The 72089-nt window shown below is 36.2% G+C and overlaps 2 protein-coding genes and 1 long non-coding RNA gene across 3 annotated transcripts in view; 1 reads left to right on the top strand and 2 right to left on the bottom strand.

The window, feature by feature from the left end:
* LOC130994642 (phospholipase D beta 1-like) overlaps positions 1 to 4561 on the bottom strand; it is a 6678-nt gene extending 2117 nt beyond the window's left edge. Inside the window, exons 1-7 of the mRNA XM_057919703.1 lie at positions 2746 to 4561; positions 2381 to 2494; positions 1921 to 2115; positions 1486 to 1734; positions 1350 to 1418; positions 1113 to 1260; positions 861 to 1009 (exon numbers count right to left, since the gene is read on the bottom strand). Of these exons, the coding sequence (XP_057775686.1) occupies positions 861 to 1009; positions 1113 to 1260; positions 1350 to 1418; positions 1486 to 1734; positions 1921 to 2115; positions 2381 to 2494; positions 2746 to 3708 (1887 nt within the window). The 5' untranslated portion in view covers positions 3709 to 4561. The remainder of the gene's footprint in view (positions 1 to 860; positions 1010 to 1112; positions 1261 to 1349; positions 1419 to 1485; positions 1735 to 1920; positions 2116 to 2380; positions 2495 to 2745) is intronic.
* Positions 4562 to 11050: 6489 nt separating this feature from the next.
* On the bottom strand, positions 11051 to 16462 carry LOC130994641 (homeobox protein HD1-like). The gene is made up of 5 exons (XM_057919702.1): positions 15370 to 16462; positions 15061 to 15181; positions 11790 to 11980; positions 11566 to 11697; positions 11051 to 11486 (listed from the first exon to the last, which is right to left on the bottom strand). The coding sequence occupies exons 1-5, from the start codon at positions 15667 to 15669 to the stop codon at positions 11346 to 11348; spliced, it is 885 nt and encodes a 294-aa protein (XP_057775685.1). The 5' UTR covers positions 15670 to 16462; the 3' UTR covers positions 11051 to 11345.
* A 35972-nt stretch (positions 16463 to 52434) lies between these two features.
* Positions 52435 to 53525, top strand: LOC130994640 (uncharacterized). The gene is made up of 2 exons (XR_009091851.1): positions 52435 to 52566; positions 52688 to 53525. It is a non-coding gene; the product is annotated as an uncharacterized LOC130994640 (long non-coding RNA).
* Positions 53526 to 72089: the final 18564 nt, after the last annotated feature.

Raw genomic sequence — 72089 nt, 5'->3', positions numbered from 1 at the left:
TATTTTATCCTTATAATACGAAAATGACTGTTTTGATACTTATAATAGCATTTGCACCCCCTGCAATGCACGGAAAATATTTTTATATTTATAAATTTATATAAAATTGATATCAACTCAATATCCCACTTATAAATATAATAAAAATGAACTTTAATTAATTAGATATATATTATTTGAATATTGAAAAACGAACAAATGAAAAATAATTCATAATAATAAAAAAATTGATATTATGTAAAGACAAAAAAAAAGTTAAAAATAAAAAATGGATTTATCCAAAAAAAATGAGAGGAGAGAGATTTTTTAAAATTTTAATCTTTAAATAAATACTAACTTTTATATTTCAAATAAAATATTTACATAAATATACATCACATTAAAGCTGTTATCGTGATCTTTAATTTGATATGCATATTAAATATATTATAATTAAGCGAATTCTATAATTTTAGAAAGAAATAAACAAAGAAATAAAAAGTTAAAGAAAAAGAAAATAAACCTTTTTATAGATTATAGAATTGTAAATAAATTAACCTTTCGTGTCGTGAGTTAGTGAGCTTAAATACTTTAATTAGATATGCGAGAATGTGGGTGAGAGACAGTGGGGTTGTGAATGGATCATTTAATTCCGAACCTTCATAGTAAAAATATTTTCAAAATTGCCATTGAAAATCAATTTGAAATTGAGAACTCCCTTTTTAATACAGTATAGATATGTTTTATTAAATCCAATATCCCACATACCATCCTTCTAGTATAGTGCAAATAGATAGCACTACATTATATGCAAATTTAGTTACTAGTTCCTTATTATATCTTTCTTAAAGGCTAAGAAAACATGGGTGCAAAGAGTTCACCTGCCAAAAGAGAATTCTTTGAGTAGGAGTACTTGTAGGAACGCCCTCCGGCCACATTGGAACAATAATGTACACGGCAAACCTCTCCCGTGCTCTGATCTTATTCGCGACCTTGAGAGCGATTTCCATAGGAATTAAGTTGTTTGCACCTGAAATTTAAAGAGTTTCCATCTTCATTAACTTAATTCTACAATACAGATCTAGATGGAAATGTTAACCTAAAACTTGACTACACAACAGCTTAATTCTCACCCAAGTCCTTATAATTAGACCAATTGTATGATGATCCAAGGAAGTACTGATTCTCAATGTAAATGAAATGTTGCGCAGCACGAATTGCCTTCACGTAAGCAGTATGTATACTCATATCTATCAGCAGATTCTTACCACATACCAGATTCTGTCACGACGAAATGAAGTTGTTATGCCATACTACCAACATACAACCTATAATCAAATAGAATAAGGGAAAAGGAAATAATATCTTACCTTGGTTGAAGCCTCCTTAGGATTCTTGGGGAAGCCTTTAACAGAGTTTGAATCGATGGAACGGAAAACCTACAGCATGAAGTAAATTTAGCCCCGAAAAGGAAGCAACAGTTTCTGTAAAGCAATTTTTTCATACCTGAACATGCCAACCCTCCGGATCATGTAAACCTTGCTCAGCAGCCTCAGCTATCCCCAGTACATCAGGGATTCTTTCGAGTTTGAGTAAGGAATCCTCAAATGAAGTTTTCACTTTTTGAAGGCCGTGGCGCTTTGAGGCCATTGACCAACGTTCTTCAAAGTTGGTTAATACATCATATGCTGCTGGACCATCAATTTTACAGTGTAGATCATGCCACGGCTCTCTTGGACAACCAGCATTCGGCCCCTGTTGGGGTAAAAACATACGTTCAAAAGGATAGAGACAAGAAAGGGATATTCATGGTGTTGAGATAATTTCTCTCTGTCTATCCTTTAAGTCAATGATTGCTTCATTGTCATAAGATGTTTTCTCGTTCTGAACCTCTATATGTAAAACTGACAAAGGAAACATGGATACATAGTAACAACTTACTGCAAAATTAGGCTGATGAAAATCATCTTTGTGAACAGTTTGCAGAGTGCTGAAAATCGAGTGCTTCTGGGTATCATATCTTCCCTTGCAAAGATCAAGGCCGCCAACAAAGGATACAATCTTTCTCCTGTTTTGACCTGCATCAGCATCTATTATCACACTCTTTTGATGATGTGTATAGATCGTTCCAGTTTCCTGATGGCGAAAAGGAAAAGTTGGGCCATTATTTGTTCCGAATCCAAGAGAATGCAAACAAGGATGCACTAAAAGAAATTGTGTGTAGTCATATGAACATACAAACTAACAAGGAAAACATTTTGATAGTATTTTATAAGGGAAGAGATCCTTTATACGTCACTTGACGTACGAAAGTCCCAGTGAGTGTATACCACTAAAAGCAATTAAGAGATAAAACAATAAGTTCTTCTATGTCTGAGGAGAAAGTAATATGAGATTAAACCTGCTTTTTGGCCCAGCTACCCTTCCCAGCACTCCGAGGACACAGCAGCACTTGAACAGATGAATGCTTGAAATAACGGCGTGTTTCTTCATCATTTGTGCCCATTACACCTTCCTGAATGTCATAAAAAGAGTGGCATAAAAATCTTGACCATAGCCCTAAGCAACATAATCTTTTGATTTGTTTGAAATTAACAGAAATCACAAACTTGTATTATAGAGCATGCGACTTTGACATAACTGATACTCATGTCTAAATAGAGAATAAATATAGAATGTTAACTAAAAGAGCAGACAATAAATTGTTTCACACTTTTAGCAACTTAAATGGTAAAACAAAAATCATGGGATAGAGAAAATTCTTACAGTTTTATACCCTAATATGCTTGTGGATGTAGGATCATCCCACACCAAGAGCAAGACACGCACGCCTTCTTGAGACTTGGCTTTCAAAACTTCACCCAAAACACTGTGCTTCACATTAGGATCATCCCTCACAAGCTGAACAAGGTGATGAACAGACCATCCCGTGATGTAAATTAGACGACGAGCCTGACATATTGCATCATAAATATCATGCCAGCAATGTCCATGCTGGTAAAACCAGCCATTAGCCAACCACAGCTTAGGAAGTGACGCATCATCTGCATGAGCATCCTGATACAGAGTGACCTTCCCCCCTCTCCGGAGAGGAAAATAGGTACCGGGCACACCTTTATACGAGAGATCCCCACCTACCCCACCATGATAGAGGGGCACCCTCTCCATTGGTATATACTGAATTGAGAGGGTCAGAACAGCCCCCGGATTGCACTGCTTCCCATTTGCAGCAAGTATCGGAAAAGTACCCTCGATTAGCACACCAGAGATCACCTGCTCCACAGGGATCCCGACAGCACCAATGATCTGAGACCCCACAACATCACTATCCTTCACCACAAAGTGCACCTCCGCACCATAATGCGCTACTGGCAGATGGAAATGCTGACTCCAAACTGGGTTCTCGCTGTTACTAATCACGAAGGTCCTACCTATCACAGCATTGGAGACAGCAATGGTAACATAAGGATCACTCGTGATCTTGACAGGCGCTGTGCCTTCCACTTTACTCAAGAACTTCCCAGACAACCTCCCAAACATATCACCTAAGTTCTTGTGGAACAAATCCATATTTGGGAGATTCTTGGCCTCTCTCACCCAAATATCCAAATTCCCGTGCAATAACAACACCCTAAGTGACCCTGTCGAGGTCTTAAACGGCACAAACTGCATGCCTTGTCCATGATGCGAGCTCCCAGACATTGAATCAGAGTAACTTAAGTGAGCCATGTTGGTGGTTTTTCCCTCTATACTTCCCCACTAACTATCTTAACAAAAAGGGGATCTTTTTCAAATTTGAAATGAATTAGCTCTATCACTATAAGCAATCAATACATCAATACAAGACTATAAACATATTAACCAAATCAAGAACACAAATGGGATCAAGATTGAATGTATCACAAGATCAACATACAAGCAGCAATGCAAATATTAATGAAATACAAATTAAAGCATCCAAAGTAAACACAAAATGAGAGATGAATTAATATATCTGACAGCAGAGTAGATTAAGAATCCAAAGGAAATCTCCCAATTAATAAAAAATATGAAGCAAGAAGAAAATTCTAAACTAATTGGCGTTCCAAAATATAAATGGAACAACGAAATGCGGCAGATATCATTAATAGCAAAGATAGTTGACTTAAATATATTAAGACAAGGCTGTAAGAAACCATAACACATTAAATACTCAAGCCAGCCAAAGGACGGAATATTCAACCATTAATAAAGTAATACGTAATCTCATCAAAAGCTAACTACAGTAATCTAGACGAAATGGGCTAATTTTAAAACAAAAAAGTAAAAAAAAACATAATACAATAGCTGCCCAATGGTGACTTTTTGAGAAGTAGAGGCCAATCTTGAAAATTGATAGATAATTTCTCCTCGTTGGTTTCGTAAAAAAATAAGAAAAAGGGTGGACTAGACTTGGGCTAGAAAAGGACAGCATCGCCGGCGGGTTTCGAGAAGGGAGGAAATGGGGGGCCACTTTCATTTGCCCACACCTATTCTTGAATGGCGGCCGTATCGATAGATTTACGCCACTTTTCCCATTTCTGGATATAGTCGTTGGAAGCTTGATTACACTAATCAGTACCCATTTGTGGACTACACGGATTCTTTAAGAAATGTATAAAGTTTAGTGTGAATAGTTTAAGGGTCTCACTTTTTGAATATATTAATTAAAGAGATGTGTGGGGATACACTTGCCAAAAAAGAAAATGGGTACTCATTTCATAGACGGACGAAAAAGAAAATATGGATACTCATTTCGTAGACGGAGGGAGTATTTGATAAGTGAAGTTATCGTCATGTGTCCTAAAAATATAAGGTTACATTTTTTATTGGAAGAGATATAAAATTTACTTTATATTTTTTATAAAATTTTTATTACGGAATTTTAGCAAATAAAATCACGAATTATTTCGAATTTGAATTTTAATATGACATTTAAAATGTCACGAATTATCACTATTTTTTTAGTTTTTGTAATTTCGTCCCACCAATTTTTTTCGATTGTCAGAGTGTTGAATTGGAGCTTACTTCGATTAGTAAAGACAGCGTCTTTTTTGTGAGGCTTAAACGATATCGTTTCGTACAATTTCAATTAAAAGTTTCTCCAAATTATAAAGGGACCGTATCCTGTATTTGCACTATAATTTTCAATATTCAGTAATTTTATCGAAAATGGCATCATAACATGAATATTACATGACAAACTAATCCACATAAACTCCAACTCAACAATCTGACGATCGAAAAAAATTATGGAGATGAAATTGCAAAAACTGAAAAGATGGTGATTTAATTAGCCATACTTCAAAAGTCACGTTAAAATTGCAAATTCAAAATAGTTTGTGATTTTATTTGCCAAAACTCCTTTTATTATAATATTATGAGCTATATAACTTTTATTTTAAAAATTGAAATTAAAAGAATTATATACCCTAACTTTAGATTTAGCAATATTGATAAGGAATTATTAATTATTCCATCTGTCCCAATGAAAGTAGCCATATTTTTCACTTTTCTTTGTCTCACTATAAGTGGTCCAAACCCAAAATAGAAGTGTTTAAGCCCTTTTTATTTGTTTAATTAGGTTCCTAATTAAAATCTACTTCCTTTTCTCACATCTCACATTTCTCTCTATCATTTCTCATAAACTCACGGCTCTACCAGCCTCCATCCTCTCACGGTTGTCCCTAAAATTTCGACGAGGTCGGTGCCCATCAGTTGACGCCGTAGTACCCGCTCCGCCTCGCTCTCTTCACCTCTTCGATTCACAAGAGAAATTCTCACCAAACTTGAGCCCTAGATTCGACGCCCTAGCTCTCCTTCATCACAGACCACCACTACCGACTCGCCTGCCACGTCGTCGTGCCTATTTAATCCTATTTTGTGATGAATTTTCTGGGTGTTTACGTGTTATATTGGTTTATATATTGGTCTCGTTCACTCAAGAGTTAATTAATTTGAGCTTCCGTGCTAATTTTGTTGTCTCAGGATTTTATGCTCGAATTGATTAATTCGTGGACAAAAATGAAGACAGAATTGAGTCAAGTGGTCTTAATAAGAATTGAAGATCGTCTCGATAGGAGTTCGTGGGCGAAAACGGATCTAAATCCGACTTGAAACGAGGGAGAACGGACCAAAACAAAAACATTGCGCAATGCAGTGGGCGGCGGCCTCCGCCAGCGCGAAAAATGCAGTTACGGAAAATGCTATTTAAACCCTTGAAAAAGGGTTTTGAAAGGACCTTCGCCTCCCACAGCCTTTATACCCTTTCTACACCATCTTCCCTTAGTTTTTGGAGCTAGAAACTTGTCCTAACAACATTAGATTGCATTGGATTGTCGTTTACATTGAACTATTGTACGAATTCCACTATCAGTTAGTTTCTACTTATGTTTCTTGATTGTTTACCTTTGTTGCTTATAGATTAATATTGATTGATGCATTTGATTATCTCATGCCTAGTTAACGTTTTTGGCTTGTTGTTCAATTTATTAGTTTAGTTCTCCACTGAATTTTGTGTTGTGATTTCATTTACATGTTCTTTAGGATTAATGATGATTAGTATTTTCCATGGATTTGAATGCTTGTTCTTTTGTCTCGCCCTAATAATTGTTGATTTATGCTTTAGGATTTATATTGGCTTTTCGATCATTAGATTAGAACCTTGGTTTTTATGCTTCCCTGTTACTGCTTCCTTTATTATGTTTCTTCTTTCACCTAGTTAACTTTATAAGTTTTATTTCAATTACGTTTTAGTTTACAAGAGAGAGTGGGTCAGACCCAGCTATTGATTAGAGTGTGTAGGATTTACTGTTTCCTATGCGTAGCATAATTAGCCGCCCTGCTTAGCCTTCCTTGAGAGACGACTTGGATTAGCTTATCACACTAGGACGACCTCGTACGATTGCGAGTCAATCCCTTAGGTGCGTTTGATTTTTGTTTTTAGGCGATTATTTGTGCTACTTTGTTTTCCGTGTTTACTTTGTTTTTGTTTTTACTCGGTTATTTTTTTTTCACCGGTGCGTTTGATTTTTTTGTTGAGTGTTGTTGATACGATCCTTACCAAACCGTTCAAACGAACACGCTAGCGGAAGACTGACGAATGAACGATAGAAGGAACAGATAATGGAGTTGTTGTTCTGAAAACTAAAGACTGAAGAACGAAGGACTGAAGACTGAAGAAGCCGACTGATGTAACGATTAAGGCAAAGTTAAATATTGATATTTGACCTATCAGTCGAAGGATCAGTTTCGACTGATTACTTAATGCGTGCCACGTGGATTCAACGGATTGATACTAAAGTCAAGTATCAGTTAAACATTCTTCCTCGGACTGAACCTCCAACGTTCAAAGGAAGCCACGCACTCCAGAAGTACAGCCGCATTAAATGCAGAGATCTCAGGATCGTCCTTTCTCTGCAGAGGTTATTCCTGTAATAGCCCGGCTCTAGAGTTGACGGCTGTCCCCACAGACCAACACGAGTCTTTTCTAGCGTGTTTTGTCCTCACTCGCACGCTCCCTGAGAAACTTCCCAGGGGGCCACCCATCCCGAAATTGCTCCAAGCCAAGCACGCTTAACCTTGGAGTTTCTTTCGTATAGGCACCAGAAAAGAAGATGCACTATCAAATCACTTAAGCTCTCCTCGAATATGCAGTCCCATACCTGCATATTCTTGGAATTTCTCTCGTTCGGGTGTGTTTCTTTCGTATAGGCACCAGAAAAGAAGATGCATCTTGTTGATGCACCTATCAAATCACTTAAGCTCTCCTCGAATATGCAGTCCCATACCTGCATATTCTTGGAATTTCTCTCGTTCGGGTGTGTTTCGGTTCATCCCTGCACCCCTCCGCTTGGAAGTCTTAACCGGAGCGGTCTTAACCGGAGCCGCTCCTGCTCCAGAGTTGACAGCTGTCCCCACAGACCAACACGAGTCTTTTCTAGCGTGTTTTGTCCTCACTCGTATGCTCCCTGAGAAACTTCCCAGGGGGTCACCCATCCCGAAATTGCTCCAAGCCAAGTACGCTTAACCTTGGAGTTTCTTTCGTATAGGCACAAGAAAAGAAGATGCATCTTGTTGATATGAGTAGCACCTATCAAATCACTTAAACTCTCCTCGAATATGCAGTCCCATACCTGCATATTCTTGGAATCCCTCTCGTTCGGGTGTGTTTCAGTTCATCCCTGCGCCCCTCCGCTTGGAAGTCTTAACCGGAGCCGCTCCTTGTCCGTGCCTCTTTTGCACCTGCGATCACTCCGCACTTCGTCCCCGGGCGTCACAGGCCCACCAGCTTCCGCTTGGTTCGTCCCCGAACCACACCGTACTGGGAGAGGTTCGGCTCTGATACCACTCCAAAGTTGACGGTTGTCCCCGCAGACCAACACGAGTCTTTTCTAGTGTGTTTTGTCCTCACTCGCACGCTCCCTGAGAAACCTCCCAGGGGGTCACCCATTCCGAAATTGCTCCAAGCCAAGCACGCTTAACCTTGGAGTTTCTTTCGTATAGACACCAGAAAAGAAGATGCATCTTGTTGATACGAGTAGCACCTATCAAATCACTTAAGCTCTCCTCGAATATGCAGTCTCATACCTGCATATTCTTGGAATCCCTCTCGTTCGGGTGTGTTTCGGTTCATCCTTGCGCCCCTCCGCTTGGAAGTCTTAACCGGAGTCGCTCCTTGTCCAAGCCTCTTTTGCACCGGCGATCACTCCGCACTTCGTCCCCGGGCGTCACAATTCCTTTTGGTGATTACCTTTTCAGAGATGTCGCATCTCCTGCTCTTCAAAGTAGTTGTTCTCACCAAACAAGGAACCTCGAATATTGAAGCCTCAGCCCAAGTTCAAATTACTCTCCAACGGAAGAAATCTTGAAGACCATCTCCGCCAACGGATCTATTCAAGACGTCTCCAATAAATAGCGCTTGAGGATCACTTCAATCTACACCGATTCAACAACATAAGCTGAAATGCTGCCAAATTTGTTACTCAGCTAAACCAAGCCTCCCCAAAGTTTGAATCGAATAAGAGAATCGCAAAATAAAAAATCAGTCACTGCTGATTGCATACATTCTCTTAGACCTTAGGCAAATATTGTATATCCAAAGCCTAGGCAAAACTAACTGCAAAGAACTTGTTCTTTGTGGTTTAGTTGGCAAGTTTTCAAACCTCTCTTCAACCAACCGAATTGAGTGTTTGTGTCAAAAATGAGTTCAAACCAGTGTTCTGTCTCCGTGAGGTCTTAGTGCCCAGTGTGCGCTAGGAGTGAGAAATCCAACCAGGTGCATTGGTACTAAAGATATGATCTTCAGTCGTCTCGGTTTGTGTGCACCCGCAAGCACACGTTCAGGTTTGCTGTGCACCCATAAGCACTAGCATCGGTTTGCAGTGCACCCGTAAGCACTTGCCCAGTGAAGTTGTTGGTCTGATCAACCGACTGTGGATGTAGGAAGTGTTTTCTGAACCACGTAAAAATCTTTGTGTTATTTACAGCTTTCAGTACTTACATTCTTACTTGTGCTCTTACCTTCATAAACTTAAAACTGATTAATTGCAAAGAGAAACTTAACGACTGACAACGTGTTTAATTACACAGGCTTTCGAAATAAAAGTTTTCCACTGCGTGTGTTATCAGTCTAACTGATCTATCTTCTGATAGTCAGTAAGATTCATAACATATCTCTGTTTATCAAACTCGACTGAAGCCTTACGTGTATCAGTTAAAGTCTGTGACTTAACTGATAACTCCTTACTGAAGAGTATTCAGTATCAGTCGTCAACCTTGTTTTGACAAAACTCTTTTTAGTAAACAGGTTGAGTCAGTTTGTATTTAAAGTTTCGTTTTAACTCAGAAAAATAACACATGGGTTTATTCCCCCCCCCCATACACCTATTCGAGACCCTCCGGACCTAACAATATATATATATATATATATATTACTATTTTTTTATTTTTTTTTTAGATTTTCTGGGAAAACATGCTTTTCATGCATAAAGTTTCACACAAAAATGCATAACAGAATACACACAAATGCATTAAATTGCACAAAAAATGCATTGCACTTTTTACAATTCAGGTATTTTCATCACCCCACCCCACACCACCCCTACCCCCAAGACAAAAAAAATTAATTTTTTTAAATATTTTTTTTAGCGCCCACCCACCGACCCACCCCCAAGACAAAATTTATGCATTTTTGTAAAATAATAAAAAAAATAATAAAAAATAAAAAGAAAATTTTAAATTATTATTATTATTATTATTATTATTATTATTATTATTATTATTATTATTATTATTATTATTATTATTATTATTATTATTATTATTATTATTATTATTATTATTATTATTATCTTGGGGGGTATGGGATGGAGTGGCGTAAATACCAGATTTGTAAAACTGAAATGCATTTTTCTGTTCTAAGTTATGCATTTTTGTGTGAAATTATATGCATGTAAAACATGTTTGTTTTTGGGTTTAGGGGTGGTGGGGGTGGGGTGGGTCAGTGGTGAAAATTTTAGATTTCTGAAAATGTGTAATGCATTTTTTGTACAATTCAATGCATTTGTATGTGTTCTGTTATGCATTTCTGTGTGAAACATTATGCATAAAAAAATATATTTTCCAGAAAATCTAAAAAAATATATATATTTTCAATTTTTTTTATATCCCAAAATAGTCATTCTTTATCATTTTGAGACGTCTATAAAAATAAGTTCATTTCTATTTATGGACAATACCCTACCACATGATAGGTCGCTTTCTCTTTTCACATTAATAATACTTTTTACGTGTGATCCTTTATCTACTTAATACATTCAACAATTTATATTAAAATCCGTGCAGTCTCGTTTTAGGACTATTTTCTATGGACGGAGGAAGTAATAATTTATATGAGATCCTGACAGTTAAACCTTCGTTGACTCCATCTCCATCATATTATTGATGCAATTGATGGATGATCTATATCAAACTACTAACTATGTGGGTACAAATTTACTGCTTTGATCAGTCTACTATCTGTATATTAGAAAATCCATTAGATAGCATCATATGATGAAACACACAATTATTACTCAGGGTAGCGAAAATCATCACAGAGCAGTTATTTTTCACAAAGTGAAGGGTTCACAGAAGTGAATCAGTTAGCAGGTTTCAACCTGAAGATACAAATCTACAAGCATACATACATACATATATATATATATGTATTTGAGACTCATTCCACCACAGCTAATCTATCATTAGTCAGCAGAGCTTGCCTCCCAATAGTCATGGTGACCTCTGCTTCGAAATACGTCTAACATATCATATGGACAGGCTTCAAGACAACGTTGTTTTGACTGTATCTACCTCTTTCGCTTGGACTTGAGAGACGTAGCTGACTGCGAATTGCTGTGCCAGTTTCTCTTCCTTTGGTTGATGAACCAGTTGTTTATCTGCTTCAGCTGCAAACCCGTCTTCTCGACTAGCTTTGCCTTGTCGTCCTCCTACATAGAAACGGACGTATTATTCAGTATTTTGGCAAAGGCCTCGTCGGTATAGCTAAGAAGATTCATAGAGACTCACAGTGGGATAAGGCCACTTAGAGTGTTGCTGCCACCAATTTTTGAGCACAGTAGTGGTATCACCTGGCAACTTTCCTGCCCTTCTCTTCCTTAGTATTTCCTCTCTCACGTCTTCGATTCTTGATTTGAATCCCTGCAGAAGAATCCGTTTAGATCGACAGCTGAAACTTTGACAGCATGAGCCATAAGGTAGCTAGGATTAGGAAGAGGGTGGTTTGGTTTCACCTGTTTTAGTTCAATCTTGAGTTCTTGCCTCACGCGCTCCATTAAAGTTCTCTCCGACTCCGTGGGGAGCAATGGGCCGAATCCCATCAGGTCATGCCCGTCGCCTCCGGATTGATCTAGAGAGAAATCCATTTGCAGCTCATCCTCATCATCTGACATAGTTGCACCACTTCCTTCTCCAAGTGCTGCCCCTGTTCATATGGAAGCAATAAAGCTAGCTCTTAACGTATTAATCTATCTTATATAATTAAATCTCACTTTCTACAAATCAAAATTTAACATCAAACCAAATGCAGACATACAGAGATTAACTACTTTATGCATAAGCACATGTTTTATGTTGGTTTTGTAGTTGAAAATTTAACAGTAAACTGGATACCATTAATGCTTTGGCCTGCATCAATATCCATATTTGGAAAGGAAACAAAAGCATGCATCATATATTGAGTTCCAATGCAATAATGGAACTGTAACTGACCAAAAACGGATCAGCAATACCTCATTAAGAATCATTCTGGGGGATCTTGATTATACACTTCATTGCATTATAGGAATTCAAGAACAAAATCATATATATATATATATATATATATTACTGTTTGGATCTTGATCCAAATTATATGTCCCCAACAGATGAGGCATGTGACAAGATTTACTTCGAGATGCATTTTTTTTTTTTATTTTGCAAATTTATCACAAGTAAATACAAGATAAGAAAAGATGAAGAAATATTTTAGTAGTCTCCACCTTTTTAAATCCTATGTTCTCTAGGATGGAAAAAAAATGTTTATCCCACCTTTTTTTCCGACATTTTAAATGAGACATTACCCTATGATGAAAAAAAAATTCATCATGTCCAGAGAAAATTATCACCCTACAGAACATGTGAAAATAGTGGAAAATATAGGTTGTGTTCTCTCACAAGAGGTTCCTTTATTTGCAATTCACTTCCTAACCAAAACACTTGATTTCCCTTCTTTTTTTTTTCTTCCTAACAAAAACATATAGATCATAACGTGATCATTTTTTTTTTCTTCTTTTAAAAAAGGGGATCAATAATGATTTTCCATTTCCCTATGGCGACTCAAACCTTCAACCCGAGGTTAGAGGGAAAGCGTCTTACCAATATGATCATTGTTGATCATATTAAGTGTGTCTAGTCTAGTCTATAAATGATCAATTGTAACAGAATAATGGGGTGTCTTCATTGAGCATGAAAAACATATGGAGGCAAGGTCTCCAAAAGCAATATATTTGTCTAGTTGTACACAATATAAAATGGAATTCAATTTAAAGGAGCTTTCAGGAAAAAGAAAAACTTTGAAATGGAATTCATGTTAGCAGTTATAAAACTGATGTAGAGGAAGCCGTGTCTCCCTTTAACAACAAAATTTCATAAACTGAAATCCATGCTGGAAAATATTTTACAAAATTTGTTGTTCTATCTTATCACTTCTATGCACTTACAATAGGTGTCTTCCTATGTCTAGAACACCAAAAACTCATAAATATAATCCTCTTTATAAAAACACTTCACATTAAGATTTAATATCTCACCTAAAATTCTTATAAATGAGAAACATTGAGCTCTATTACATAAAACTAATATGTAATAATTAGAAGACACAAAAAGTTAGAAAACTTCATGTTATTGAAGTTAAAAGTTCGATAACATGAAGTTAACTTCATGCTATCGAAGTTAAAAGTTCCTCTCAAAAAAATGAAGTTAAAAGTTTGGCCATAGACGGCATTTAAAATACTAGTATTATCAATTTTTTTCCGATGATTTATTTATGCATCTCCATATAACTAACTATATTTGGATTGATGCACCTAATGATGAATCTAAAAGTCTTCCCATGAATGCATTGAACCAAAAAACCTTTGTTATAAGTCACGTTTCAACCTTTTTAAAAACTTATTTAATCTTAAAATTTCATTATACATTTGAACTAATGGTCACCATTGGGGCATTTATTTCCTCCATTAATCTACCTCCAAAAATTTCATACTTTACTAATACTACCAAGCTCAATATAGTCGGCACATATACATCAAGACTCGGAGAAAAATAGACATTAATTGGTTTAAACTTTAAGGCCGTGTTTACTTTGTATGATTTCTTGATACACAAAAATGAATATTCGATCATGTAATTGTTCGACCATATTTACTGCCAGTCTAATATATTGCTCCAAATAAACGTCCCTTAACAAAATGACCATTCCACCCGAGAATGAGACAGTTGGTTATAAGATGCATTTCTTTCAACTATTAGATCGGGGGTTTAAAACATCACGAGAGAAATAATGAATCACTATTGATAATAGTTTTATAAGAAAAACAAATAAATAATAAATAAATAACTTAGGAGACAAGAAAGTTGTGTTCTACCCTAGGTAGTTAGGATTATAAATCAAAGATACAATCATATAGCAATGCAACAATAGCAAGAAAGATATTCAAATGCATGAATCCTAATTCGGTTGTTAGTGGGATATATAGATGCTAATTATTTGTTACTTCATTATCAATTTGCTGTGCAAATCCCTCCTATCACTCAAACCCCACCTAAAACTCTTCCTAACTAAATAAACTACTCTTTTTTGATGAAGAGCACTCTACCCACCTCTTGTTGTACGGTCACACTATCTTACAAAATACCCCAAATCACTTTCTTATCCTCCTGCCTACCAAAACAATCAACCCATCCACAATATTTATATTAATAAAAGAGTTTAACATTGATATATATTTTCTTACATATGCATAAATACCTTTTTTCAATACTCTAATTTAAATGGATGGGTTAAAAACTTATATTAGACTGCCACAAGTTCTTGAATAATTCTTTGGATGGTAGCACAATGATAAATAACAATAAAATCTGCATGTTTCTTACACTCTACTCATTTCTAAACCTATTATCGAGATAAAATATACGAATATAGATACACATATAAATAATCTCATATATAAAATTGGTTTATAGTAAAAATCTCATTTAACATAAAAACTACATATCTTGCATTTTACTAACATATAAAATAATTGCACTTTCTTTTCCGTGGTCCTGTAAATGCAAGAAAGTGCACATACATTATAAGTGAAGTACAAATACTTTATAATATTAATGCAAGCCGTTCATAACTTTTATTTTAGATAAGATTTTTATTTGAACTTAATTTGTTTATGTTAAATAAGGTTTTATTTGAACTAATTGATTGTCTGTTTGTATAAAGAAAGAGAGAGAGAGAGAGATGTTTGTTACCAGTGAGAGATTGCAGATTCTGTTCAATTTCACGGCAGGCCATGACTGCTTCAACAGCATGGACTCTGACATGCTGCTGCAGCTGCTCTCTAAATGAGCACAAAACTAACAAATACTGTGCCTGTTCAACACACAAAAACAAACAAAAACCAATACGGGAAAAATAAAAAATCGAATCTTTACACAAAACACTAATTAATCTCTCAAAACAAAACAACACCCACGAAGGATGATAGATAATTAACAAAACCCGTGATAGCAAATTAAGGAAAAAAAAAGAAGCAAAACCTGAAAAATGAAAAAACCTACCAAGAAATTGTCAAGCTCCTGCCTTTCATGGTGGGAGAAAGATTGGGCGTGATTCTGAGCATAAGAGCGCAAGATGTGGTGTGACTGAGAGAGCTGCGCGTCGATGAGGGGCAGCTGATCAATAGGCGTGGCGACGCGGAGGCATGCCACGTGCGCCGACAGCAGCTGCTCGTAGAGAGGGTGGGTAGCGATCTCCGCCTTCAGCTGGTGGTGCACCTCCGCCGGCGCCGCCGCCATCGACACATCGTTCATCCCTCCAATTTGACCAGAACCCATCATGCCCATGCCTTGTTCTTGCATATTTTTGAACAAAGATTCAATCTTTTTTTCTTGTGTGTGAGTGTGTGTTTATATACGCATATGTAATAACTATGTGTATGGCCCCTTCGCCGTATGATACGGTGACAGGAGAAACAAAAGAAAAGGGGAATCAAAATAAAAGGAAAAAAAAAAAAAAAAAGATTTGAAAGGTGATGTTGAGGTTTGAAGTGATGAGGTGAGGACCACTTGGAAAAGGGTTTCTTGTTCACACAAGCAAAGGCTTCTCTCTGGTGATGTGATATATATTCACTGATCTCCTCAGACTTCTTCAGATGTTTACACAATTAATTGTTGTATGTAGAGAGGGAGAGAGAGAGAGGGCAGTTTGATGATATTGATGGGAGAGAGAGGGAGGCCTTATATTGGGATCAGAGGCACAAAACTTTCTGCACCTACTCAGCAGAGATGCAGATGTTACACATATAGAGCAAAAGACATTTTACAGATGGGGGAAATGATATTGAGGCAAAAATTAAATTTTGTCACTTTTTGTTGCCTTTTTCATCTTTGCGGTGAGTAGAGAAAAATACATAGAGAAGTGGGAGAGGAAGAAAGAGCTGTAGAATCATTGCCAGAAAGAGGAAAGAGAGAGATGCAAGAGGTCAGATAAAGATATCATTGATAAAGATGCATCAATGGCCTCCCCAAAAACATTTTTCCTTTTTTTTTTTTTTACTTTGGAAATTAATAATCGGCTGCTGCATAATGTAATGTGCGTCAAATTTGCATTTCTATTATTTATCAAACAAAATTTATGTGCAAGCAATAATAGTTCGCAATACTTTTACATGTTTGGTGTGGGTAGTTATACCCATTAATTATATGCAATTTTAATTGTATAATTGACATGAAATTAATTGTATTTTTATTTTCCAATATTTATGCTTCACATACGGAATGGGATCTGCAACTGCAACACATGCATATGTATAAAAGAAAATATAAATATTTATTCGTCTAATGGTGGATGGATCTACTTAAAAGTTAAATCTTTTATCTTCATGTTCAAATCCCACAAACGAAATAAAATCTAGTGTACTAAACTTTTTTGTGTTACGGAGTTCCCGTTATTATATCTATTTCTTTTAATAATATTTGTATAAAAGTAAATATTTAAAAAATATTATAAATTATATTTAATTTTTATTTCAAAACATTGGAGTAATATCATAATTTGAATTTATCAAAATTAATAAAACTAACAAAATGAAATTAAATGATATACAAAATAATTATATACATTAATAGGAAGAAATAAACCTTAGTTAATAATTACAAAGAACTAAAACATACTCCAACAAAATTGAAATTAAAAAAAAAATAGTAGGACTCATAGTGGGAATCAAATTCGTTACATTGAATCTCAAGCGCTCATAAACACTATTTAAACTAGCATTTACACCCGTGCAAAACACAATAAATATTTTCAAATATATCTTTTTATACATATAATAAATACTAAGTAAATTATCATATAAATATAAAATATAATAAAAATATAAATATTTTAAAATAAAATCTCATCATCACTGAATTTAAATACATACATGAATATTAAGTATAATTAGTTAATTTTTTTCAAGTATTGAAACAATAGTATTTAAAATTAAAAATGTGTAACTTTTAAGCATGTATCTATTACAATATATATACAATTTAAATAATTATCTTTTTCAATCGAGAATCGACTCAAAATGAAATTCGATAAATACATATCATACATATCGACTTCATAAAATTTGTTGTGAGATTCTAATTTCTATATACATGTAATTTTACTGACACACACACATACAAATATATATATATATATATATATATATGGTCAAGTTAAACAGAGAATTATTATATATTTCATTTTGAACAAGTCTATACATTTTACGAACAGATTAACATAACTAACGAACAGACGTATTTAGTAAAAAAAGAGAAAAACTCGCCACCAACAGGATTCGAACCCAGGGCAAATTGCTGTTCATGCGGTACATTGATCTGTTCATATAAATTGTAGATCTGTTCGGTTTTATTTCACGAATTCTCTATTATCTAAATATATATATCAGCTTCAATGACCACTATATATATAGAGAATAGAGACCAAATCAGAGCCACTGATTTCACCAAAATCAATGAATCAGATTAATCTGAATTCTTCAAGTTTAGGAAATCACGTAAATTCCTCATTTTTCAATTTTGGGAACCAACGAACATTATTATGAACTTACGAACATACTAATGTTCGTCGATGTGTTCGTATAAAAAATAAATGAACATACTAATGTTCGTCAATATGTTCGTATAAAAGCAAATGAACATACAAATAAACATACTTATGTTCGTAAGTTCATAATAATGTTCGTTGGTTCCCAAAATTGGAAAATGAGGAATTTACGGGATTTCCTAAACTTGAAGAATTCGGATAAATCTGATTCATTGATTTTGGTGAGATCAATGGCTCTGATTTGGTCTTCATTCTCTATATAGGGGAGTGGTCTCCATTGAACTCTTCCCTATATATATATATATATATATATATATATATATATATATATATATAGAGAGAGAGAGAGAGAGAGAGAGAGAAATGATCAATTGAGAATTCGCAAGTAATGTGAAAATTTAGAATTCGTCTGAATAGTTGCAAACAAGTTATTTTATTTTGATGAACAAGTCAATAATTTTTATGAACAAATATTTAGGTCTAGGGTTCGAAACCTTAAGGGGGCGAGATTTTCAACATACTCCCTCCGTCCACCAATTCGTGTCCTAGGGGGAGGAGCACGGGTTTTAAGAAAAAATGTACTATATATTGAGTGAAGAAAGAGATGCGACTTTAAAGAAAAAATGATTTATTTGTTAAGAAAATATTTACTGAAAATGGGTAGTACACAAATTGGTGGATGGACCAAAATGAAACTTAGGACACAAATTGGTGGACGAAGGGAATATTAAATAGATACATCTGTTCATCAGTTATACTTCGTATTGACTTTTTCGTAGAATTTTTGATTTTATTCATTATTCTCATTTCTTACAAAAAATCAAATTCTCAATAAAATCTAACCCGACACACACACACACACAATATTAACATATTTTATCATTTGGATATTTTAAATAAATCATATATTTTGGACGTCCTATTTTAATATACCACTTTCCAAAATGAAAAATCAATACATAAAAAATATCACATAACTCATTGTTTACATGAAATGTCATTATTGTCCATAGATACTTATCTTCCTTTTCACATAAAACATAATATCTTTCTTTCCCCGTCCTCTTTTTAATGAATATATATCCTCTTTTTTATAAATTATTTGTTTCATAATACATGTGCTCAAGGTTTATGACCTATTTAATTGGAACGAAGAAAATAATTATTATGTAAAAATACAAAGATATATATTTTTATTATAAAACAATGATAATATTTTAACAAATAAACAATTGTGTTATTTTTTAATTATATATAAAAATATATATAAGTTCATATATATTTTTATAATTATATTATTCCTTTCATATTATTAAAATAATACTTTATAATAAATTTTTTGATTAACTTCAATCTAGATCTTAGTATAATATATACAATCATATGGAGTGTATAACTGTATATATATTCCTTTCGTCCCCCAAATAACTTTCTATGAGGGAGGGACATGAATTTTAAGAGGAAATTTTTGAATGTAATGGAAGCGGTGAAAAAATATTATAATTAGTATTGGAAGTGGTGAAATGTGTTATAACAAAATGATAAGTGGGTATACGAAGAAACAAAGTGCAATTTATCATACTATTATATAGTTACAGACAATTGGTCTGATGTCAGAGCAGATGCTTAGACATGAAACAAGTACTGTCAAAGCCTGGATCAGGTGATATTGTCGATAGTTTTAAATTAAATCATGCCATTGCTTCCGATATAGATACACTTTCTTATGACAACGAAATGTAATTCACTTGATACACACTTTCTTACTAATTAATTAATTGAGAATTCGATTCACTACGAAGAAAAATGTGAAATTATTATTAATTCTCTATGTTTTAATTAAAAATAAATAAAAAAATAAATCTATTGCTTTTGATAGGGACGTTTCATTTGGTAATTAATTGGTGCTGAAGTCGTTTTATTCCTATTTTAAAGTAGACTAATTGTTAGTAAATACTCTCTCTATTTTAACTTTTAGTACTCCCTCGGTCCCATTGTATGTCAGACTTTTTTTGTGGACACGAAAATTAAGAAAAATGTATTTTGTTTGTAGATGAAAAAGTGAAAATGTGTTTAAATGATAAAATCTTTACCAAAAAAGGAACAAGTCTCACTTACAGTGGGACGCCTTAAATAGAAAGAGTCTCAGATACAGTGGGACGAAGGGAGTATTTATATTTTTATTTTTGAATGTCTCATATTTTTGTATTTTTCTTATTTTTAGTAAAAATAGTTGAAATTTGGAATCCTTCAATTTAATTATTTTAACACTTACATAAAAAGTGGGACTCTTATTCTACTCACAATATACTCAATCAATTTATTAAAATTTGTGTCACTCTCAATTAGATACTAAAAGTTAAGATGAATGGACTAACACACATATTAATTAAGAAAATAGAAAGAACAAGATAATTAGTTATCTAATTCATCTTTACGAGACTACGTCTTTGAGGTGTTAAGTTAGAATTTTTTTCATTACAATTTTTAAAGAGTGAAAATTTAAAATGTCATATTTTATAAGTATAAGCATTCTATGCCATATTCTTTAAATACCATTTGATTTGATGGATTTGCTTGGTTTTTTGTGAAAGTCTAACACATTTGACCGATTTGACAGCTACCAGTCAAGAGTACACATGATCGGTGGGTGACTAGATCATGTGGCCGGCCAGGCGAACACATGATTTCATCAGGCAGAGACATGATTTTGCCGGGCGGACACATGATAGAGATCATGTGTCCGGCCGGTAAAATCATGTGTCCGCCCGGCCGGCCACATGATCTAGTCACCCACCGGTCATATGTATTCCTGACTGATAGCTGTCAAATCATTGACTTTTATGATTAATAGATGTCAAATCGATTAAATGCGTAAAACTTTCACAAAAAATTAAGCAAATACATCAACATCAAATGGTAAAATAGGTGCTTCATATAATGGGTATAAAATACTTACGTTTATAAAATAGAGTATTTTTCATATACAATATGAGGAATAATTAAGGTATTTTTGCCTGTTAACACATTTTTAAATACCAAATACAATGGAAGAATAATTATTTATAAGTAGTTAGCTGATCCTTAAAACCTAAGCCGGTAAGAAATTCGCATTGGCCCAAAAAAAACTAGATATCGAGCTCGTGTTCAATAACTTTAGGCTCCTTACTCCAACACAAACTTCTTTGAACCCAATTAAAAAGTAGAAATAAAACATATTAAACATTTTATATCAAAAATCACGTAGAGGCTCAAAAGAAAAAAAAAAATCGAGTCAAGTGAAAGTGAAAGAGTGGTCTTAGCGACATAACAATTGTATTGTCCATTCCCATAAATAGTCGCTATATATATATATAATAATATATATCTTCCGAAATATTTATCAAAGTTAATTTGTAACATGTGAGGGCCATAAATATTGGCGCATTAATAGAAGTATGAAAAGGGGTTCAACTTTTAATCGGATATGCGCACGAACTACTAATAAAGTCTTTTTTTTTAGTTTAACTACCAATAAAGTTTTAAAATAAATGTAAGAAAATGACGCAAGAAAACTAATTATCGTTTAGATTTTTAAAAAAAAATTATGAACAAATTCTAGAGCTTATTTGTTAAGTATGATAGGGGTAGAATAAATACCTATGATAATATCTTATTTACTTCAAAGATTAAAGTCGGTATCTATTATTCAAGTATTTCTAATTTTTTAAAAGTGAGATATGTAACATAGTATCTTATTATTAGATTAAACTATAATAAATTACTAGTATTTTCTATTAAAGTAAAGTTCATTTTGTTGCATATAGTTTAATACATCCAAGTAAATATGGAGTATTAATTAAGTGACAATAGACACTTGTAGCCAAAAGCATATAGTTTATGACTTTGGTAGCCACCACTTTTAAAGAATGACTTTGGGGGTCAAAATGGAATGAAAAGACAATCTCACCCTTACTAATTACTAAATAAAAATAAAGAAAAATTGAATTTACTCCTCACCCACCTCCAACTGCCAACTCAGCAAAAGTTACTCCTCACCCACCCCTCTTCATCTTCTCTCTCTCTCTTTCCATGGCTTCCATTACTCTTTCCATGGCTTCCATTAATGAAATTGCCGATCTTATTCTTCATCGTATCTTTGATTTTCGTAGGTTAAGATGGTTTGTACAGCTAAATTAATGTGATAATAAATGCTAATGTAAGGTAGGTTGGTGAAGAAATGGATGAAAAATGGATTTGTGTTCTTCTTCCTCATTCTTTTCTTTTTTGGTGGAAATCCACGAAAATTTTCCCCAAAAAAATAGCGATTTTGTTATTTGAAAATACTTGGGTCGGACGAAATTCTTTGGGCATTCTGATTGTATTTAGGTATGTATGTTCAATTCATGGCAAATGTATCAATTGTATGTCTTATTTTTCGATTTTAGTGAGCGGTGAACAGTAATTTTGCAGAACACAGTTGTATTTGTAAATGACACAGTTTAAAATATATTGATATCAAATTCATGATTTGTTGTTTTGTAATGAAAAAAATTAGTTTATTCACGTCTAAGACCACATTGAGTGTGAAAAATATAAAATAAATGGTTGATTTTGAGGACACAGTTTGGGAGCTATGAATGTGTTCTTAGCTACACAGTTGGGAGCTCAACTGTTCTTAACTACACAGTTAGAAACACAGTTGCATCCACAATAAAAAAAAAATGTTGTGCATTGTTATTAATTATTTGAATTTGTTATTTATTATTAGAAACTTGTTTTTTATCAAACACGTATCAATTACTACGATGCTATCATATGTACTCTAACACGTACTCTTAGTATACTTAACTCTCATGCGATATATGTCCAATATGTTTGAGGGGGTAATGGAATTGAACACTATTGACTCATTTTTATTGAATATAATGCCTATTAATTGAAATTACATACTTAATTTCACTTCATTGCATAGGAATTACTAAAACATACCCCGTTTGTGGCCGACTGTGTACGTAGTTGTGCACTGTCATCGTGCACCGTAGAACTCTTGCTATTTTTCCGATTTGAAGGACATGGGGCATCGGAAATTTGGATTTTTAATCTCCTATGTCAAATTCAAGGGTTAACACATCAAATGGAATACTTGTTTTTTATCAAACACGTATCAATTACTACGATGCTATCATATGTACTCTAACACGTACTCTTAGTATACTTAACTCTCATGCGATATATGTCCAATATGTTTGAGGGGGTAATGGAATTGAACACTATTGACTCGTTTTTATTGAATATAATGCCTATTAATTGAAATTGCATACTTAATTTCACTTAATTGCATAGGAATTACTAAAACATACCCCGTTTGTGGTCGACTGTGTACGTAGTTGTTAAACTGTGTACGTAGTTGTGCACTGTCATCGTGCACCGTAGAACTCTTGCTATTGTCCCGATTTGAAGGACATGGGGCATCAGAAATTTGGATTTTTAATCTCCTATGTCAAATTCAAGGGTTAACACATCAAATGGAATACTTATTTTTTATCAAACACGTATCAATTACTACGATGCTATCATATGTACTCTAACACGTACTCTTAGTATACTTAACTCTCATGCGATATATGTCCAATATGTTTGAGGGGGTAATGGAATTGAACACTATTGACTCATTTTTATTGAATATAATGCCTATTAATTGAAATTGCATACTTAATTTCACTTAATTGCATAGGAATTACTAAAACATGCCCCGTTTGTGGCCGACTGTGTACGTAGTTGTTAAACTGTGTACGTAGTTGTGCACTGTCATTGTGTACCGTAGAACTCTTGTTATTTTCCCAATTTGAAGGACATGGGGCATCGAAAATTTGGATTTTTAATCTCCTATGTTAAATTCAAGGGTTAACACATCAAATCGAATACTTGTTTTTAATCAAACACGTCTCAATTACTACGATGCTATCATATGTACTATAACACGTACTCTTAGTATACTTAACTCTCATGCGATATATGTCAAATGTGTTTGAGGGGGTAATGGAATTGAACACTATTGACTCATTTTTATTTAATATAATGTCTATTAATTGAAATTGCATACTTAATTTCACTTAATTGCATATGAATTACTAAAACATGCCCCGTTTGTGGTTGACTGTGTATTCCCCGATTCACTGTGTACGTGGTTGTGCACTGTCATTGTGCACCGTAGAACTCTTACTACTTTTTCGATTTGAAGGACTTCGGGCATCGAAAATTTGGATTTTTAATCTCCTATGTTAAATTCAAGGGTTAACACATCAAATCGAATACTTGTTTTTAATCAAACACGTCTCAATTACTACGATGCTATTGTATGCACTCTAACACGTACTCTTAGTATACTTAACTCTCATGCGATATATGTCCAATGTGTTTGAGGGGGTAATGGAATTGGACACTATTGACTCATTTTTATTGAATATAATGTCTATTAATTGAAATTGCATACTTAATTTCACTTAATTGCATATGAATTACTAAAACATGCCCCGTTTGTGGTTGACTGTGTATTCCCCGATTCACTGTGTACGTAGTTGTGCACTGTCATTGTGCACCGTAGAACTCTTACTATTTTCCCGATTTGAAGGACTTCGGGCATCGGAAATTTGGATTTTTAATCTCCTATGTTAAATTCAAGGGTTAACACATCAAATCGAATACTTGTTTTTAATCAAACACGTCTCAATTACTACGATGCTATTATATGTACACTAACGTATGCTCTTAGTACACTTAACTTACATGTAATATATCCCCAATATGTTTGAGTGAGTAATGGATATGAACACTATTAACTCATTTAAATCGACTCTAATGTTTAAACATTTATTTTGAATAATTAATTTCACTTATACGCATATCAATTACTAAAAGATGTCCCGTTTGAGTGTGTAATGTCTAACGTATTACTGAATTTTACTTAATTTACATATAACTAGCATTTGCATCCCGTGAATTTCACGGAAAAATATTTTTAATTTTTATATTTATATAAAATTAATACTAATTCAATTATTATAAAAAATTAATTTTAATTGAATATTCCTGAATCAAAATTAGTCAAGCTTTCACCAAAATTAGTCAAGCTTTCAACATATTTATACTATATTAAAAGGCCAATATTTCAAATTGATTTTAAAATTGAATAGTAATTTTGTAATTACAATAAAATTTAAGGTTTATTTATAAATTATACTTTTTCTTTTTATTTTTTATCTTTTTTATTTTATTTATTTCTAAATCTTTTGAAATTCGACTAATTATAAAATAGTTAATATGCATATCAAATTAAAGCTTATTTTATGCAAATATTTGATTTAAAATGTAAAATTTATATTTATTTAAATATTAAAATTTAAAAAAAATTATCTCTCATCTTTTTTTGAATAAATATGTTTTTCAATTTATTTTTTATTTTTAACTTTTTTTTTCCTTTTATAATATCAATTTTTATTAACATGAATTTTTCTTTAGTTTTTTATTTTTTAATATTCAATTTAAATATATTCAGTTAGAATTATTTTTTTATTATATTATAAATATGATAATTAAATTAGTATTATAATTATATATAAATATAGAAATATAAAAATATTTCTCGTGCATTCCACATTGTGTGTGCGGATACTAATTTAACAAAACTGTTAATATAATCGTTTTCCTTATCAATGTATAACAAAAAGAATATGTTCAAAAAAATTCCGCTTACTGATAAGTGAATCGGGCATGCTTCTTTTTAACATGAAATTTGTTTGAGAAAACTAGGGTATCGTTGACAGAAATCATCGAATTTAGAATTTTTTAATTGTTAATTTTTTTAATGTGTTTATTTTGTTGAAAATAAAAACTTGTTATTTTAGTAACGATTTATAAAATTCGTGTAAAACCAAATTCAAGTAAAAGTTAAATGAAGTTTTAGCAAAAAGTAAGAGATGATGATATGATCCCAAACCCCTTCCCCAATTTAGAAGAATAATAAATGAGAAAATTAGTGTTTCGATTTTATTTATTTTAAGTATAATTTCCTAATATGTTGCCGTAAATTCACAGATTTTATTAACCGAACGATCAGATATAATTATGCTGCGGAATTTTCTGTTTTTTTTTTTTTTTTTTTTTCAATCTTAAAGTCAAACAAATTTTCTATTTCAATTTTGTTTTATTTTTATTCACTATTTAGTAAGGGTAGCATAGTCTTTTACTAGCATTTTGACCCCCAAAGTCATGGTTTAAAAGTGGTGGTTATATAAGTCTTAAACTATATGCTTTTGGTTACATATGTCTTTCTATTAATGTCTTATATGGTCAAAAACTCTCATTTGAGAGGTCTTTGATTCAATCTCGCATGTGTGCGGATAATTTTTTCACTTTTGTGTGACTAGTGTTCCCACCTTTGTGTAGTGTAGAGGTCTCGTCTGCATGCGAGTTGCTTATTTGATTATATATTAGATACATATTGTAATTCTAATATATATATATATATATATATATATATATATATATATATATATATATATATATGGGGCCGCTCCAATGACACCCCTTAATTTTAGTGAGATCTAGGGGACGATCTGGTGCGTTTATTTCATCAATCCTATGGCTGATATTGTATCTGGAGGTGTTGGGAACCTTGTGGAATATCCTAACCCTTGTTTTGATGATACCAAAAATCATAGGACTTAATTGTAATAGACTAGAATTGTTTAGAACTCAAGTGTTAGAGTTCGTTTCTAGTTTAGTTTGCGGTGTCGAAGACTGAAGACTGAAGACTGAAGAACGAAGGACTGAAGACTGAAGACTGCAGATACCAACTGAAGTATCAGTTGAAGACTGATTATTTAATGCGCGCAAAGGACTGATACTAAAGTCAAGTATCAGTTGAATATTCCTCCTCGGACTAATCTTCCAACATTCAGAGGAAGCCACATACTCACAAAGTACAGCCGCATTAAATGCAGAGATCTCAGGATCTTATCTCTGCAGAGGTCATTCCTATCTGGTGGTTACATTTCAGAGACGTCACATCTCCTGTCCATCAAAGAGAGCCGTTTCCACCCAGACAAGGAACCTCGAAGATTGAAGCCTCAGCCCAAATTCGAATTGCTCTCCAACGGAAGAAATCTTGAAGATGATTTACGCCAACGGATCTATTCAAGAGTTCTCCTACAAACCGATTCAACAACATAAGCTGAAGCTCTGCCGAAATTGCTACTCAGCCTTAAGCTTAAACTCCCCAAAGCTTGAATCGAAGAAGAGAATTCCAAAGCCAAAATCAGTCACTGCTGATTACATACATTCTCATAGACCCTAGGCATATATCTGTTCACCCAGAAGCCAAAGGTCAAACTTGCTTCAAAGAACTTGTTCTTTGTAAGTATAGTTGGCACTCGTTCAAACCTCCCCCCATAAGAGTGTTTTGAGTGATTCGGAAGTCAGAAGGGTTTTCTGACTCTGAGAGTCTTAGCACGGGTTGTGTTAAGCAAGGGAAATCCTATGCGAGTGAAGCGCGGGTACTGGAGAAGGGTTTTCTTCAGTGTACGGTTGTGTGCACCCGGCAAGCACACGGTTCGGTTTGCAGTGCACCTATTAAGCACTTGCGGAGTGGATTGTTGGTCTGATCAACCAACCGTGGATGTAGGAAAGGATTTTTCCGAACCACGTAAAAGTCTCTGTGTTGTTTACAGCTTTCAGTTTTACATTCTTACTTGTGTTATTTCAATTGATAAAACTGAACACTGACTAACTGCAAAGAGAAACCATAACCAACAACTTGCTCCACCGAGGCTATTTCGAAACTAAGTTTAATTTCCGCTGCGTATGATATCAGTCTGACTGATCTATCTTTCGATAGTCAGGAAGAGTGTTATCATCTCTGTTTTAGCAAACACGACTGAAGCCCTTACTTGCATCAGTTAAGTTCCAGCAACTTAACTGATAACTCTTTACTGAAGAGCTTTCAGTATCAGTCGTCAACCCTGTTTGGTCAAAACTGATTTCAGTAAAACAGGCGTCTTTGTTTGCATGTAAAGTTTCGTTTTGATCTCTGACTAAGATCCCTCTGATTGAGGTCGGTAGATTAATTTGAAAATAGCCTATAGGTGTATTCCCCCCCATACACCTATTCGAGACCCTTAGGACCTAACAGGAGGGTAATTTTTTTTCGCAGGGTTCGAATCTTGGAGGGAATAGAATATTTTAAATTTTGTTATTCATCAGTATATACTGCCTTGTTCATTACCAATTTTTTAAATTTTATTTTACATCAGTATATACATCTTGTTCGTTAGATATACATCTTGTTCATTATTATTATATGTCTTATTCATTATCCTCATGTTACACGAAAAATAGGGGGGTCTCACTGGAGCGCGCCCCTATATATATATATATATATATATATATATATATATATATATATATATATATAGGGAGAGGTTCAGGAAAGAACCATAAATAAAAAAAGAAAGGAGAACCATTTTTAGCCATTTGATCATCAAGATCTACGGTGGATGTATCATCTTGTTGGATGAATGCAGATCCTGGGTTCGAATCCTGAAGGGAGCAATTTTTTTTTATTTTTTTGAGTGCATTAATTTTAACAGCGAATGCATTAATTTTTACAGTGAATGCATTAGATTTGATGGTTCTCCCGTTCCCACAAATAATGTAGTTCTCTCCAGAACCACACCCTATATATATATATATATATATATATATATATATATATATATATGGTCAAAAGCGTTATAATCAAACATATCAAACATTATTCAATATTATAAAAAAAATGATTTGATACTCTACTAGTACTACTACTACTACTACTATTATTATTATTATTATTATTATTATTATTATTATTATTATTATTAACTTCTTAAAATTTAGCTTGATTTTTCCTTTTCTTGTAAGGATGTAATGATTTGGAAGTCCGACTATTCTATTTGGCTTCTTAATATTGCTTGCTCTGATGTTGATTAATGCAATTTCCCTTTTACTCTAAAAAAAATCATGTCCTTAAACAAACAACCCATTATGGAATGAGGAGGAACCGGAAGAAAATCGTGGAGGAAAGAGAAAGTTGACTTCACCAGTTTGGAATGATTTTGTAAAAAAGAAAGTGAATGGAGTTTGGAAGGCTAAGTGCCTCCATTGTGGCAGTCTTTTATCAGGTGAAACCAAACATGGTACTTCTCATTTGTCTAATCATTTGAAGTCTTGCCTTTACAAAAAAAGAGAAGGTGGGAAAGTCCAGTCTAGTTTGAGGTTTGCATCTAGTGAGAAAGGGCATGTTTCTGTTGAGAATTATGTTTTTAATCCAGAAATTGCAAGGAAAGCACTTTATTCAATGATTATTCTTCATGAGTATCCACTGTCTATTGTGGATCATGTCGGGTTTCGTAACTTTGTTAGTGCACTGCAACCTTTGTTTAAGATGGTTACTCGAAACACGATTAGGAAGGATATATTGGATCATTATGAGGAAGAGCAAAAGAGAGCTCTCAATTACTTGCAAAAGAATAATGCTCGGGTTGCGATTACGACTGATCTTTGGACAGCCGATAATCAAAAACGAGGATACATGGCAGTCACGGGCCATTTTGTTGATGAGTCTTGGAAGCTTAGAAGCACCATTTTGAGGTGATTTTCGAAATTCAATTAATTATTTAAGCTTAACATCTTTGTGGTTCTCATATCATATATTGTGTTAAATTTGGCAGGTTTGTATATGTGTCGTGCCCTCATACAGCAGAAGTTTTGGCTGAAGCATTGTATACAAGCCTTCAAAGTTGGGATCTTGACTGCAAGGTATCTACGTTGACTCTTGATAATTGTTCTACAAATGATAAATTGGTTGAGTTGATGGAAAGCAAGATTGGGGGACCTAATCTTTTGTTGGGTGGGGAGGTTCTACACATGCGTTGTTGTGCACATATTCTTAACTTGATTGTGAGGGATGGATTATTGATCATAGCAAAGTCTATTGAAAATATCCGTGATAGTTGTGCTTATTGGATTGCTACACCGAAGAGGTATGAGAGATTTGAGAAAGCAGCACAACAACAAAAGGTTGAATTGACTAAGACACTATGTCTTGATTGCAAAACTAGATGGAATTCAACCTATAACATGCTTAGTGTTGCTTTACCATATAAGAAGGTGTTTGATCGTTTAAAACAACTTGACAAGAACTTTGTTTGTTGCCCAAGCGTTGAAGATTGGAATTTTGCTTCTTATGTTTGTGAAAGACTAAGTGTGTTTAATGAGCTCACTAAACTATTTTCTGGGACTAAGTATGTGACAGCAAATACTTTTTTTCCAAAAATATGTGAGGTGAAATCAAAAATGAATGCATGGTGTCATAGTGAGCTCAATATAATTCAGGAGATGTCTGCTGCCATGATTACTAAATTTGATAAATATTGGCATGAGATTCATGGTTTGATGGCTATTGTTGTTATTCTTGATCCTCGAGGTAAGCTAGATCTTTTGGAAGCTTGTTATATTTGTTTATTTGGTGAAGATAATGCTGAGTTGCACGTTGATGAGAGTCAAAAGATTCTAGTTAGATTGATGGATCAATATCATTCTCAAAATGAAGAAGGTGATGTGAGTTTGACCTCTTCATCTGGTGTTGGTGGATGTTCAAGTACCTCTTCTGAAGTGTTGACAATTTTCAAAACACTTACTGGGAGAAAGAAGAGTACTAGTGGTGTAAGATCAAAGAATGAGTTGGATCGTTATTTGGAAGCAGACAATCTTCCTTGTGTTGATGAAAATTTTGATATACTTGGTTGGTGGAAGGTGACTGGAACACATTATCCTACACTTCGCCTCATAGCTCGTGATATCTTTGCTATCCCAATCACCACAGTGGCTTCCGAATCAGCTTTTAGCACTAGTGGGAGAGTTCTAAGTGAGCATCGCAGTCGTCTCAAACCAAAGCTATTAGAAGCATTAATGTGTACTCAAAATTGGCTACGAAATCAACTTGAAGGTATGTAAATTTATAATTATAATTAATCTTTTATTTCATATATCTAATGTAAATAATTGCTTATTTCATAGGTCAAGGAAAGAATGGAAGCTTTTGGACTTGTCTTGAAGATGAAGAAGAAGAGTTCAATGAAGAGGGTTCTATTTCTACTGTCGAGCAATTATAGACATTGTTCTTTGTTGGATTTTATATTTTAGTTGATGAATTTGAACATTGTTCTTTGTGAATTTGAATTTAAACATTGTTCTTTGTGGATTTGAACTATGATATTTGTGTTGATTTTTTTTTCTATTAAATTTGTTGTAAATTAATATTTAAATTCTATTTCGTGGGTATCCAGCGGATAGTAGGTATCCGGCGGATAACGGGTATCCGTCGGATAGTGGGTGACGGATACCCGTCGGATAGCGGGTTTCGCGGATACCCGACGGGTAGTGGGTATCCGCGGGTAGTGGGTTTGGATACCATTTGATATCCATGGATAGTTTCGTGGGTAGCAACCACTATCCATTTAGTTCGTGGGTATGGATAGTCACTATCCATACCCATCGTACCCGATTGCCATCCCTAAACCCATAAGGTTGGCGAGTACGTCCCTTCTCTTTTCTCTTTCGGATCCGTCAAATATTTATCTTAATTTTTTTAAATACAAATTATATATCATATTATAAATTCTAAATTAATAAATTCTAAAGAGTTTTAAATATTTCTTTCAATAACCAAGCAATTAATTCTAAAACAAAATAGATTAAATATCAATATAAAATGGAACTACAGTCAACCAACTAATATAAATTAGATCAATTTATCAAAAAAAATATATATATATACAAATTAAATTAAATATTCATATAAAATAAAGCTACAATCCACACTCAAGTGGAAATCAAGCCAATGATCATTTAATTTAGAACAGTTATTTATACTTCAATTTTATTATTTGGATTAGACATCATCGATCGATAACTTTTTTCGTAATTACATATGCATCGATACTTGGACCAACGATATTAACGCCTACAAAATATTATGGAGTATTTGCACCTCATCTTAAACTTATAGTAGTTTGTTTTTTTAGCGTTAATAGGTGAAAATATCCACATTGTTAATTAATTAAATATGGCTGTATATAAAAAGAAAATCTGAAAAAACCACCCTTGAAAGCACAGAAAAGCAAACTAAGGGCCGAGTCTCATTAAAAACTCTTCAAGAAAAACCCGCGAGGGAAAAATCTTATAGAGGAAAAAGAGTACTTGTCTAAACCAGAGCGAAAAAGGACGCGAAAGACAAATGCCGAGAAAGCGAAAATGACCATCTCAAGAACTTCGGCCTAACCATCGCCCTTAGACAGTCACGGCTTTCAACGACAGAACAGAAACAACACCACAACCAAAGCAAACCAAAGGAACAAAAAACCTAGCTCCGAGCGCACCCAGAAACCGTGAAAAGGCTAAAAAGACACCCCAACCCCAAACTAAACCATGCGCAGATGGCTGTGAACCGAGATATCCAATCTAGCAGCATCATGAATCTCCAAAATCTCATGAGGCCACCACCCCTCGACCCTCGAATGATGTGCCATAATATCCGCCATTTTGTTTCCCTCATAGAAAATATGAGTAACATGATGCTGGAAATGCTGCAAAAGATCCAGAATCCGTGCCCAACCCACCGCAAACCTCCAAGGGACCATCTTAGAACGAACCCGTAAAAGCCCAACAATGTAGGACGAGTCCGATTCCAACCAAAGGTGAAGCCAACCTCTCTGAAAAGCAATTTGAATTGCATACATAACAACCAAGATCTCTGCCTCAAAAGCATAACCTGTGCCTCCCTTAAAATGATAACAGCCCCGAACCCAATTGTAATGATCTCTAAAAACCCCTCCCGCAGCAATAAGCCCCGGAGCACCTAGAGAAGAGCCATCCATGTTAACTTTAATCCAAGGGGCCGGCGGAGGCCACCAGTGAACATAGATAAAATCCAGGGGGAGGGGGGGAAAGAGGGAGCAATACGACCCTTGATCCCAATAGACCTCAGAGCCGTGTAATCTGACCAAGAATTGTTCATATGACCCAACTTTGGAAAGTTGTTCTCCATCTCCTTAAAAGCAACTTTCACAGTATGCAAGATACGCTGAGCCTGAAATACAACATTCTCAAAGATACAACAATTTCGTTGAGTCCAAATAGCCCAGATCACCGTGATCACACCGGCTTTCCAGAAGCTACCAAGCTGGGAACTTATCTTGAAATTCCAGAAAGCAACCAGAAAGCTATGAATGTCAGCACACGCAACAACCTGAGAAAGATGGAACCAGCTAAAGAGCACCTGCCAGATAGGCTTAACTTGACAACAATCCCAGAGAATATGATCAATCGATTCAGCATCACCAAAACAGAGGGGACAATGATTAGCCGCGATAAGACCCTGGCGAATAAGCCTATCACAAGTAGGGAGGCGATTATGAAGCAATCGCCAAACAACCAAGGAACGACGAACTGGGATGAACGGCTCCCAGATCCACCTTTCCCAAGAGAATTTGGAGAACCGATAATAGTGATTAGCAAAAGCTAAAGCCGAGGTAACCTGTCCATGAAGAGAAGGCTTCCAAAAATGGACATCCTTCTCTTTCCCAATAGGACGAAGTAAAATATCACAGACCACCAAAGGAAAAGAATTGATGAAATCCTGCGTGAAATGCCAGACACCATCAAAGAAGTAATCTGCTACAGTATGTCCAAGAGACTCCATCATAAAATAAGGGATGTTGCATCTGTCACAAAGCTTGTAACCAAGCCAGTCATCGGACCAAAAAAGAGTAGAAGTGCCATCCCAAATATAGCTATATGAATTGAGAACTAAATCCTCAATCTCGTCTCTGACACCATACCAGATCAAAGAAGGCAACGCCTGTTGTTTAATTTGACTACTAGTCGTAAGATATCGACCACGAAGAAGGGGAAACCCAAAAGTCTGAGCACCAATCAGCTTCCAAGCCATCTTCATAAGAAAGCATTTATTTGTGAGCGAGAAGGAGCGAATGCCCAACCCACCCTCCTCTCGGAGCGCACAAACCCGGCTCCAGCTAACGGTGCAAGAAACACTCTTCCAGGTATCCCCAGACCAAATGAAATTCCTACACTTAGCATCCAGATCCTTAAGAAGAGACCTGGGCCGGCGGTAAACCATCATGGAGTGCATGATAGAGCTCTGGATAACCGACTTCACAAGACAGATCCGGCTAGCCATAGAGAGCTGAAGACCTTTCCAATGGGCAAACTTATTCAGAATTTTGTCATGAATAGAACGAAGATGAGAAGCTTTGACTTTCCCACGAAAGATGGGGACACCCAAGTAAACGAAAGGCAAAGACCCATGAGCAAAATGCAGCTCCTGCGAAATCAAACGCTTCAACGGGACCAACACATTTTTTGAGAAGAAGAGTTGTGACTTTCCAGGACTCACAATCTAACCCGATATGTGACCATAATACTCCATAATGTTGTGGATAGTCTGAGCATTAGAATCAGTATCCCGATAGAAGACCAGGATATCATCAGTATACAACAGATGAGTGGGAAAATCTACCCCCTACTAAAAGTCATAGGCACCAGATGGCCAGAAGCATTATAGTTGTGGAAGAGCGCACTCAAAACATCCTCACCAATACCAAAAAGAATCAGAGAAAGCGGATCACCTTGCCTTACACCACGGGAACACCCAAAATAACCGCAAAGCTATCCATTATAGAGAATGGAAAGCCTGGCTGAACACAGAATCACTTCAATCCAGCGGATGAAAACCTCACTATAACCCCCAACCTTCAGCACACTGAAAATGAAATCCCAGCGAAGCGTGTCAAAGGCCTTGGTGATATCAATCTTACACTCCATATTCCTGGCTCCACCAGACCTCCGTAAACAATTAACCCCCTCGAACCCCATCATGATACAATCATGGATCGACCACCCACTAATAAACCCAAACTGATTAGGGAAAACATAATTAGCCGCCACAGGACTCAAACGAACAGCAAGCACCGCATGCCAAATATCCACATTGTTAAGTTATAACTAAACATGATCAATTTTATAAAAATAATGATTTTATATCTAAATTTAGTGAAATATCTAAATACTTTTAGATGTTGATGAGTTAGCCCTATTTTTTGCAAACAATTTTAGACTTTATTACATATTGTATTTTGTAAGAAAAATATGTAATCATGACATAATTATTATACTTTTGATGAATGATTAAACTGATTTGTGAGTTTTATTTTCATTTAAATTATTAAGCAATGAATTCCTCCCTTTACTAAAATCTTAAATTAATCCATTACTTATTAAAAAAAATTAAAATTCATTTTTTACAATAAAAATTAATTTCATGCCAAAAAATATAGATACCTGATCTAAAAGGTAGTTAATTGATAGACATGATTAGGTAGTCGTAGACCAGCCAACTCATTTATTAATTAATTTCTATAATTTTTTTATAGGTAATCAAATATAGCACTCCCTCCGTCCACTAGAACTATGACACTTTAAAATAACACAGATTTTAACGCAATATTGGTGAATTCAATGTAGTAGACAAAGGGTCTCACCATATATGATATGAGTGGTTGATATCGAATTAAATGTGGATCATTGATATTTTTTGTATATAAAGAGTATTTATAAAGATAAAAAATAATGATCGAGCTATCAAATCGGTCGGGTTGTCATGGCATCCACACGCCCATCTATGAGTAGCGACGACGAAATCTGATCGCGAATCTCTGATCACTCCATCGTGCGAAAGGGGAAGAGCGCCGCCTGCGACGCCAAGTACGTCAAGAGCACCGAAAGGCCTCCTGGATCCTCAGCACCACCGTCATCATCCTAGGGATCCCGCTCATCATTGAGATGGATCGCGAGGTGCAGTTTAACGAGACCGAGCCTCCCTCCTTGGCGGTGCCGCCCCTGGCTTCATGCTGCCGCTACCACAGTGATTTCACTTTCTATTTCCTTTTATGATCTGCTCCTTGATGGATCTAGGGTTTCAAATGGAAAATCCCCATCTACTTAGGTGAATCTTTGATGCTGCTATATTTTATTTGAAATACTATTATTCAGTTGCTCTAACTGCCATCCAGATATTATTTTGTTATTTTTTTTATGCCATATGAATTTTGATTGTTATTTTGGAATAAAAAAAAATGGGTCGGGTCGAGCTAGCTTGGCCCCATCCACTAGACTTTTGGATTATACTGGGTCGAGTCGGTCAGGCCCAAAATCTGATCGAATTGCAATATAATAAGCCCAGCCCCTCTCGGATCATCGGGCTGTCGGGCCAAACTCGTCTAAATTTTTTTGCAACATAAATGATAAAAACAAAATAAATTGAGTAACATCAAATTAAATCATTAGTTCACAAATATAATTAAAAACAAAATAAATTTGCAAAGAACTAACTATTTTTGTATTATATAATTGAACTGCATCAAAGCAGCTGTTGGGTCAATTTTGGCAAAATAAACTATTTATTAGTTTACACATTATTTTGCCAATTAGGCATATCTCAAGTGACAAAGCTGAGGCACCAAAAAACTCTTCTTTATGGGAAGTCTTGAGTTCAATCTCGTCTGTGTGCGGTGTAATTTTTTTACATTTGTGTGAATAGTAGTCCCGTCTGCGTGCGATTATTTTTTCACCTTTGTGTGGTGTAAAGATTCCGCCTGCGTGCGGGTGACTTATTTGATTATAGGAAAAATGTGCAGATTGGTCCCCGAAGTGGTAGCCCCTATAGCGTATAACCCCCCTTACTCACTGTGTGTGCAACTAACGAACTCAAAAAAAAAAACCACTTTCTTCTCTTCATGTTACGTGAGTGTATTTTTCGTTTCTATTTTACCATTATGGAAACTAACTTCAGCAGGTCAATATCCCTACCGGCGTTTGCTGTAGACAACTATGAGATATGGAAGTTCAGAGTCAAGAGCTACCTCACTGCCCAGCATTGCATGATGTGGGAGGTAATCACAGACGGTCCAATTGTCATCAAAGAGAAAATCATGACGACTTCCACAGAAATAGGGAAAGAGCCCTACTACGAATCCAGGATCAATGAAAAGCACGAGTACACATCAGAAGAACGGAAGCAAGACGAACTGGACAACCTCGCGAAGAACATCATCTCGGGCACTGTTCCAGACAAACACGTGATAAAAATCATAAAGTGCACAACCGCCAGAGAGATGTGGAACACCCTTGAAAGGATGTGCGCTGGATCCGAGGAGAATAAGGAGAATAATCTGTCGATTTCATGCCAAAAGTTCGACAACTTCCTGATGCTGAAGAATGAATCAATTGAAGAAATGGAGTATCGATTCAACCAATTACTGAATGAAGTTCAAGCCATTTCCAGAAATAAGTACACTCAACGCGAGATCAACTTGAAGATCATACGAAGTCTAACTTCTGCAGATTGGAGGATGTATGCCATTGCTCAACAAACCAAGCCAAATTTCAACGAATTTGATCTTAAAGCCAACGAATTTGACATTCGACGAAACAAGGACAATAAGAAAGTTGGAACCTCAGATGAGGATGCTCCATCAGCCTCCAAAGGAGCAGCACTGAAGGCTGCATCAAAAGATTACAAGAAGCAGTCGAAGGAGTCGACTGATACCAAAACTAAAGACTTTTTCAGTCAATATGCACTAATGACTGAAAGGTTTAACAAGATGGAGTCGAGGTTCAGAAAGTACAAGAAGTTCCACAAGGAGAAGGAGTACAAACCTAGATACTCCAATGACAAATCTGAAGAGAAGAAGCCATCAACTCCAGACTTGAAGGACGTGGAGTGTTTTGGCTGTGGCAAGAAGGGACATTACAAGACTAATTGTCCTAAGATTTCATAATCAGAGCGAAAAGCCCTTCGAGCCAAAAGAGAGAGAAAATATGAGAAGAAGAAGGTCGCGGTAGCCGGAGATACAGATGATTCCAACTCCTCAACTTAATCATCTTCAAGCAACTCAACAAGTTCAGATGATGAGAGCTAAGTCCTAATGGCAAAAGATGCAGAAAGTGCAGCTGACAACAACTTCAACAGCTACGACAATGGACTCGATGGGCCTGAGGTACTCTCACTCTAAAACCTTTAATAATAATATCTCCTTAATGATGACAGGAGAAAATTCAGTTTCTAGTGACATATCACTGAACGCGGACGAATATGAACAAGTGATGTGTGACTATCAAAGCTTAAGAACTCTATTTGAGAATCTCGTGAAAGAAAATCAAAGATTGGAGAAAGAGATCAGTCAAGCTCAGACTAAAAATGAGAAGATCAGTGTCCACTTCTTGGATGAAACTGGTCATCATGAACTGATTGTAGAGAACAATGGACTAAGAAAGGAGATCAAACTCTACAGTTGGAGAAGTGCAAGCTTCAGTCTCAATTGGAAGAGACTGAAACTGATCTAAAGCGAACTGCAAAGGAACTTGATGAAGCCACATTTGAAGCAGTTCGTCTGAATGACAAGATGGAACAGTGGGTAAAGAATTGCATGGAGAACTCCCCACTGATGAAGCATTTTCCATCATCAACACTAGTGGAAAGTGTTGGAGGAAGTTTAACTGCAGCAGAAAAAGCCAAAAGGATCGTGACTGTGGAAGTAACTGAAGAATCAGATGACGAAGCATCAGTCAAATCCAAAAGCTTTGCAGAAGAAGAAGACAAGAAAAGAAAGATAATGTTACATAGGAATATTCCTCCTCCTGAAGACTACGGACGACTAAAAGGAATATACTGGAAAGAACAGAAGGTGGTGACCAACAATGAAAGCCATCAGCAGAAACTGAAGAATCAGCTTCAGTACAGAAAAGATGAAGGCCCCTCTAGGCCAAACCATCATCAGCCTAGACAACTGAAGAACCAGAACCCACGTCACCAACCAAGGGGGAATCAGAACAGCAAGAAACTGAATCATGTTCAGTTTAGACGTGAGCAACAACCATGGAGACAAAATCAGAAGTTCAGACAAGTCCAGTACCATCTGAAGCAGCATCAGTCCGGACCACATCAGTCTCCACATCAGTCTCACTATAGACAACATCAGTCTATAACTCATCAGTATCAACCGAGAAATCATCAGTCTACAGCAATTTCAGTATTTCAACAGAGATACAATACTGAAAGAAGGATACCTCCAATCTATCCAAGACACGAAAACAAGAAAAAGGAGATGCATAAGAAGAAAGAAACTGATCCAAGAAGAAGAACATCAGTGCAGACTGAAGAAGCATCAACTTCAAGTCAAAAGGCCAAGTTACAAGAAAGCTGCATCTCCACCGCATGTCATGAAGTAGATTTGGGTTCCAAAAGAAACTAGAACTAACACGCCGAGACCCAAACATTGATTGGGTACCTAAAATTCTTCTTTCTTGCAGGGAAAAACCAAGAAACAAAATAAGAAGAAAGAAGAAGTAAAAGCCTCAAAGAACACTTGGTACCTGGACAGTGGATGTTCTAAACACATGACCAGATACAAGGAATATCTAACCCAGTATGTGGAAAAGGCTGGATCCAAGGTCGCATTTGGAGACAACTCACTTGGAGAAACTAAAGATTACGGTGTATTAAACATGGGTAACGCATGTACATCTATTGTTAGCTATGTTTCTGGACTTAAACATAACCTCTTGTCTATGAGCCAATTTTGCGACAACGGATTCTCTATGAAGATAAAAAAAGATGAATTCACAGTGAGAAACAGCAAGAAGAAGGTGGTGCTGAAGGAGGTCAGACAAGGAAACCTTTACGTGGTTTCTGTAGGATTATTAAACTTAATTAATACTCGATTTGCTCGAGGATCGTCTCTTGGATTATCTTAATTCACCATACATCGATTGAACCTAGCATGCTCCTATTAATTTAAATACTGCACCGAGGAGTTCAGAAATACTGAATTCATCAATTCGTCGCTGAACAGATCATCCAACTCTTTTGAAGCCTCAAACGTTCTCCAATCGTATTTTCCCCAGAAATACAACTTCTTTGTCTTCGAGAGAGCTTTCTGTGGCCGTCTGTTTCACCTCAATCGGAGTTCTGTAGAGGAAGTTATGGCCATTCTTCAAAGACTACCAGAACTTGATTTCCTGCAAAAATCTGACTCCAGCTCTGATCTTCTGGACTGTATCCCACTCAATCCCCGACGTCGGATGGACGACGATCTTTGAGGATTCCCGGAGAAAGAACCCACTCAACAGGTGCCGCTCAGCTCTCACAGAAAACCTAATTTTGTAATATGAAAGTACGTATTACGTCTGGTCTATTCTGTTCTGAGAGCTGAATTGTATTTATAATTATAAATACAGGATATGGGCCAGACTTATGAGTTAGGTTATTTTTCTCCTACTGGGCTCAGGAGTCTTTGGGCCAGCCCATGGATCAAATACAAAGAATAAAGATGGGTCTCAAATGAATTAATTCGTATGATCAGCCCAGATCATAATTAATTCATAAATATTAATTCATTCCACTAGAGAATCAATATTGACTTATCCATTTATTGCCGATGATGAGTCGGGGATTGTATTTAGACTTATCGAATCTTCGTATTTAAGATATCCAACATCCATTAATTAATTAAAGCTTCTGACAGCTTATATTAATTAATTTCTTATTAATCCTTAAGTAGTACCACTCAACTTTATTATTGCACCTGAACTTAATCTACCTGCAGGGTTTAGTGCAATAAACCATTTGAGCTCCTTAAGGGGATGTTATCATCCTATACCGGATACGGTCACCTAATACAGATTACCAAATGTCATATATAAATTGCTATCACCCAAGATACAGAGTACTCAAGTTAATATGTAACTCTCACCCATAGTAAGTCAAAGTGATACACAAATTTATATATACACCTGAAATCTTATTAGGATTTAGGTCTCATTAAGTCACCGAGATCTTGATTCTTCACTTAGGTCAGACAGAAGAATACATCTCACTGTGATCCTATCAATACGTTTACACGCACCAGTATAGACAAGTAGCCAAGACAAACTACTTCCATCTACATTGCAACCTAAACCAACAACTCGTCCTAGAGTCGTCTCGGCTGTAATCAATTTTATATCTTATAAGATTATTCCAATTATATGGTCTTCTATGATCTACAACACACCATATAATCTACTTATATAGAGATATTTGGACATACATATGAAATTATAAACAATTCAGATAGGAGATTAGATAGTGAACTCAGGAATCATGTATACAAGCATAAAAGTTCTTGCTTTCAGTATACAAATTCAACAGTTTCTTGGGAAGATAGTCCACCGGAGACCTGCCTAATCAGCAAGAGTCATGCCGAGCTCAACACCATTTGGCAACGAAGACTCAATCACCTCAAAATTTCAAGACGATCAACAAACTTGCTAAACACCAACTGGTGGAAGGACTACCCCAAATAATCTTTCAGAAAATGCAAGAATGTGGAGCATGTCAACGAGGAAAGCAGACTAAAGCATCTTTCAAGTCAAAGACTGGTCACCTCTCCGAGCGCATACTACAACTGCTTCACATGGATTTTTTCGGTCCTAAGTCTCCCAGAAGTTTTAACGGTAGAAAATATACCTTTGTAGTAGTAGACGATTACTCAAGATATAGTTTGGTTGTTTTCTTGTATAGAAAGAGTGAGACACTGAAGGAATTGCCGAAGCTGATGAAGAGACTAAGCGTTGAAAAATAATTTGACATCATCACCATAAGATCAGATAGAAGGACTGAATTCCTCGATTCAGTTACCAGAGATTTCTGTGAAGAAAAAAGAATCAGTCATCAAACCTCTACATCAAGGACTCCTCAACAGAACGGAGTGGTGGAGTGTCACAATAGAACTCTTAAGGAAACAGCCTGGACCATTCTTGCAGAGTCTGGGCTGCCATTGAAGTTCTGGGCAGAAGCCATTAACACTGCATGCTACACTCAAAACCTTTCCTTCCTGACACAAAGACATGGAAAAACTCCATATGAATTATGGAATAACAGGAAGCCAACTATCTCTTACTTTCATGCATTTCGTTCAAGGTGCTACATCCACAACAATGACAAAGAGAAGCTAAGTACTTTCGATAGCAAGGCTGACTAAGGAACCTTTCTTGGTTACTTAGGAATTGAGGAATCTAGCAAAGCCTATCGCGTACTTACTTTTCGGACATTAAGTGTGGAAGTAACACCTCATGTTATTTTTGATGAGTCTCTTGATGATCACGGACAACAGGGAATCGGTGAAGGTTCCAAAACTGATGGGACAATCATCGCTGAAAGGAAAGAAGTGCTGGTGTGGAGTCCAGCTGATGAAGATAATACTGAAGCACATCAGTATCAGAAGATCAGTCCAAATACTGATGGTCAATCTGCTGTTCTAACTGATGGCAATAGTCAAGGGGGAATTCCACCAACTAATGTTCCAAAAGAAGCTGAACTTGAAATCCAAACAGAACTTAAAATGCCAACAGTTCATCGTTCCCCTGCTCCAACTGAAACTGAAGTTCCCACCGAACTTCAGTCCACGACTGTTAGACCACCATCACCACTTGTTCATGGTGATCCAAAGCCTTCACAAGAAGAAACCAGAAGAAACAAAAGATGGTTCGAATATCACTTAGTAGAAGATATTATTGGCGAACCAACTGATCGTGTGAAGACTCAAAGTTACAAGTGCAATCTTGCCTATGAGATCATCAATGAAACTGAATATTTTAGTTGCTTCTCGGCTCAAACTAAACGTTGAAAACTAATTCGACATCATCAGCATAAGATCGGACAAAGTGACTGAATTCCTCAATTCAGTTATTAGAGAATTTTGTGAAGATAAAGTAATCAGTCATCAAACCTCTGCAGCAAGGACTCCTCAACAGATCGGAGTGGTGGAGCGCCGCAACAGAACACTCAAGGAAACAACACAGACTATGCTTGCAGAATCCAAGTTGCCACTGAAGTTCTGGGCGAAAGCTATTAACAATGCATGCTACACTCAGAACCGTTCCTTCCTGACGCAAAGACATGAAAAAACTCCATATAAAATATGGAATAATAGGAAGCCATCTATTTCTTACTTTCATGCATTTGGTTCGAAGTGTTACATCCAAAATAATGACAAAGAGAAGCTAAGTACTTTCGATAGCAAGGCTGACCAAGGAACTTTCCTTGGATACTATGGAATTGAGAAATCAAGCAAAGCCTATCACGTACTTAATTCTAGGACATTAGTTGTGGAAGTAACACCTTATGTTGTTTTTGATGAGTCACTTGATGATCACAAACAACAGGAAACCGGTGAGGGTTCCAAATCTGGTGGGACAATCATCGCTAAGTACTGGTGTGGAGTCCAGTTGATGATGAAAATACTAAAGAGTTTTAGTATCAAAAGATCAGTCCAACTACTGAAGGTCCATCTGTAGTTCCGACTGAAGGCAACAGTCAAGGGGGAACTCCACCAACTGAAGAACCAAAAGAAGCTGAACCTGATATACAAACATAACCCAAGATGCCAACAGTTCAGCGTTCCCCTGTTCCAATTGAAATTGAAGATTGCGCTAAACTTCAGCCCACGACTGATAGACCTTCATCACCACTTGTTCCCAACAATCCCAAGCCCTCACAAGAAGAAACCAGGATAAACAAGAGATGGTTCGAAGATAACTCAATAGAAGATATTATTGGTGAACCAACCGATCGCGTGAAGACTCGAAGTTCCAAATGCAATCTCGCCTATGAAATCATCAATGAAACTGAATACTTTAGTTACTTCTTAGCTCCATCTGAACCAATAGATATTCAAGAAGCACTGAACAATTCTGAATGGATCACGGCAATGCAAGAAGAACTCAACGAATTCAATAGGAATTCAGTATGGGAACTGGTTGATCGACCAGACGATGCAAAAGTTATTGGACTAAAATGGATTTTCAAGAACAAGAAGGACGAGAAAGAAAATATAGTCAGAAACAAAGCAAGGCTTGTTGCCAAAGGGTATAGCCAAGAAGAAGGAATCGACTATGATGAGACTTTTGCTCCAGTAGCCAGACTTGAAGCAGTCAGATTATTCCTAGGCTATGCTGCACACATGAGATTCAAAGTACATCAAATGGACGTGAAATGTGCATTTCTCAATGGCGTACTCACTGATGAAGTATATGTAGAGCAACCTCTAGGATTTGAAGTAGCAGGACCTGACAAAGTATATAAACCGAATAAAGCACTCTATGCACTGAAGCAGGCTCCCATAGCGTGGTATGACACTTTGTCAGAGTATTTAATTGAACAAGGATTCAAGAAAGGATCAGTGGATAGAACTCTATTCACATTGAAGGAATGAGAAGAACTCCTACTTGTTCAAATCTATGTGGATGATATAATCTTCGGCTCAAGATCCGAAAGATTGTGCAAAAAGTTTGTTGATATCATGACGAATAAATTTTAGATATCCATGATGGGAGAGATGAATTTCTTCTTAGGACTGCAAGTTAAGCAAACTGAAGAAGGGATACTGATTAATCAGACAAAATATACGAAGGAACTGATCAACAAATTCGGTGTTCAATATATGAAGACTGGTAAGATCCCCATGAATACGAACTGGAAGGTGGATCCATGAACTGAAGGGAAATCAGTATCACCAACAAAATATAGAGAAATCATTGGGTCTCTATTATATCTAATTGCAATTCGCCCAGATATTTCATTTACAGTTGGAGTTTGTGCAAGATATCAATCTGATCCAAAGGAAGCCCACATGGATGCAGCTAAGAGGATCCTAAGATATCTCAATGGCACACCGAACATTGGATTATGGTATCCAACCGACAACAACCTCAAGCTCTCCGAATATTCAGACTCAGATTTTGCAGTAATTTAGCAGTACCGAGATTCTGATTACTTGAGAGCCTGTTCTCACTAATCTTAGTTGTAATATTGAACCCCTTTTCTACAAGAGCGAAAAGAATGTTTGAGATAGAGAGAGTTCGAGACAGTTGTCTGAACTTAGAGATTCTTAGCCTCCGCAAGCTAGACGTGTGTTGTCTTAGTAACTACGAGTTAAGAAGGAGAAATTCCAACCCAGTGTGTTGGCTCTGAAACGCGAGTTTCAGAACTAAGGTTTGTTGTGCACCCGTAAGCACAAGCCCAGTGATTGTTAGTGTGATCGACTAACCGTGGACGTAGGAACTTATTTTCCGAACCACGTAAAACTCTCCGTGTTGTTATTGTTTTCAGTATTTACATTTATCTACTTGTGCACAAACTCATATTCATACTAAAACTGATAAGCTGTAAAGAGAAACCATAAAACTGATAAAGTGATTCACTTAAAGGTTATTCCTTAAAATCGTTTCCGCTCTAAGTGTTATCAGTCTAACTGACAAATCTTTGGATAGTCAGTAAAATTTCTAACACTTCTCTGATTCTTAAACTGTAAAGACTGAAACCCTAAGTGAACTATCAGTGTGTCGATAAGTTCTTCATACTGAAGTTAAAATACTGAAACACTATCAGTATCAGTCTACACCTTTCTCTTAACTGAAATTGTTTTCACTGAAACTATAAAACTGATAAAGTGATTCACTTAAAGGCTATTCCTTAAAACCTTTTCCGCTCTAAGTGTTATCAGTCTAACTAACAAATCTTTGGATAGTCAGTAAGATTTCTAACACTTCTCTGATTCTTAAACTGAAAAGACTGAAACCCTAAGTAAACTATCAGTGTGTGGACAAGTTCTTCATATTGAAGTTAAAATACTAAAACACTATCAGTATCTGTCTACACCCTTCTCTTAACTGAAATTATTTTCACTGATCACTTCACTCTACACCTTTCCGTATCAGTTGAGATACTGACTTCAGTTTACAAAAGAATTTTTAAACTAGCCTACTGGTGTATTCCCCCTCCCCCCATACACCAGTTCAGTAACCCTCCGGGACCTAACAATAGGATCACACTTTTTATGTGTATTGTTGATTCGCTAAAAGGTGCAAAGATAGTGTTTGGTGTTTAATCTAATTCTAGTCCACGTTGGAGATTGAAAGATATTTATGGACTAGAATGAAATAAGGCATATTATTATAAAAAGAAAAAGAAAATCTAAACCCTTGAAAGCACAGAAAAGTAGACTAAGGGCCGAGCCTCGTTAAAACCTTCCTAGGGAAAACCTGCGAGGGAAAAATCCCTAAGAAGGAAAAAAAGTACTCGTCTAAGCAAAGCTAAAGAGGAAAAAGCAACTAAGAAGGACGGGAAGGGCTGTCTCGAAAGCTCCGGCCTAACCATCGCCCTCAGACAGCTCAGGTCCAAAGGAAAAAACAAAAAGAAGCTAAAAGAAACCAAGTTCCAAAGAAAAAAGAGCAGCCATAAGAGCAGAACCACGAAATGAACTCGACGCCGATCATAGGAGAACCCATGCATCGCAGATGGACTAGATTATTATATATTCTAATAAGCTTTAATTAGTTACCAAGTAGTTAGACTATTGGATTAATTAATTGGAGACCATAAAAAAAATTCGACCTATTTATCTAAGGTAACAAGAGTGGATTATTCCTATAAGTATAAGAATATACTTCATTCGTCTCCCAAATAACTTCCTAATATGGACGACATGAGTTTTAAGAAAAAGTTGTTAAGTGTGTTGATAGTGGAGAAAAAGTGTTATATATTAGTATTGAACGTGGTGAAAAAGTGTTATAATTAGTATTAGGAATGATGAAAGGTTTAAAAGTAAAAATAAATAAAGTATTATTAGTGGTGGGAAATGTCCCAAAATGGATAGGAAGTTATTTGGGGACGTCCCAAAAAGAAAATATAGGAAGTTATTTGGGGGACGAATGGAGTATTTCTTTTGTTAGACACATGAAAACATAGGAACACAAGAGTGAAAATACTTGGAGCACTATATAGAATTCAATCAGAGATTTCCTAGCTTTCGAAGATTGAATCGTGTATTGGAAATTATTCCTGCATCGAATCTGCATATACGTCATAGTAGCAGATTCAACTGTAGGAGTTGCTACAATCATTTACTACACAACAAGTAATAAGTTATTCTAATTTTTGACTGATTATTTCTACACATGATGCAATTATAAATCTAAAAATCTTATCCTCGATTATATTTTCATTTCGTATCATTAGATAATATCAAAGATTTCCAATAATAATCACACACATTTATTGAGTTTTCCATTACTTTTAATCAAAAGATCACAACTTTGCAAGTATTTTCTTTTCAAGTTCCGAGAGGAAAATTTATTTTAGTCGCATGTCTATTTTCAATCCGATTTCTTTTACTAAAATATACCACGTTGTTGTAAATATATCTTCTAGATATATCTTATGTGTGTTGACCAAGAAATCTCCCTGAAACCCTAGCTCCCTACTTGTATAAATAGAGGTCTCTAGTCCTCATATTGAATACGCTTAATATTTCTAGTTCTCTCATCTTCTCTCATTTCCCTTCGATTGTAGAAAGGTAATTCTATTTTATTTATTGTGCCGATTTTATGTGAATCATATAAGAGTGTAGTTAATTAAATAACTTCATCTCTATTTGATTTCAGGAAATTCTCATATTATATACTCCCTCCGCCCCTTAAATAAGTTCATCTTTTTCCATTTTGGGACGTCCCCCAAATAAGTTCCTCTTTCTTTCTTTCTATTTTTGGACAACTACCCCACCACTAATAATACTTTATTTATTCTTACTTTTCACTTTTTCACCACTCTCAATACTAATTATAACACTTTTTCACCTTTTCACCACTCTCAATACTAATTATGACATATTTTTCTCCACTATCAATACACTTTACCATTTTCCTTAAAACTCGTGCCGTCCCCAAAGAGAAACTTATTTTGAGGACGGAGGGAGTAATTTTTTAGGGTTAGTTTTTATTTGAATGAGAGTATATTTTTTCATAGTTCACTACTGTGATATTAGTGACAAGGTTAAATGATACGCATATTTTAAATGTTAAACTTAAACCCTATCATTCATATATTTTTAAATGCTTATAGAAGAAGTTTTAAGATATATGAGATTTCACTCGAAGTGATGGTAATCACAACATAGGCATTCAATAAATTTTCTTACTGCTTTAATTGCATGTATTTGATTACATTAACTTATATCAATTATTTTAAAGTCTAATCAAACTATTTTTATATTTCGATTGCCGTCAAAGTGTTTTCATACTAATTTGCCGAAAAAAAAATGGTTTCTTTTACATAAACTCATACTTTGTGAAGTAAAACAAGATCTACATGTTAGCAACTTCTGTTCACCCTGTTTTATTGCAAATTTTGATTTCGATCATATTGCTAATAATTGTGATCATTTTTTTTTTTTTTTTTTTTTTGCAAATCGAAAGATATGGAACAGTTATAGCTAAATTTATTAGACAACAAATCATTAGTATATATGTTTTCTACGGAATCTATATATTATGTTTTCTTATGATGATTATAGTAGATTACATGCCAAATTTCGTGATTCTTGTGCTCTTATTTTTGAAATTTGATATGTTATATTATGAAATAGACTATATATATACAGTTTTTTTTTTCAAAATGATCTTGAAAATTAAATTGATGCTATTAAAGTAGCACAAGTAATATTCCTAAAGAATATTACATGCTTTTGAAGAGCAATTCATATTACATGCTCTCGAAAATTAGACCTTGAGCACAAGTAGTGTTCTTGAATAATATTACATTCAAGATCTTAAATTGATGCTATTAAAGTAGCACAAGTAATATTCTGACATGCTCTTGAAGAGAAATATATATTACATGCTCTCGAAAATTAGACCGTGAAGGTCAAATGGCCCTAAAGGCCGAATGGTTGTACTCTTTTTTCCCTTACTAAGTTTTTTCCTACGAGATTTTCTTAGTTAAGGTTTGTAACGAGGCAACTAGTGTAATATATGAGTAAATATATATGTCTTGTACTCTTTTCCTCTACCGAATTTTTCCGATAAGGTTTTTGCGGAGAGGTTTTTAACAAGGCATGAACATCTATATACTAACATCATATGGAATCTTGTGATATTTGTCTTGGTGATAGTGACAATACACATATTATTCTTCAAAAGAAGAAGTATTTTCTCAAGTTGACATTAGCTGAGGATAATGTTAACACAATATCAGGTGCATCAAACATCATTGAAGGCTCCGGAAGAGCTTGTATCATTTTTTCCAAATGATACTAAATTAGATATTGAAAATGCCATGTACTCTAGTAAGTTTAAAAAGAACTTACTAAGTTTCAAGAATGTCCGTAATAATGGATACCACATCGAGACAATTGTGTGGAAGGTAGAAATGAATATCTTTGCATAAATTCTTTTGTTTCAGGCTATAAGCTGACAAAAGAAAAATTAGCAACACTACCTTCTGGAATGTATTACACATTCATAAAAGCAATTGAGACAAACCATGTCATGAACATAAAGTTCAATGATACAAAAAGATTTAAGCTTTGACATGATAGGTTTGGACATCCTGGAGCGACTATGATGCGCCGAATAATCAATAATTCACATGGGCACAACATAAAGAATCAAAAGATTCTTTCTACAAATGAATTCTCATGTGATGCTTGTGCGCAAGGCAAGTTAGTCATTAGACCTTCATATACGAAGGTTAATACTGAATCTCCATCTTTCTTAGAAAGAATTCAAGAAGACATTTGTGGACCTATACATCCACCTTGTGGACCTTTTCGATACTTTATGGTATTGCTTGATGCTTCTTCTAGATGGTCACATGTATGCTTGCTTTATACTAGAAATGCAGCATTTGCTAGACTACTTGCTCAAATCATAAAATTAAGAGCTCAATTCCCAGACAATTCAATTAAAAGAATTCGTCTTGATAATGCTGGTGAGTTTACATCTCAAGCATTTGATAACTATTGTATGGCTATTGGAATTGAGATTGAACATCCAGTAGCTCATGTCCATACTCAAATGGTTTAGCGGAATCATTTATTAAACGTCTTCAAATTATTGCTAGACCATTACTTATGAAATAAAAACTCCCAACTACTGCTTGGGGTCATGCCATATTACATGCTGCAACATTAATTCGACTAAGGCCATCAGTCAATCATGAATACTCCCCAATGCAGATTATTTTTGGCCGAGGAACAAATCTACATCCAGAAAAGCACAAGGAACTCTCTTGAAATGAGAAAAACTTATCACATTTTAATTTTAGAACAAACATATGTGAACAAGAAATTGAAAAGATCGTTCATTTGCACAAGATTGCAAATCAAATTCCTGATGCTTTTGTAGATACAAGAAAAGTGACACAATCTCACATATATGCTGCAAATACTCCAACTAAAATTGATGTCCTTGAAGGACAAATAAATTTGGCAGCAAATGAGTCTAAAACTTGTAAAAAATGTGGTCGACCAGTTGGTTCCAAAGATTCTAAGCCTAGAAAAAGAAAGGGGCAAGATGGAAACCAAACAATGACGAAAATGACTAATCAACCAATGAAAGCGATGTAATTCCTAAAGAATTACAAGTATCTGAAAATAATGAGATCTCAATAAATTATTTACATCAGATACTAGAGAGAGAAAATATCATTGTTGATGATATATTTGCCTTTCATATAGCTCGTCATGTTTTAAATGAGGATCCTCAACTAAAATCTGTTGCAGAATGCAAACAGAGACTTAATTGGCCAAAGTGAAAAGAAGCTATAGAAAGGGAATTAAATTCCTGTGATAACCGGAAAGTATTTGAATATATAGCCCTACCTACGGAATCTAAAATCCATGTTGAAAATAAGTGGATCCTTGTTAGAAAGAGAACCGAGAAAAATGAAGTTACGTGATATAGAGCAAAACTCGTAGCACAAGGTTTCTCACAAAAACCAGGAATTGATTATGAGGAAATATACTCTTCCGTAATGAATGCTATTACTTTCAGATTTTGATTAGTCTGGCTGTGTCACAAAGGCTTGATATGCGCCTTATGGATGTAGTGACTGTTTATCTATATGGGTCATTAGATAATGACATATATATGAAAATTCACGAAGGATTTAAAATGCCTGAAGGATTGCAGTCAAAACCCAAAAGCATGTATTCAATTAAACTGCAAAAATCGTTGTATGGGTTGAAACAGTCTAGTCGTATGTGGTACAATAGACTGAGCGAGTATCTTTTGAAAAATGATACAAGAATAAAGATATATGCCCTTGTGTTTTCATTAAGAAAATCGAAAGTGGATTTGCAATCATAGCAGTTTATGTTGATGATTTAAATTTAATTGGGACTCCTGAAGAGCTCAATAAAACTGCTGAATATTTGAAGAAAGAATTGAGATGAAAGATTTGGGAAAGACAAAGTTTTGTCTTGGTTTGTAAATGGAACGTATCCGTGGATGAACGTTTATCCATCAATCCACATATACAGAAAAAGTGTTAAAACGCTTTTACATGGACAATGCACACTCATTAGCATCACCAATGGTCGTTAGATCTATTGATACTAAGAAATATCCATTTCGACCAATTGAAGAGGGTGAAACAATACTTGGTCCAGAAGTACCATATCTAAGTGCATTGGAGCGTTAACTTATCTGGCTAACAATACCAGACTGGATATAGCTTTTTCTGTCAATCTTCTAGCAAGATTTAGCGCTGGACCCACTTTGAGACATTGGAATGGTGTTAAACACATTCTACATTATCTAAAGGGTATAATTGACCTTGAATTATATTATCAAGAAAAATCTGATAATACTCTAGTAGAGTACTCAGATGCAGGATTTTTATCCGATCCACATGAAGCTAAGTCACAAACTAGATACGTTTTCACATGTGGTGGAACTGCTATATCATGAAAATCTGTGAAGCAAACCTTGACTGCAACATCCTCAAATCATTCTGAAATCATTGCAATCTACGAAACAAGTCGAGAATGTGTATGGTTGAGAAATGTGATGAGTCATATCCAAGAGTCGTGCGGGTTAGCTTCATCAAAGGCCAAACCAACTATTTTATATGAAGTGCTGCTTGCATCGCGCAACTCAAGGAAGGATACATCAAAGGCGATAGGACGAAACATATTTCTCCCAAGCTCTTCTACACACACGACCTTCAAAAGGATGGCGATATCGACTTGCAATAAATTCACTCAAGTGATAATCTGGCAGACTTATTCACTAAGGCATTATCAACATCGACATTCAAAAAGTTGGTACACAAAATCGGCATACGTCGACTCAAAGATAATCAATGATCTCAAGTTCAGGGGAAGCAGTTGTACTCTTTTTCCTTCGACTAAGTTTTGTCCCATTGGGTTTTGACAAAAACTTATCTGCGCACCTCACAAATTGAGCGCTCACAGAATGCGCGCGGGTCTGGGTCGGGTCGGACCCGAGACCCGGATCCAACTTATATATTAAAAAAAAAACCTCAGCTCCTTCTCACATTTCAGATCTGCCAAGGAGAATTCGTCGCCTCCCAAATACTTGGTCTTGGCGAGTGCGGTTTCGGAGCCAGAGACCACCGCTTATTCCTTTCAAGATCCGGCAACGTCCTAGCCTTTACACCGGTGATCCCTCTTTCTTTCTCCCTCTCTTCGTCTCTCACTGGAAAAATAAAACCAAAATAAAACCCTAAATTTTTCCCCTTTTCTAAACCTTTCACCGTCTTCTTGTGAGCGGAGGGTTCAGCGAGAATGAGAGATGAGAGAAGGGGACGGCGTCAGGAGGTGCCACCACTCGCCGATCCCTCAGCGGCTCTAATTTGTTCTTGAAAGCTCCGGCTCTGCTTTACCTGGTGAAGCCCAAGGCGAAGCAGATGGTGAGGCTCCGCTCCTTCGCCGTCGTCGAGGAGGACGGCGGTGGCATCGACGAAGACCCACGTTCCGCGCTCAGGTAAGTCACCCCACCACCGCTGGGCCTACCCCTGTTCGACGCTCCAGCGAAGTCGAAGTGTGTATGGCGGCGGTTGTTGCTCGACGGCCGTGAATGGATGGAGGTGGATTCGTGCGGCTGTGACTTACAGCAGTGACTCATCGCGGCGCTGAGTCAGTCGACGTCGGGGCTGGTCTAGGCCAGCGGTGCTGCCGGCATTACTGCATATGGTGGATCAGCGGTTGGCGGCGAGGTTTGGCGACACGTTTCAGATCTGCGGCGTGAAGAGCAGTAGGTGGCGGATAGCTGAGGCACGACGACGGTCGCTCTGAGTTGTGGCACTTGAAATTTCCTTGGTGATTTTGGATTTTGGATGTCAAATTGTTCAAATTCGATTTACATTGTTCATGCTTTGCTGATTATTGCGTGGGTCAGATTCCTCATCTCCTCAATGCTGCTTTTGGAATTTTATTTCTTGTGGAGATTTGTAGAAGTAGCAAATTCAATGTGTAGTGTATTAGATGAGCTGCGTAGCCTGCGTTAAGTTTATCAGTTGGATTGAAGTTGGAAATGTGGCGTGAGCAGCAGTAGTTCCAATCAACTGCTTCTGTCATGTAAAATTACTCTTGTTGATTGCAGTTTATTAAGTTTTGCAGATTGGTTCGAGAGGTCTAAGCTTCGCTAGATGAAACCTTTAACTTAGTAAAAAGCACTTTTAAAATATATAAATGACACTACTTGTAAGAATGACACTATGTTAATTGTTAAGTGACACTATTAATGCATCAATCAACACTATAATCTTGCAAATGACAATTGCTATAGACACTATTCAGATATACAAATGAAACTACTTATAATAATTGACACTATAACATTGTAAATGATATTTTCTATAATTGACACTATTCATAAATATAAATGACACTACTTGTCAAGTGACACTATTAATACATTAAATTGACACTATGTGGTTTTGAAATTGATACTATAACATTTTAAATGACATTTAATATGACACTTTAAGATTTAGAATGACGCTTTAATAATTTGAATGACACTACTAGATTTCAAATGACACTATAACATTTGAAATGACACTACAATATTTGAAATGACAATATGACACTTAACATTTCAAAAGAAACTATAAAATATCAAATGATACTACTATATTTCAAATGACACTATAACATTTCAAATGACACTACTCCGACATAAAAATGACACTACAAGCTTTCAAAAGACACTTTAACGTTTGAAATGACACTTTAAGATTTAGAATAACACTTAGACATTTCGAATAACACTACAAGATTTCAAAAGACATTTTAACATTTCATAGTGTCATTTGAAATGGCATAGTGTCATTTGAAAAGACAGGATGAATTGTTGAAGTGTCATTCGAAATGTCATAGTGTCATTTGAAATCTTGTAGTGTCATTTGAATGTCATAGTGTCATTTTTAAATCTTGTAGTGTCATTTGAATGTCATAGTGTCATTTTAAAATCTTATAGTGTCATTTGAAATGTCATAGTGTCATTTTGAATTGTTATAATGTCATTTGAACTGTCATAGTATCATTTGAAATGTCATAGTGTCATTCGAAATGTCTTTGAAATGTCATAGTGTCATTTGAAATCTTGTAGTGTCATTTTAATTGTTGAAGTTTCATTTGAAATGTTATAGTATTTGAAATCTCGTAATGTCATGTGAAATCTTGTAGTGTCATTTGAAATGTCATAGTGTCATTCGAAATGTCATAGTGTCATTTCATCGTGTCATAATGTTTAGGGTTTAGGGTTTAGGGTTTAGTGTCATTTCAAATGTAGTGACATTTGAAATGTCGTAGTGTCGTTTGTAATGTCGTAGTGTCATTTGAAATCTTGTAGTGTCCTTTGAAATGTCATAGTGTCATTTGAAATGTCATAGTGTTATTTGAAATCTTATAGTATCATTAAATTGTTGAAGTTTCATTTGAAATGTCATAGTGTCATTTGAAATATCATAGTGTCATTCGAAATGTCATAGTGTCATAATGTTTAGGGTTTAGTGTCATTTCAAATGTCATAGTGACATTTGAAATATCGTAGTGTTATTTGAAATGTCATAGTGTCATTTGAAACCTTTAAATATAGAACAAATGATACTATTGTTCTTACTAAATGAAACCTTTAAATATAGAACAAATGATACTATTTTTCTTACTAAATGAAACCTTTAAATATAGAACAAATGATACTATTTTTCTTATTAAATGAAACCTTTAATATAGAACAAATGATACTATTTTTCAAACTAAATATTGTCAATGCTTATAAACTATAACATTGACACTATTTTTGTTAATAAAAAACACTTTAAAAATATCTAAATGACACTGGACAAAAGTTGAACTATTTTTGTTAATAAAAAACACTTTAAAAATATCTAAATGACACTAGACAAAAGTTGAACTATTTTTGTTAATAAAAAACACTTTAAAAATATCTAAATGACACTAGACAAAAGTTGAAATAAAATATTAAAAAAATATGTAAGAGCTGGAATTCGAACCCAGCACGCAACGCATACAATTACTACCCAAACCAACTGCACTACCTTCTAACTTGTTTCTAGATCCATTCACATTTTATATAATTAGTAGTAAAGCCGCGCTCACTGTGTGAGCGCAAAATTTGTTCAGCGCGCACGTAAGTCTTCCTCTTGGGTTTTCCTAGCAAGGTTTTAATGAGGCAACATTTTTGTTTTAGGGATTGGTCAATCAAGGGGAAGTGTTGTAAATATATCTTCTAGATATATCTTATGTGTGTTGACCAAGAAATCTCCCTGAAACCCTAGCTCCCTACTTGTATAAATAGAGGTCTCTAGTCCTCATATTGAATACGCTTAATACATATTCTCTTCTATATTCTCTCTTTTTCTCTAGTTTATAACACACGTTTCCTATTCCATAAAATTTAGTATACACAAATACATAATCGTATGATTTTATCTACTTAATCTAGTAGGAAATGCAATATAAATTAATGAACCTCGTATATTTATTTTACCCTAGCATATATTCCCTTATGTTACAAACTTTCATCATGTCATATCTTTTCTAATTATTTAAAGAGATATTCGGAGATATATGTCCCCAAAGAGGTAAATACCCTTTGTTTATTTAATTATCATCTACTTAATTAGTAATTTTTTTAAGAACTAATAAAATGGAAAATTTATGTTTTTTAAGGTAAAAAATAAAATGGAAAACTTATTGAGAAGAGAGATTGCGGCAATCGAAGTTATATTGCGATTTAAGAAAGTCAGCTGAGAGGGTTGAGCTGTCAATGTTGGTGGTACCTTCAACTTTCACTTTCTGGCCTAACTTTTCAATACATGAGAGACCTCCTACCAAACAATATATATTTAATGTATATTTTGTATATTGATTAATACAACTAGTTATTTCAACCATACCCAAACCAACTTAAAATACCGCCCCATACTGCATTATTGTGCTCGCTCTCATTGATTTCACTCACTATATGCCGTTATGTCTTTTATTTATTTTGGGAACAATAATTTCGGCCGGAATTATTCTTTATTTTGGTTAGGGACTTGAGATGTACGTATCTCACATCTAAATATTGTTGATATATTTGTTGGTTCATTAGGCCCAACACCCTTCCAATTCTTAACAGCTTCGTATTCTATTTTACTTGAGGTATAAGAAAAATATAAGATTTTTTTTTTTATATCTCTTTTATTTTGATATAATAAAAAAATTAGATAGATGATATAAATTTTTAGGCAGCATTTTTTTCTTAGAAAATATATAATTTTATATTTAAGGGATGGTAGTACAATTTCATACCATCTTATGAGAAGTGAATAAATATATTTATCTTTTAAGTCAAACAAGATATAAAAATATGACCTCATTTTAACTAATAAATTTATGTCTCATTATATTATCCTTCTATTTATAGGGATAAAAAAGCAAACACACCCTAATGCTCTCACGCTTCTCACGAGAAACAACTTTTATATTTTATTAGTGTGTAACCCATTGAATTTCAACAGAGAATTTGTAATAGTCCGGCACCAGATTTGACGGCTGTCCCCACAGATAAACACAAATCTTTTCTAGCGTATTTTATCTTCACTCGCACGCTCCCCAAGAAATTTTTCAAAGGGTCACTGATCATAGAATTGCTCCAAGCCAAGCACGTTTTACCTTGAAGTTTCTTCCATGTGGTTATCAAAAAAGAAGATGCATCTTGTTGATATGAGTAACACCAATTAAATTATTTAAGCTCTCGAATATGCAGTCTCATACCTGCATATTCTTGGAATCTCTCTCTTTATGATGTGTTTCGGTTCATTCATGTACCCCTTTGTTTCGAAGCCTTAACATGAGCCACTCTTTGTCCGTGGCTCATGCGTCACATAATCATTTTAAATTTTGATTTTAATTATATTAGATTGCTTTTGTATAATGTAACCATCTTTATATAAATTATCATTTAATTTGTTTACTTTGATGCAATAGAGTTTAATTTATATTAATCTCAACTACATTTCTCAATAAATGTTAACTTTGGCTAGAATATTTATAATGTAACTGTTGGATTTGTATACTGAAAGCAAGAACGTTTTATGCTTGTATACAATGTTTCCTAAGTTCACTATTTTAATCTCCTATCTGATTGTGTTCATGATTGCATATGTATGTTCTCTATCTCTATATAAGTAGATTATATGGTGTGTTGTAGATCACAGAAGACCATATAATTGGAATAACCTTAAGAGATATAATATGATCACATCCGAAATAACTCTAGGACAAGTTATTGGTTTAGGCTGCAGTATAGATGGAAGTAGTTTGTCTTGACTACTTGTCTATACTGGTACGTCATAACGTATTGATAGGACCACAGTGAGATGTATTCTTCTATCTGACTTAAGTGAAGAATCAAGATCTCGGTGACTTAATAAAATCTTAATACTAATAAGATTTCAGATATATATGTTAATTCGTGTATCACTTTGATTTACTATAAGTGAGAGTTATATAGTAACTTGAGTACTCTGTAATTAATTAGTGGATGTCGGATATTTTAAATACGGGGATTTAATAAGTCTAAATACAAGCCCCGACTCATCACCAGCAATAAAGGGCTAAGTCAGTATTGGTTCTCTAGTGGAATGAACTAATATTTATAAATTAATCATGGTCTGGGCTGACCATGGAGAATTAATTTATTTGAGGCCCATCTTTATTCCTTGTATCTGGTCCCTGGACTGGCCCAAATTCTCCTTGCCCTAGCAGAGAGATTTCGCCCCACACAGTTATTGGCGCCCCACAGCTGTAATTTATTTATTTAAATACAGCTGTCTGCTCTCAGGAAATACACACATGAAAATTAGGGTTTGAGAGCAGGGCAGAGCGGCGCTAGGTGTGTAGGGCTGAATTCTCTCTTGGGACTTTCACAGCTCGTTGTCCATCCAACGGTGAAAGCTGAGCGGGATACAGTTCAGAAGATCTGAGCTGGAGTCAGATTTTCGCAGGAAATCAAGTTCTGGCAGTTTCGGGAGAACGACCATAACTTCCTCCACAGAACTCCGATTCAGGAGAAACAGGTGGCCACAGAAAGCTCTCCCGAAGACGAAGAAGTCGTATTTCTGGGCAGAATACGATTTGAGGACGTTTGAGGCTTCAAACGAAGGCTTGAAGCTGACTGGTCTGTTCAGCTGCGGTTTTGACGAATTCTTCTGAATTCTTCAGGTATTTCGGAACTCTAACGTGCAGCACTTAAATTCATAGGAGCATGTTAGGATTAATCGTTGTATGATAAATTAATAATAATCCAAGAAACGATCATCGGGTAAACGGAGCACTAATTCAGTTTAATATTCCTTCAGTAACCATCATTTTATTTATAGGGATAGAAAAACAAACACACCCTAGTGCCCTCACGCTTCTCACGAGAAACAACTTTTATATTTTATTAGTGTGTAACCCATTGAATTTCAACGGAGAATTTGTAATAGTCCGGCGCCAGATTTGACGGTTGTCCCCACAGATAAACACAAATCTTTGCTAGCGTATTTTATCCTCACTCGCACGCTCCCCAAGAAATTTTTCAAAGGGTCACCGATCATAGAATTGCTCCAAGCCAAGCACGTTTTACCTTGAAGTTTCTTCCACGTGGTTATCAAAAAAGAAGATATATCTTGTTGATATGAGTAACACTTATTAAATTATTTAAGCTCTCCTCGAATATGCAGTCTCATACCTGCATATTCTTAGAATCTCTATCTTTCTGATGTGTTTCGGTTCATTCATGTACCCCTTTGTTTCGAAGCCTTAACATGAGCTGCTCTTTGTCCGTGGCTCATGCGTCACATAATGTAATCATTTTAAATTTTGATTTTAATTATATTAGATTGGTTTTGTATAATGTAACCATCTTTATATAAATTATCATTTAATGTGTTTACTTTGATGTGATAGAGTTTAATTTATATTAAACTCAACCACATTTCTCAATTAAATGTTAACTTTTGCTAGAATAATAGAAATATTGTTTATACTCCATCTGTCCTATTACAAATGTCATACTTTTCATAATGGGATGTCCCATTTCAAATGTCTCATTCTTTTTTTGGCAAATAATTAAAGGAATGTAATGGGCCCACCAACAATATTTTCACTCTATACCTACTTTTAAAATAATTTCCACCAACTCATTTTATCTACTAATTACACATTTCTTAATCTATATGTCTAAAAGTAATGAAACATTTGTAATGGGACAGAGGGAGTATAAGTTTACATTTGATGAAGTTTTAGAAAAGGTTGATGTGGGATTGAAGATTTTAGAAAAATCAAAAGAAAGAATATGTAAATTTGATGAAGGATATGATGGAGGGATTAGGGATGGCAATCTACCCACGGGTAATGGATATCCGCGAAAACACGAACCTATTAGGGTGGGTTTGGATACCATTTGATATCCACGGATAGTTTCGTGGTTGTAATTCACTATCCATTTAGTTCGTGGGTATGTGTTTGGATACTTACTATCCATACCCGCGAAACCCATTTACCCACGAAAATACCCGCTAATTTTCCATCAATTACCCGTCAAATATCCACAAAAAATTTCATAAAATATAGGCCTTGAATATATATTTTGAGATTGTAGTCTAGCATATTATATCTTAAAATAGGCCCAGACATAAATTGAACTAAGGCCCAAACTCTAATAGTCTAATTTAAATTCGAATTTTGTTGAGCAATTATAGAATTTTGTTGAATTTTATATTTTAGTTGATGAATTTGAAGTTAAACATTGTTCTTTGTGGATTTCAACATGTGGATTTGAACTATGTAATTTGTGTTGATTTTTTTTTCTATTAAATTTGTTGTAAATTTATATTTAAATTTTGTTTTGTGGGTATCCGGCGGGTAGTAGGTGGTGGGTATCCGGCGGATAGTGGGTATTCGACGGATAGCGGGTGATGGATACCCGCCGGATAGTGGGTTCGCGAATACCCGACGGGTAGCGGGTATCCGCGGGTAGCGGGTTTGGATACCCTTTGATATCCATGGATAGTTTCGTGGTTAAAAATCACTATCCATTTAGTTCGTGGGTATGGGTATGGATAGTCACTATCCGTACCCGTTGTACCCGATTGCTATCCCTAGGAGGGATTGATGCGCCACATTTTGTTGTTAATTATATATAGACAATATATTTATTAATTTTGTACAAATTCTTACATTGACGGATAAGAATTAAGTTAAGACATCATCTGCCATTTGAGCATCATCTCATCTCAATCCCGTAAGTCCAGATCATCATTTAGAGTTCGAAAGACCACATTTGACTTTTGAACGTACTTTTGAGCATCATCTCGTTTATACCTTGAAATACTATATTTGACATTTATGAGTCTAGATTTCAAACATCACGATCTGGTGCTTTAAAAATTAAAACTGGCTTCTAAGCATCATTTCATGTGGAGTTCCAAAGATCAAAGTTGATTTGTGAAATTATATCATTTAAAGTTTGTAAGATCATAACTAACTTCTAAACATCATCTCGAATTGAGCTTGAAAAATCACGCCAGACTTTTGTGCATCATTTCATTTGGAGCTTGAAATATCATAGTTGAATTCTGAGCATCATCTCGTCTGAAGTTTAAAAAATCAGAACTGACGTGTCAACATCATTTCATTTGAAGTTTAAACGACCATAACTAAGTTTAGAGAATCATTTCATGTGAAGCTTGATAAAAATTTATGTGACATTCAAATTATATTAATTTATTTAGTCTTTCATTTGGTAATTTTTTTATAAAAATCAATGTTGAATCCAAATTTTATTTTATGGCCAAATTAAATTGAAGATATAATTTATTTAATCACAACTATTTAATTTTAAAAATTAAATTCAATTAAATAAATTTGATTAAATTAAATTGACAAAGAAATTCAAATTGTATTAATCTCAATCATTCCGCCAATTAAATTTAAATTTTTGGCTTTGGAGAATAAGAGCATCCTCTTATATAGGTTTTATTTTGGTGAAAATCTCATTTAAAAAAATCAATGTGGGATGAAATGATTTAGATAATTAAAAATGAATTAATATGAAAATATTTGGAGAATTAAGATAATAAAAATGCAATAATATATGCTACGTATGACTATTCCATTTCCCTATTATTTATGAGATGATTTTAATACTTGTTCTCGTCCTAAACCCGTATAATAATACCCACTAAAATTTAAAACAATAATTGCTTAATAATCTAAATAAAATCCCAAACAATGAGATCCTATATATTTTAAATACATTTAAAAACTCTTTTATTTTATTTTTTTCGAAATTATGTATCCTTTTACTTAGATTTGTAAATGATAAAGTTTGAAAATTAATTTATTTAAATTCTGAATTGTATTAGACCGTGTTAGGTCCGGAGGGTCTCGAATAGGTGTATGGGGGGAATACACCTATAGGCTATTTTTCGATCTTAACACAGTGATCAAAACGAAACTTTGAACACAAACTCAGACACCTGTTTACTGAAAAGAGTTTTGACCAAAACAGGGTTGACGACTGATACTGAATACTCTTCAGTAAGGAGTTATCAGTTAAGTCAAAAGAACTTAACTGATGCACGCAAAGCTTCAGTCGAGTTTGATAAACAGATATGTTATAAATCTTACTGACTATTAGAGGATAGATCAGTCAGACTGATAACTCACGCAGTGAAAAATTTTTGTTTCGCAATAGCCTTTGAGTTGAGCACGTTGTTAGACTTAGGTTTCTCTTTGCAATTAATCAGTTTTCAATTTACACAAGGAAGAGCACAAATAAGAAGGTAAATACTGAAATCTGAAAATAACACAGAGATTTTTACGTGGTTCGGAAAACACTTCCAACATCGACGGTCGGTTGATCAAACCAACAACTTCACTCTGCAAGTGCTTACGGGTGCACTGCAAACCGATGCTCGTGCTTACGGGTGCACAGCAAACCTGAACGTATGCTTGCGGGTGCACACAACCGAAACAACTGAAGATCCAATCTTCAGTGCCAACACACCTTGTTGGATTTCTCACTCCTAGCACGCACTGTGCACTAGGATCTCAGGGAGTCAGAGTACTTTCCTGAACTCCTTTACAACTCAAACACTCGATTTTGTCGGTCCAAGGGAGGTTTGAAAACTTGCCAACTAAACTTCAAAGAACAAGTTCTTTGCAGTTAGTTTGACCTAGGCTTTAGATAAACAAGGTTTGCCTAAGGTCTAAGAGAATTTATGTAATCAGCAGTGATTGAATTTTGACTTTGGGATTCTCTTCTTCGATTCAAACTTTGGAGAGTCTGGGCTTTGGCTGAGAAACAATTTTGGCAGAGTTTCAGCTTATGTTGTTGAATCGGTGAAGATTGAAGTGATCCTCAAGTGCTATTTATAGGAGAAGTCTTGAATAGATCCGTTGGTGGAGAGGGTCTTCGAGATTTCTTCCGTTAGAGAGTAATTTGAACTTGGGCTGAGGCTTCAATCTTCGAGGTTCCTTGTTTGGTGAGAACGACCATCTTGAAGAGTAGGAGATGCGACATCTCTGAAAAGGTAATCACCAAAGAGGAGTGTCCTCTGCAGAGAAAGGACGATCCTGAGATCTCTGCTTTTAATGCGGCTGTACTTCTGGAGTACGTGGCTTCCTTTGAACGTTGGAGGTTCAGTTCGATGAAGAATGTTTAACTGATACTTGACTCTAGTATCAGTCCGCTGAATCCATGTGGCACGCATTAAGTAATCAGTTCAAAACTGATCCTTCGACTCTTACTTCAGTCTTCAGTCTTCAGTCCTTCGTTCTTCAGTCTTTAGTCTTCAGAACAGCAGGCTAAACTAGGAAAAGAACTCTAACACTTGAGTTCGAGCAGTTCTAGTTTATTACAAAAGAAACCTATTGATTTTGGTATCATCAAAATAAGGAATAGGATATTTCATTAAGTTCCCAACAATTTCCCCCTTTTTGATGATGCCAAAACCACACAGCAGTTCTAAGCATGAAAAAGACTGAACTCAGAGCACGAGTTCTAAAACAGGGTGAATACTTGACACGCACCCGTCGTGCGGTGCGGGCAAAATACTTGTGTATGCCCAGTACAGACAATACACGCTCCTACGTCTCACAACAAGAACTCAGTCTTAGTGGTAAGTGTAGGGTCGAATCCCACAGGGAGTGAGGAACCACTTTGTTCTCCAACGACAAACTGAGGTGTCACAATTCTCAATCTGTATACTCTGCACAAGAAATTAACAAGATCAATAATAAAAAGGGGTGAGGTTATTCGGTTAGGTCATAACTGTTGTTAACATTCGTTTCGGTCATAGGCATACTGATAATCCGTCCATGATCCATATAAACCCAAGGCGTGGCCCAAAGACATTGGGGGCGTTTCAAGGGGTTATACTTCACATTTAGGATGGTTGATCCCATTGTGGTCACTTGGTCCGAAGGTCACACATTCCCCGGTCACAAGGCAGTGCTTCACTTCCCCTTAGATGGTAGTCATACCCGTTACTCACCAAGTATGACCCTCACCAACCTTCTCTCCCGAGGTCCCCAACTCCATACTTTGAGTGACACATGCCTCCTGGACACAACCATTTCCGGCTTTGTCAGCCGACCAGTCATAGACATGCTACGGCGCCGAGATTGCTTTCCTCGTTTGATAACCATGGCTTTATGCCTCGTCACAGTTGATAGATAGTCTCTAGAGAAGCCCAAGACTGAGGAAGGACAGTGTATCCCATCAATCCTTTCCCCACCTTCCGGATCTACAACGCCTTTTGTCGACGCTGCTCAGCTACTCGGTCTTGGGTTTACCGGTTGTCACGCCCTGGTATACCCTGGCCTTTGCTTGACACGGATAGCGTTTTACCGAACGGAGATCACCCGTTAGGCCCCTACTGCCCATGGTTTCGAACAGATCCTTCCGGAACCACGAGACTCAACCGAAAGAACAAATGCCTCACGAATGTTTACATGTTAACAACAATTATTTCCACCCCTAAAACCTCACCTAAGGAATTACTCACACATAGCAGAATTCATAAATACGAAATGAATTAAACACATTATGGAACAAAAGGAAATATTTAAATAGATAAAATAATACCTAAGGCTTCAAGCCTTCAATCTTGTTCGAATGCAAAACTCAACGGAAAATAGGAAAATAGTACTGAAACGTAAATTGTTTTGGATGTCACACACGGCGAATTAAAGTAGTAGCTAAAGTAAAACAGGAGTTCAAAAGGTGCCAAGAGCTTGTGCACGCTGCACATCATCAATCTTTTATACTGCCGAATGGTCGAGGTCTAACCCTAGCTGCGCCAGTCTCAAATCTTCGCCGGGATCTTCTTTCCTTTTTTAGCTCAATCTTTGATTGATCCGATTGAAGATGGCTTCCAGCTGCAAGCTTAGTCAACCTTTCCCATTCTTCAGATCCTTCCAGTTCCTTCCTCTTGCTTCCGCTTGCTCTCTCAAAATCTCCAAGATTCACTTTCCTTTCTTGTCTTCGGCTGTCTGCTTTTCATGGTAGCAATCAGACGGATTGCTTTCTTCGGTGTGATTCATACCAGGTGGGTTGCTTCAGGTTCCCATGCCCCAAGTTAGACTGGGGAGGTACTTGTTGGCCGAAGCGTCATGCTGGTAAACATAACATTGCAATCTGGACTTGGTAATGCCCATTCCGACCGCATTTTCTCCGTTTCGCTCCACTGACCGTCCTTCCTCCACAACTTCGTTTTTTTCCCCTGGACAGACCTGTACTGACACAAAAAAAAGAGAAAAATAGGGCCAAATGGCTCAAAAGTCAAAGACGCATCAATACTATTCCACCTTAACAATAGAACCTAAAACTTGTACTTAGTGAAAGAACACAACAGTTCAAAATAGAATAAGGACATGACAGAAAAACATTAATCAGAGCCTGGACAAAAAGTCATTGTCTTCAGGTTGAGATCAAAAGAAGTTCTTTTTATTAAAAGAAAAACTGATGAGACATCAGTTTGAAATACAGGAAAGAGAATAAACAACCAAAGAAACAAAACAGAAGACTAAGGCTTCTGACCATACAAACTGACCGCGTTCCTGATATTGTCATAAGCATTTGAGCTGACGTTTGTAGGCACATTCCAAATTTTGCAGATGCTCCTGACTTCTCTTTTGATAGAATCTCTGTTGACGCCGTTTCTGGTTCTCGGAGGGCAAACTGTCGTGTTCAGGGAATTTGAGATTGAAATTCCAGCTTTTCTTTGAGCAGACTGCATTCTCATAACCATTGCTCTTTCAGGCCAGTTTACAAGGAAGTATTTCCATGCTTCATTTTGGAATTCACTACTCCTGTTGAGATTGGCAAAAACAACCCATTTGGTGTAGCATTCTTTCAGATTTTCCCACCATTCATTCATGTCAGTTGGTATCCATTGTTCTTGTCGCTCAAACCTATCCAAGTAGGATACCAAGAGACCTTCGCTGATATATTGCATCAATCTTTGTTGTTCTCGAAGCCTTTGTGGGAATGGTTGTTGAGTATCTTCGCTCATAAGGAGAACTTTCTTGGCCTTTTTTCTCTTGATGATGAGGTTTCTCCTCTTGATCTTTTTCTGCTGAATTCTCTTGAGGCAAAAGGAGCTTGTGCCGAGGGGTTGGTAGCATGTGAGAAGAGAGCTTGTGCTTTGGCAAAGTCCTGTGCCAATTCTTCAGGGAGGTCAGTTTCCAAATACTTTTCCCCCTTTTTGGCATCATCTCCAGGGAGAGAGTTGACTGTCCTTTGAAGATCCTTGATTTCGCGAAGCATCGATTGAATGAGCGATGAGTTTTGGATGCTAGAGTTGGATGATTCACGAACCATGTTCAGCTCACTTTCAAATTTAGCAAGGCGAGCAAAGATGGGACGGAGTTCTTCTGTGATCATAAGTTTGGCATCTGTAGCAGTCATGAAGTCTTTCATGAACTCGATGCGCATTTTTCCAAGTTGATTTTGGAGATCAAGAAGTTGTTGCTTGGATTGTATCTCTGCTTCCAAGACTTGTTGCTGTAGCTCGCTGAGTTCCTTCTGAGCTTTTGGAAATCCTTCTTGAAGTGGAACCAGGTCCCTTTGGAGAGTGAGATGATCAATTTCTGCTTGCAGAATTCTTTTTCGGAGAATGGTGATGCGAGCATCATGATCGATCATGTCATCTTGGTCCTGTGCTTCAACAGCAATGAGATACTTTAGGAATTTGGCGCCGTAGATGTCCTGACGTTCTCTCTCATGCTTGAGCGTCTCAATAGCGAACTGTTGATCAGAGATGACTTCCAGCAAGGCATCAACTCGATTCTCAGTTTCTTCAGGGATTTTGAACTGAGACTTGACCGGTTCTCTCCTTTTTTATTCAGTGAGATATCCATCTGTGTCAACATCCGAGTCATATCGAATGACACCGGGTTTGCGAGAGATTTCGATGACTTCATCTGGTTGCTCAGGAGGATCAGGGGTTGCTTGTGCTTGCTCGTGAGAGGTTGAAGCTTCATGAGATGATGTAGCAGCATCAGGGACTATGGATGGAGCAGGAGGAAAGACTTCTTCGTCAGTGGGAGAGGAAGGAGCAAAAGTGCGTCCTTTGCTGATGTTGTGGCCTTCGGTTGGAGTGGGCTCATCAGTGGTGAAGATTGGCGGTGAGGAAGGTAGAGGAGTTTCTGTGATATCCTCAACACGTCCTTCCGGAGAGGAGGGATCAGTATCATCAACTGATTTCATTTCAGCTGCAGGAGGGGAGCTCAAATTTTCAGCTTTGTCAAGATCACTGGGCTGAATATCCTCAAAGAAGATGGTATGTCAGTTGAAGTTTCTGTCAATAACTGACTGATTGGATCAGTCATCAGCTGATCCGGAGAAGTGAAACCAGCTGCAGAGTCGGTTTGAGGAGCAGACTCAGATGCAGGTGCTTCTTGGAGAGTGACTTCAGGTTCTGGATTCTGATGAAGAGGAGGCGATGGAGCAACAGAATCAGGGACTGGAGTCTCTTCAACGATTCTCGATGTGGATGTGCCAGCATCCCAGTTGAGAATCAGAGTGTTTCTGGAGTAGCCTAGGGATTCAAGATAATCCATGGTGAACTTGTCAAAACCATAGATTACATCCCACACTCTGGTGAATTGGAAGATACTGATCAGGGAGGCTTCTTCAATTTCAAATGAATTCTCAACTTCAACGCTTTGAAGATCATTGACCTGAGGGCAGGGAGCTGTCTTCAGGAAGGTGTAGGTGAGAAGTCTGTGGAGATTCTGGTAGACTTCTAGAGATGTATCAAAATCACCAAGAAGATGCAGTAAGTGATTTGTTGCATCTTGTCGGGCTTCAGTTTGCATTGCTGTGATTGTTTGGATTTTTGCAGATGAACCAGTGGGAGTTGGTTCAGAAGGAGTCTGTAGTACAACTTTGCCTTTGGATTTGGGAGAGATTGGAGATCTGTAAACAGCTTTGGGCTTTGGTTTGGGGACATTTTTGGATGTCGTTTTCGGAAGAGAAGAGCGAGGACGACGAGGTACATTTAATGTAGATGGAATCGGATGCTCTGAAATGGGTGGTTGAGGTAGTTCTGATTCATTTGACTCAGGGGAGGAGAGAACAATTACCTTTGCCTTTGTGAAAGGCTTAGGTCCACCTTTTGCAACCTTGAGAAGTCGAAGACTATCCGTAAATGGCAGTATCTCTGGCCAGAAAACCACAGGGAATCTCTATGTCCCTTGAATGATGATTTGGGAAATCCTGTTTCCCTGTCGGAGTAAGTTTGCAGGCTTGGTGTTGCGAGGCTCGCTGAAGAGGAGATTGAGATAAGCCTCTTCCCAATTGAAGGGTCCTTCCTTCAAGAGCGCAGCCAAGATATTCTTTTGGGGCTGAGAGGCCTTGTCTGGAGTCCCCGTTGCGCCTATCCAGCACTTCTGAATGATTTTGCCTAACAGAGAGTATTCAGGCTTGAGGAGAGATAGAACGAGAGTCCCTTCAGTCGACTCGTCTGATTTCTTCAAGGTAGATTTGAGAGTGGCATTTGCTTCTTTATCTGAAAGAGAAGTGAGTGACGGACCACTGTTCGGAAGATTGAACAGCTCTCTGATAATTTTTGTAACATTGAGAATTTCTTCCTGTTTGTCAGAGAGGTCAGATGCAGTGTAGACTGTTACTGTTGAGAGGAGCTCGCCAGAGTCATCGAAACGCAGATTTTGATAGAATTGCTTGACAGCATCAGTGAGAAGGTAATCTGCTTCCCTGGTTACAAACTTCATCCATTGATGTCGGGTCAGAACTTCTTCTGCTAATGGAGTTTCCCCTTGACTGATGCCATCTGCATTGGCTCCAGTCTGAGCTTCAGACCTTTGACTGATCTTCTGATACTGAATCTTTTCAGTATCTTCTTCTTTAAAGGGTCCCCACACCAAGACTGTAGAAGGTTCGGTGTTGTTTATTTCAGTTCTAGAAACTTCAGTGTTCACAACACTTCTTTCAGTTTCCTGAAATCATTAGTAGACTCATCAAAAACAACATGTGGTGTTTCTTCAGCACAAAGAGTTTGAGAATTAAACACTCGATAGGTTTTGCTGGATCGTTCAGTTCTAGAGAATCCAAGAAAGATTCCTGGATCAGCCTTGCTATCAAATGTGTTTAATCTCCTCTTATCATTGTTGTGAATGAAACACCGAGAACCGAAAGCATGAAAATATGAGATTAAAGGCTTCCTGTTCTTCTATAGCTCGTATGGAGTCTTCCCATGTCTTTGAGTGAGGAATGAGCGATTTTGCGTGTAGCATGCGTTGTTGACTGCTTCGGCCCAAAACTTCAAAGGGAGTTTTGATTCGGCTAGCATCGTTCTTGCTGCTTCCTTCAAAGACCTGTTTCTTCTTTCAGCTACTCTGTTTTGTTGAGGAGTCCTTGCTGCAGAAGTTTGATGACTGATTCCTTGTTCCTCACAGTAGTCACGAATGACAACATTGAGGAATTCAGTCCCTCGATCTGATCTGATGCTGATGGTGTTGACTTCCTTTTCAACGCTTAGTCTTCTCAGCAGCTTTGGCAATTCCAGCAGTGTCTCTCTTTTGTTGTAGAGAAAGATAACCCAAGTATATCGTGAAAAATCATCCACGGCAACTAAGGTATACTTCCTACCGTTGTAACTTCTGGGAGAGATTGGGCCAAACAGATCCATGTGAAGTAGTTGAAGAATTCTTCCAGAGGAGTGTCCTGACTTTGACTTGAATGACATCCGGGTTTGCTTTCCTCTTTGACATGCTTCACATTCTTGCTTCTTCTGGAACACAATAAAAGGTAAACCTTCTACCAGTTGATGTTTAGCAAGCTTGTTGATCGTCTTGAAGTTGAGGTGGTTGAGTCTCCTGTGCCACAGCCAGTTGAGCTTCGAGCTACTTTTGCTGATGAGACAGGTTTTTGGAGGGCTATCTTCCCATGAGACGACATAGAGACTTCCTTGTCTGATCCCTCTTAGAACCACCTTCCTTTGACTGTTACTGACATTGAATTCATCCTTTTTGATCTTCACTGTGAATCCGCTGTCACAAAATTGACTCACAGACAACAAATTATGTTTTAGTCCAGAAACATAGCTAACATTACTGATACTGGCATTACCCATGTCGAGTACACCATAGCCTTTTGTTTCTCTGATTGAGTTGTCTCCGAATACAACTTTTGATCCAGCTTTCTCAACATATTGAGTTAGATATTCTTTGTAGTCTGTCATGTGCTTCGAACAGTCGCTATCCAGGTACCATGTTCTGATTGAGGCTTTAACTTCTTCCTTCTTTTTGTGTTTCCTATTTTTGACCTGCAAGGAAGAGTTAATTTAGGTACCCAATCAATGTTTGGGTCCTTCATTGTTAGCTCGTGTTCCTTTTGGAACCCATATCTGCTTCAGAACTAGTCTTGGTGTTGATCTCTTGCGCTTTGTCGGTTGTCTGACTGAAGTAGTCGGTGCTTCAATTGGCACATGAGCAATCTTCTGTTGAGCTTTCCTTTTGAGAACCTCACTCTTGTAGAATCTTTGTCTGGTGAGTTGTTGGGGTCTTCTTTGCTCTGCAGAGTATCTCCTTTGAGATACTTGAGTCATTCTTGACTGATGAAGACTTGACTGATGTTGTGGAACATGAGTCATATGATGCCGAGTTGCATGCTATCGTGATTGGCGTTTGACTCGTCTGGACTTATCACAGCTCTATCTCCATGGATGTTGTTCTTTTCGGAAATGAACTGGTTTCAGTTTCTGACTGATGTTGTTGTTCTTCCCCCTAGACTGGTGAGGAAGATTCTGCTTGAGTCCTGATGTTCCTTGCCCTATCTTTGACTGAAATCTGCTTTCCAGTCTTCTCAGAAGGATGATCTGGTTGGGGGCTTCCTTGGCTCGTCTGTAGCTTTGAGGAGGAGGAACATTTGTTCTTACCATCAGTTTGCGTTTTCGAACTTCTTCCATATCATGATCTCTTGATTCTTCTGAAGTGGTGTTTCCAGAAGCATCAGCTACTTCTTTGATCATGATATTTTTTCCTTTATCTGTTGGAGCAACCTTTCCTCCGCTGCTTTCAACAAGGCCTTTTGAAGGAAAGTTGGTCATCATGGGAGACTTCATCATGTAGTCCTTGACTGTTTCTTCCAGTTTGTAATTGAGCCTCTTGATTTCATGAGATGCTCTGTCACACTCTGAAGTAGAAACTCTGAGCTTTTCTTCCAGTCGACTGTTCTCCATGATTAGTTAGTCAAGACACGTTGCATCCGGAAAGTAGATGATTGTCCGATTCTTGACTCGTTCATCATTCATCTCCTTTTCATTTTATGATTCTGCTTGAGGAGATCTTCGAACATTTTCCTTAACTAACAGTGATCAGTCATGAGCTGATCGTACTCGTCAGTTTCAACGGCTGAGCTTTCTCCGAATTCTAAGTGATCTCCTGAAAACACCAGGGAGTTATCAGTAAAGGAGTTTTTGAGTGAGAGTTTACCTCTGAGCCGTTCATTCCGTTGTCGTAGCTGTTGTCGGCCACGCTTTCGGTTTCGTTGGCCATCAGGGCTTGGCTCTCATCATCTGAGCTGGTAGACTTGAAGTCGGATGATTCTGATGCTTCTTCGGAAGATCCTGCATTGTCAGCAACCATCGCTTTCTTCTTCGCGTATTTGCGATCTTTCTTGGCTTTCAGCTCTTTGCGCTCAGACTGCGTCAGTTCAGGGCATTCAGATTGAAAGTTCCCTTTCGTTTTGCATCCAAAGCATTCCACATCTTTCAAGTCGAAAGTGGTTGGTCTTCTTTCTCCGCTTCTGTCAGTAGAATATCTAGACTTTCTTTCTCTTTCTTTTCCTTTGTAGTGCTGCTTGTGGAACTTCCTGTACTTGAGGAATTTAGACTCCATCTTGTTGAATCTTTCAGTCAACAAAGCATATTGACTGAAGAAGTCTTCGGGTTTGAGTTCCGCTGGTTCCTTTGTCTGCTTCTTGCTTTCTTTTGCTGAATCTTTCAGTGCTGCTCATTTTGAGGTTGATGGACCATCTTCATCTGATCTTCCAGCCCTCTTGGTTCCAAGATTTCTCTGAATGTCAAACTCATTTGCAAACAGATCAGAGAAAAGCTTATTTGTTGGGAGGTGACTGAATCCTGGCTTATTCT

This window comes from Salvia miltiorrhiza, chromosome 7, assembly GCF_028751815.1.
Source record: "Salvia miltiorrhiza cultivar Shanhuang (shh) chromosome 7, IMPLAD_Smil_shh, whole genome shotgun sequence".
In the NCBI taxonomy this organism is placed as follows: Eukaryota; Viridiplantae; Streptophyta; class Magnoliopsida; order Lamiales; family Lamiaceae; genus Salvia; species Salvia miltiorrhiza.
The sequence above is the reverse complement of the archived record's forward strand: the minus strand, read 5'-3'. Positions and strand labels throughout refer to the sequence as shown.

What these genes read in the sequence shown, in the direction of transcription:
- LOC130994641 (XM_057919702.1), bottom strand. Translation starts at nt 15,669, where the DNA reads ATGCAAGAACAAGGCATGGGCATGATGGGTTCTGGTCAAATTGGAGGG. An exon ending in AGGAGCTTGACAATTTCTTG is followed by an intron (nt 15,182 to 15,369) that starts GTAGGTTTTTTC and finishes TGTGTTGAACAG; the next exon opens with GCACAGTATTTGTTAGTTTT. An exon ending in CTAAGTGGCCTTATCCCACT is followed by an intron (nt 11,487 to 11,565) that starts GTGAGTCTCTAT and finishes GTTTCTATGTAG; the next exon opens with GAGGACGACAAGGCAAAGCT.